This window comes from Furipterus horrens, unplaced genomic scaffold (assembly GCF_987537825.1).
Source record: "Furipterus horrens unplaced genomic scaffold, mFurHor1.1.pri manual_scaffold_6, whole genome shotgun sequence".
NCBI classification, from domain to species: Eukaryota; Metazoa; Chordata; class Mammalia; order Chiroptera; family Furipteridae; genus Furipterus; species Furipterus horrens.
In genome coordinates this window covers 97,322,659-97,384,476 of record NW_028327176.1, presented here as the reverse complement: position 1 = coordinate 97,384,476, position 61,818 = coordinate 97,322,659, and the positions used below count along the sequence as shown (strand labels likewise).

Genomic DNA, 61,818 nt, shown 5'->3' with positions numbered 1-61,818 from the left:
AAAATTTTAAAACATGCAATAAATACCTGACTATTTAGTCAGGGACACTGACCTTTTTTCCCTTAGATTGTCAAATAAAAAAATGACAACAGACTACACAACAATAGCCATCTGGTGTGAATAAATCAAAATTATATCTATTTTTTGTCAGGTGAGCAAAAATACATTTTTTGGTGTGCTGCAGAATTTTAGCAATTAGTTTACATGTGCCATGAGATGAAAAAGGTTGACAGTCTCTGATATAGATGCTACCTGCCTGTTAATCACTTAGTAGCTATCTCAGTCATCAGAGAGAGATAGACTACATTCACATAACTTAAAAAAAAATCATCACCTGAGGATGTTTATTGACTTTTAGAGACAGAGGGAGAGAGAGAGAGAGGGAAAGAGAGAGAGAGAGAGATGTGAGAGAGAAACATCGATTGGTTGCCTCCTGTGCGTGCCCCTGACCTGCAACCTAGGTATGTGCCCTGACGGGGAATTGAACTTCAAATTTACAGGATGATGCTCCAACCGAGCCACCCAGCCAGAATTACATTTACATAATTTTTATAACAGTATATAGTTATATTTGTTTGATTTTATTTTCAGTTATTGTTCATCTCTTGCTGTGCCTAATTTATAAGTTAAACTTTACTGTGTATAGGAAAGAACCCAGAATATACAGGGTCCAGCACTATATGCAGTTTCAGGCATCCACTCACTGGCATCTTGGAACATATTGCCCGTGGATGAGGGGGTCAGCTGTTGTAGAACACAGCAAGTAAGTTACAATGCTATTGTCACCAGGAACTGATATTTTCTTTCTTTTTTACTTTAAGATTTTATTTATTTATTTTCAGAGAGAGGGGAAGGGAGGGGGAAAGAGAGGGAGAGAAACATTGATCTGTTACCTCTCCCACGTCCCCAACTGGGATCCTGGCCCACAACCCAGATATGTGCCCTGACTGGGAATTGAACCAGCGATCTTTTGGTTTGCAGGATGATGCCCAGCCCACTGAGCCACACTGGTCAGAGCCAATATTTTCATTGCAAGAGTAAAAGACATAAAATCAAAGAAGTAAAAAGAAAAATCTATTATGTCTCCATGATGAAACCTCCATAAAAACCCCTGAATACCAGGTTCAGACAGCTTCTGGGTAGGAGACACATCCACATGCTGGGAGGGTGGCATATCCCAACTCCACAGGGACAGAAGCTCTGTGGCCCCTTCTGGACCTCACCTTTTGTACTTCTTTACCCAGCTCTTCATCTGTACTCTTTATCACATCCTTATATAGTGAAATGCTGAATGTAAGTAAGTGTGTCTCTGAGTTCTGTGAGCAATCATAGCAAATTACTGAACTTGAGGACGGGATTGTGGGAAACCCTATTTATAGCTGGTCCATCAGAAGTACAGGTGATATGATTTGTGTCTGAAGTGAGGGCAGTCTTGTGGGACTGAGCCCTTAACCTGTGGGATCTGATGCTATCTTCAGGACACTCAGCTGGTGCTTGGGGAGTTGGAGAATTGGCTGGTGTGGGAAAAGCCCCCACATATCACATTTGGTGTCAGAAGTACTTTGTGTGTAAAGAACAAGAGGTCTCCTTCTTGAGAGGCATGAGACTCCTGGTAAGTGGCTGAGCCAGGATTTGAACCTAAAGTCTCAGCTCCTATCCATGGTCTTCTGCTGGCCCCAGTTGTAAAGAGAGGAAGTGAGGTGGACTTTGGGGCTCCCTGTGGCCTCCATCTTCTTTCAGTGACCCTGTTGGCTGCCTGGTGTGGAGCTGGGCACTCAATCCCTGCTCAGGAAATGCTTGTCAAATGACTGTGTTGTAATTCCCCTTCTTGACCCAGCATCTGCCCATGAGGAGGAGCCAGGGGCAGGTGTGGGTGAGAGCAGGTGTTCTCCTCTATTACAGCCTCCTACCCTGGGGTGGGGCTCCTTTGCTCTGTGTGCTGTTTGGGCATTACTTGGAGTATTATATCTGAAAATACTTGAACTTTTCCTTCTAGAAGACCCTGTGAGGTGGGGTTAGGGGAGACCCTGCCCCGAGGGAAGGGGAGATGTGTGGGCAGTGAGAAACTGAGAACTCTAGGTTGATCAGGCCATGCACCAGATAGAAAATGGCACTTCCCAAGTGATGGTGATGTGTCTGCCTATCTGAATAGAAACAGGCTTCAAGAACCCTGAGGGGTCTTCATGAGCCAAGGTTCTTGGTTCAGATCATTCCTGGCTGCTGACCCGCCCCCCCCCCCAATTATTTTACTTACTTATTTAGGGGGGAAAGAGAGGGAGAGAAACATCCGTGTGAGAGAGAAACAGAAACATCAATTACTTGCTTCTTCTATGCACCCTGACTGGGGACCAAACCCACAACCCAGGTCTGTGTCCCCGATTGGGGATCGAACCGGCGACCCTCTGCTTTGCAGGATGACGCCCAACCAACTGAGCCAGCAACTGAGCCACACTAGTCAGGGCTCCTGGCTGCTTCTTAAAGCCTGCCCTCCTGCTGATACTCTGGTTTCCCACCCTTGGCCTGGCAGTTCTTGCAGCCCTGGGACTTTGGGACTCACTTCACAAATCTGTAGTTCTGATTTACACGTGAAGGCTGAGGCCAGGACCACCCAGCCTTCATTTCCGCTGCACTTGGCCTCCCCTCCGCCCACAGCCAGCCAGCAGGAAACACTGGCCCTCCGGGCTGTGCTTGTTGTGCAGGTGGCATCCCTCAGCCCAGGCTCTGTTTGCTTCCTGCCCCTTGCTGGCACTGGACAATTGTTATCAGGCTTTTTACCTCATTTGCTGTCCTCAGTTTGTTGTTTCTAGTTGACAGTGTACAGGTCTTTACGACACCTGTATCTCTCCTCCTCTGAGGTCTCTTCTCCCTTCTGGAAGTTCCTTGACTCAGTTTTTTTTGGGCGGGGGGGTCCTGCTGTAGGTAGTGGGTGGGGAAGAGGATGCTCCAGGGCTTTAGGAGTTACCTGGTCACACCTCCTGATTTTATTTACGAGGGCACAGGTCCAGAGAGGAGAGCTGGCTTTCCCATGGCTCCACAGCGAGTTAGTGACAGAACCAGAGCCGGGGCCACGTCTCCTGGCTGCTGCAGTGCACACAGTATATACTCTTCTGTGTGTGGTGGGGGAAGGGGGTGAACATGTGGCTCTGTGGGGCCCTGGAGGGGAGGCTATAGCAGTCACAAGACACTTCTTAGGGAAGGTGAATTTGAGCTGGGTCTTAGAGGTTGAATAAAATTTGATGGAGGGCTTTCGACATTCCTGAGGGATGAGGAGTAGATGCGCTGGGGGTCAGCATACAGAGATATTCAGCAGGACCTTTTAGGATTGCTTCCAGGCCAGTAACCTAGGGCAAGCCCCAAATCCTCCCTGGGATTCTGTCCTCATCCACAAAAAGAGGAAAACCACACCTACTTTGTAGGTACTGTTAATGACCATAGTATTAATTATAGTTCATGTTTATTGGGTGCTCACCATGTGCCAGGCGCTGGGCCAGGTGAACACTTGACATGTAATCCTCACAGCAAACCCACATCTCACTCAAGCAAGCTGAGTAAATGCTTTAAAACATGTAACAGCCATTGAGCACAATCCCAGGCACATAATAACCACTCAATAAAATGAAACACTGACAACAAATGACAGAATTTGGTTGACTACCGTGGCCCTATTTCCTTGCCCTTCCCTTCCAGAACAGGTGCTGAGCCCCTCCCTGGAAACCGCTGTCCTGGGATCTTCCTCCTCCAAGAAGCCTTCCAGGACCAGAGTAGAACTTGTGGCTTTTCATGACCTGTCTCCATTAAATGTTTTGTTTGTGTGGCTTTTGGGGATTCAGAATGTTGGTCTGTGTCCCTGTCACTCAGTCTGGGTGGTCCCACAATTTCCTTAGGGCAGGGGGGTGGGGCAGAGCTGGTAGATGCAGGGAGAGGGGCAACATTATCACAGGAGGCCCCTCCCAAAATCCCCCTTAAGTCTCCTGCCCAGGATCATGTGGGGACTCGTTTTTTCCAGACCCGCAGAATGGTGGTGGGACCCCTGCAATGTGTCTAGGGCAGCAGCACAAACCAGACACTTGCCTCAGAGCTTTTCTTTCCATTTTTACTTTAAAGGAAAAAACAGAAAAACAAAAACAAAAAAACAAAAACCAGTGCAAAATCCCACTTTCCAGTGTCAGCTACGCCCACCCCCCACCCCAGATCTCCCCCACTGGCTTGGGCCTGACTCTTCCTCCCACTCAGCCCCCCCTCCCCTCTCATGCAACCGTTAGGGGCTGGAGGCTCCACTTCCCTGGAGTACCAGATCCCAGGGGGACTTGGGGAGAGGAAAGAACTGGGGGCTGCCCTGATCCACCTGCATGCCCCCCCAGGTCTCCAGCCATGGCACCAGGTACCCATCTTGGCTCTCATTAACCCTTTCCTGACCACACTTCTAGCCTGGCGGGGGGGCAGTGATCTTGGGGAACTGTGTCCACACCCCTCCGCCCCGGGACCGGCTCGGGGCTCTCCTCACTGAGGTTGGGGCCTCCCTCTCCCACTCTGTGATGGGGGAGAGCAGCAAAACCCCCAGGTTTAAATACCTTAATGAAAGCAGGGGATGGGGGAGGAAGGGGTTTTAGATCTAATAAATTATTAGCGTTTCCTGTTTTTAGTGTCCGTCGGGTGGGGGGGCACGGTGTGGCCTCCAGGGCCCCTCCCTCCCCTTAGTGGTGAATCTCATTCTCTATGAGGCTGTCCTCGCAAGACTGGAAGTCTGTGTCCGTGAGGCCATCAGGTGGCATCAGCAGCTCCTCATCTTGGGACGAGGATGACGGGGGCTCCTCCCCAGAGCTTCCAGGACCCCCATCCCCATCCCCGTCCACCTCTGAGTCCTGCAGCACCTGAGCGATGTATTTCTGAAGGGGGAAAAGAGGCATGTGGGTGGGTGGCAGTGATGGGGAGTCGCAGGGCCTACAGGGCGAGGGGCAGTATCCTCTGCCCAGGGGAGGCAGGCAGCCCCATGGAGCCAGGTCTCTCCCTGCCCCTGTTCCCCACAACAGTGGGATAGGGAACAGGCTTTCCTTTCTAGAGGATAATGGGATACCCAACTTTGGGGCTGAGTCTCAGAGGCCCCGCCCCACCCTTGGCCATGGAGTGGGGCACTTACTGCAGATTTGGGGACAGCGGCAGCAGTGGGGGGCCGTCCATTGCTTCTGGAGTCCACGGTATCTGTCTCTGTGTGCTCAATCTTGAGGGGCCCAGAATGAGTCAGGGGTTGGGAGGAGTGCCCTTTCGCTCAGCCGAAGTCATGACCTTTCCCTTTCGGCACCCACTGCTCCTGCCCTCAGCTCCCAACCATCCTCCTCACCCCCTACATGCCCTCAAGCTTCTGCCCACAGCCGTCCCCTGGCCCCTCTTGCCCCACACCTTGTAGTTGTGGGCACTGAGGTATTTGAAGTGTCCGAAGCAGACGTGGCAGAGGCAGATGACAATAGTGATGACCAGGACGACGAATGTGAACATGGACGTGGGGGCTAGGAACCCTGTTATGGAGGGGCAAAGAATGGGGCTGCTATCTCTCCTCTGGGCTCCCCAAACCCATTTTGCTACCTTCTGAATGTATTCCCACACTCCCATGTGCTGCAGCCTCTCCCAGGCCCCTTGTCTGCGGCCTCCTGCTATCATGGACCTTCCTGGGGCCTGCTCTGGCTTGACTCTGGAGGGAGTCCCCTCTGCCCCCACCCCAGCTCCCTGAGGGGAGGGGGCCCTCACCCGTGCGCATGGTGGAGAAGAAGAGCAGCCAGAAGAGGCAGAGGATGGGCGCGGCCACCACCTGGTTCACAGCCCCCGAGTGGATCTTCTTGTCCAGCTTGGCCGGCAGGTAGGCGTAGTAGATATTGTACCTGTCTACTAGGTGCTTCAGCAGCATGTACATGAGCCCTGGGGGAAGCCACATGGGCCCTGACCTTGGAACCAGTGCTGACAGACTACTGTGTGTCCGTCACAGGTTGTCCTGGTCCTTCCAAGGCTGCTGGAGGGCTGGCCTCCCTTCTCCTGCCTCAGCCCCATACAGGACAGTGCCCCAAGCCCCCATTAGGACCAGACCTCAGCTTCCTCTGCTTCAACCCCTAGCTCTGCAGCCACTCCGTAGCAATGTTACTATTAGAAACCCATTCATTTGGATCAACAAGCATCCTGTTAACATCCATACCATTTTTTTCTATCCCTGTTCCTAAACAGATGAGTATAAGTTAGACGGTAAGTTCTATTTTCCTGGAGACTGAGGGAATGGAACTTCGGAATGAGGACAAGGTTAGTTTGGGAGTTTGGAGCCTTCAACAACCTGGGAGGGTGGTTAAGGGGTTAGGATGTTATCAGGAGGTAAAGTAGAGGCCACTAGTGTGGGCAGTAGTGAAGAGAGACTGCTACATTTCAGAGGAAGAGGGACTTGCCAGAATCATACTGCTCAGCTATGTAGCAGGTCACGTCCATGAGTGGCAAGGACCCAACTCTTCCCTGGAATCTGAAGGTCTTTCTGAGTTTATAGGGCTGTGTACAAAGGTGCTCATGGGCCCTGTGTAGACGTGTGTGTGTGAACACCTTGGTAAGCATGTGATGTGTGTCCCAGTATATCCAGTTGAGTAAAAAGCCTTGCTGTGGACGAGTATGGCCATGTTGGGGTGACTCTGCCCAGGGGTCCAGTCTGAGCTGAGATGATGACTTTTCCCCTCCTCCCCCCAGGCCAGGTCCCAGATTGAGCCAGGAACCAGGCGGGAGGCCCAAGGGGCCGGTCTCCCAGCCGGGGCCCTGTCCACTCGGGGTGGCCTGCCTTACTAGAGTGGAGTGGGTGAGGTCCTGAGTCCCCCCGAGCAGGGCCCAGGTCCCGGCGCGGCGGTGCCTACCGAAGGGCACGATGATGGGGCAGGTGATACTGTAGGTCATGACCACCGTGAAGACGCACATCATCCAGGCGTAGGCTGCGCCAAACTGGAACTCGTAGGCCTGATGCTGGGGGGGAGATGGGCAGGCGGTGGCTCAGGGAGCGGAGGGGCAGACTGGAGGGGCGCAGGGCAGATGGGAAAGGAGAGGGGGGCCAGGAAAGAAGCAACGGGGGAAAAGGAACCCTATGTCCAGGGTAGGGCAAGGCAAAGCAGAGAGAGGAGCTGTGGCTGAGGAAGAGGTCAGGGTGGACAGTGACAGGACATGGGGACAGCTCTTCAAGGGGTCAGGGACTGGCAGAGGTGGGCTTGGGAATGGGATGCTCAGAGCCCTCACGTGGCGTTAGGACCCAAGGACCCTAGGTGTAGGGACCTCGATCTCCCCCAACTCCCACCACAGAACACTACGCTGTCAGAACTGGCCAGGGCCTTCAGGGTTATCTGTGTTTACCCATCTCTGCATATTCGGGAAAACTGAGGCCCAGATGGGAGGGGATAGCCCGGGGCCACAGAGCTGGGCGGTCCCAGCACCCTTAAGCCCCACACCCTAGCACGCTGCCGCTGTTTCTGGTTGGGCCCACCAGGGGACGCTGTGCGAGCCGCTGTGGCCCCGCGGCTGTTACCCGCTTCACGTTGCGCCTCTCGGCGGCCGAGCGCGCCAGGCAGAGCCGGATCATGTACATGAGCAGGCCCGGAATGCGCAGCAGGTCCATGGCGTTGCCGATAAAGGCTGAGGCAATGACGTAGTTCACGAAGAAGGCGCCGTTGTCGGGCAGGAACACGCACCTACGGGCACCAGGTGCTCCAGCACTGCACCCTTGGGTGGCTGCCTGCCCACTGCCAGCATGACAGGCACCACACTTTCATCCCCAATGTGCCTTGTGAACAGCCATGTGTCCCCAGCTCAGCCCTCCAGTCCCCCCAAACTGTGAACCCCGGAGGCAGATGTCAGAGTGTTAACAGACACCCCCAACACCCTCAATGTGCATGGACATGACCTGAGGGAGAGCCCAGAGGCACCCTAGAAACTTATGCCCCATAGAGACCCATGGAGAGAGTGTTTAAGACCCCTAAGGCCACCAGTATTCAGGGTATGACTCCCTGAGACCCCCTGTATGACCCCCAAAGATCCCTGAGGGTATGAGAACCTGGAACACCCAGAAGGCTCTCCTCTTTAGGCCTTAACCCTAAATCACCTCCCGAACACATGCTCCAGTGATCCTTCCCTGGAGGTCTTCAGAGGGAAGAGCCTAGGATGCTGGTGACACTCTAAGTGTGAGCCCAAGATTACCACAGACGGCCCAGAGCAAGACCCCTAGAGCTTGCACCCACATTACAGCCGTGGTATATGCCCCCCACGACACCCACACAGGGGTTCCCAGAGAAGATGCCTCAGAAATAACTCCAGTCACACCTCTGAACAGGAGCCTGAAACTTGAGAGGTGTTCCCTGAATTTATGGCCTGTAAGTGCCCCAAAGTGTGAGCCCCAGAGACCCTCAGGGACACCTCTAGGAATCCCCAAGTCACTCCCACAGCGTGACCAAGACCCCACTACATATACCTCTCCAAATCTCCAGACTCCCCAGAATTCATCCCGGAACCCTCACAGAAACCCCGAGCGGGGGCCTCACATACACCTTCAGGGTTACCTTGGGATGAGCCCCAGCACAACTCCAGAGGAACTCCCAGGTATACACCTGAGGCACCCTGAGTCTTCTGGGATGATCCTGCCAGCCTGTGATGTAGGCTCCTTTTCCTCCCACCACAGGGGTAGGGAACTTGACTGTGCCCTCCCACGGGTAAGAAGTGTCTCTCAGGCATAACCACCCCTCCAGGCAGTCTCCTTCCCTGGGGGCCCCGGTCACTCACTCAAACCGAATAGCTGCCTCAGCCAAGAATTTCTTGTCAAAGAGCCAGCGGAAGAAGAGGTCCAGACTGGAGAGGAGGAGAGGTGTGGTGGGGGCTGGAATAGGGATGGGGAGTCCCAGCCAAGGGCCCCTGAGGATGCCCCCGAGACGTGGAGTCCTTGGCTTGGCAGATGTGGGAGCCTGAATTGCTCCCTCTTCCCATCCTGTGACTCCCCCCAAACCCAGCCCCCATTCCTCCTCTTTGAACCCACCTGCTCAGTCCCAGCGAGGGCAGAAGCAGCACCATGAAGATGAGGAAGGTGTAGCACTTGTGCATGGTGGTCCTGTTCTCTCCAGACCTGGGGCATGGGGCACAGGGGCAGAGGTCAGGTGGGCCAGCCCCCATGCTATTCCCCGGCCAAGACAGTGCCTCAGGAGGGTCCCTTGGGAAGAGGGGTACTTCCCAAGGTGAGGATGCTGACACCATGCTCTTCCTGCCAGCTCTGGGACCCCCAGGGCAGGGAGCCGAAATGGCAAAGGGCTGCCCAGTGGCACACGTGCACCTCTAGGGGCCCACAGCAAGGCCCCATGCACGTGGAGGTGTCTCACCGTGTCCAGTGGGCTTCAAAGAAGGCAGAGTAGTAGACGATGGTGGGGAGCAGGGCTGAGAAGCACCACAGCAGCAGGGTGGGGAAGAACTGGGTGATGATGGGGTTCTGCAGTGGGACCCGGGGTGGGGGTGAGTCAGGTGAGGGAGTCTGGTAGGCCCAGCTTGCTTTGCTTCCCTGCCCCTCCCCGACTGAGCCCTGGCCCCACGGCTCTCAGGGCCCTATGTCAGAAGTCCAGAACATCTGGAGGTCAAGGGCTGGGGGGCGGGGTGGGAGGGGCAGGGCCAGGGCCATGTTTACAACCCCAGGGTGAAAAATATTGGTTAGCATTTGCTGAGCCCAACTATGTGCCAAGCACTGATTATGTACTTTACATGTCTTCTTCACAACAGTATTATCCCACTGTATAGAGAGTAAACTGAGGCTTACCAGCTTACCCAGCTAGTTAGCAGTGGGGTGGGGATTTGAACCCAGAAAGTTGAGGTCTTATCTACTGTGATTTTCAAACTATCTTCCTTTGAACTGTGTGGCAGGAGGGGTGAAGGGAGGCCAGGTGAAGTGGCCCCCACTCTACTGCCTTCTGTGCAGCCTTGCTTTTCCATATCAGGTTTCAGGTAAGATTCCTTTAGATAAAGGCTCTAAGTCTGGATGCCAACTACCTAGCCTGAACCTCCCATTCTTCTGTTGGGGAGAATGAGGGATGAGAGAAGGGAATTATCCAAGGTCACACGGTCAGTTAGGACTGGGCTGGGGCTCTCTCTTTCCTGGTGCCTCCCTAGGTGTGTGCACATGCAAGGGTGGCCTCTCCTGGGGCACGGTGGCGAGGAACTCAAGGGAAGCACACAGTGGGATTTGCAGCCCATGCTTGTGTGGGGGCTTTCTGGTGGGGCAAGGCTGGGTGGGAGGCACTCTAGACCCCCCGCCCCACTGCCAGGAGGGATTTGGGTGCTTATTTCTGTGTCTTGAGACCAAGAGTGGAGGGATGGAGTGGGACGCGGCCTCACGTTGAGGTACTCCACGGGTTTGGTGACGTTGAACTTGTCCATGGTGGTGATGATGATGGCCGGGGTGGTGAGAAAGAAGAGGAGGATGAAGAGGACGACGTTGATAACCAGGCAGCGCAGCCACCAGATGACACCGCGGATGGAGAGGTGCTCCCTGGGAAGGCAGGGGAGGCGGTCACTCCAGGGACTGGATGCCCTACTGGGGACACCTAGGATCTCCCTCTCCTCCCCCCTCCCCACTGGAGCCCACCCAGTCCCCACAAAGCCTGCTCTTTGCTCACCAATAGATGTTCTGGGGGTCTGGGGCGTAGGACACGGTCCAGTTGGAGATGTGCAGGGACTCACTGCAGGACGAGGAGCGTGGCTCCCCGCGGCAGGTGCAGCCCTGGCACTTACACACGTTGAAGTCCTTCAGGATTCTGTTGTGTGGGGACGGACACCAGTTATCACGGCACCAGTGGCCGGGGACCCTACTGCTGACAGCTGGCCATGAGTGCAGGGACGTGGGAGCCCCAGGCTCGTCACTGGGGGACTATGGCTGGGGTGGGCAGGCTGGGAGGAGGCTCACATGGCAGTGATGGTCTCATTGTGGAAGGTGACAAAGGCCATGCCGAGAGGCTTCTCGTTCACCTTCTCCTTCTCCCGCTTGTAGTCCTCCTTCAGCTTCTGCTCCAGCTTCGTGTAGTACTCGATGGCCTCCACCTGCCAGAGAGGGTGAGGCAGGCGCTGGGCAGAGAGCTGGGTGGTGCCCACAGCATCAGCCAGCCAGCACTGACCCGGAGCTTCCTATGGGCCAGGCACTGCTTCAAGCTCTGTCTGTCTCTCACAACCAACCTGAGAGGTAGGTACACCATCTTACAGATGTGGAAACTGAGGCACAGAGCAGTCAAAAAACTGGCCTAAAGCCACAGAGCCAGTAAATATGGCACAACTCTGTCCTCTTGGCTGACCACTTCGGATTCAGGGTTTGAAGATTTGGTCACTGTAGGGACAGGGAACAATGCGACAGTGGGAGTGGGGCTTCAGGTCTGTAGGAGCAGGTGGAGAGCTGCTGAGAAGAGGGGCTGCGCCCCACTCTTGGCCCTGGCTCCAGCTTTGGCCTTACCTCCTCTGGGAGTCAGTTTGCCTCTGTGTGTTTACGTGCAGGGCCTGTGTATTGCCAGGGTTGTGGGACATGAACCATGGAGAGCATCCATCTTTGCTGTGACCTGTCTCCTCAAACTCTTCCAACTCCTCCCCACACCACCAGGAGCTTTGGGGGCCTGCAGGCTGAGCTGAGGCCGGGCATGCCCCTTGGCCAGCCCACCTCGTACCTGCTCACAGCCTCGAACCACACAGCAGCAGAGGTGGCCACAGGGCTTGGGGTTGATCATAGTGGGGACATTCTCTTTGCTTTGGAGGTTTGTGAAGTACTGCTTTCCCCGCTCAGCCTTCTTCCTGTAGAACCCAAGTGCCCAGTCACATACTGCCTGGCTGGGGTTGGCTGGGTGGGGAGCCCAGCTCAGGGGTCATCTAGTTTACTCAAGGACAGGGGTGTCTTGCTCTTGGGTTTGTTTAGGATGCATGGTTCAAATGTGTCCCCATTCCAGGGTCCCAGGGTCTCCCTACCCACCCCTTAAAGGCCAGAAATTCGTCTTATAGTCCAGTCTCAATTTCTTATACTGTAGTTGAAGAAGGGCCTGTCTTCATACGGGGTGGGGTTGGTGAGCCCCTTTCCTTTTGCAACTAGCTCTAACCTTCAGGCCTTGCTCTCTCCAGAGCTGAACTGATAAGCACTCCAGGGGCTGAATTAAAATCAAATGCCCTGGGAAACACCCAGAAAGGAAGTCAGGCTCCTCTGTGGCAGCCAAGATTCAAGACGCCCTCCACAATGGGCAGGGGGCCCTCAGGTGTCACCCTCCGCCCCCCCACCCCACCTCCAGCCCCAGGCCCCATTACCTCTCTGCATCGAGGAACATGAGGCGAGCCACGTTGTAACATGGGCGGGCTTCCAGAACTGTGCAGTTTGGGTAGGCCTCCCTGAAATACAGTCCACTGTCATCTTCTGTGGGGACCCTGCCCACCTGACCCCAACTTCCATGCATGACCCCATCACCTTCAAGACACACATCCCCAATTCAAGCTTCCTCTTTCTTAGTCTATAAAAATAAGAATTCCCCAAGGATAAAATACTGAAATTCTTCCTCATCCTTATGTGAGTCGGGGAGTGTGTGCACAGAGGGGTGGGGACTGTGTGAGCACTGTGTGGCCGATGACCCAGGATGTGAGGGCACACTGCAGAGTGCTAGGGCAGCCCGACTGTGGTCTGATCCTCGTCCAAGGCTGGGAACTTTAAGTTGCGAGAACCTGTTTCTACTCACGGTTGCTCCCTTTACCCTGTTCACAAAAGATCTGAGTGTAGTCCAACACTAACACTTGACTATGATCTGACCCCAATCAACCCACAGTCTGCAGAATGTTCTCTGCCCCAAGACCAACCAGAGATTGATCCTGAACCCTGACCTGAGATTGACCTCTAACCCTGGACAGACTGATCCTTTACTCTGACCCAAACTGACCCATAACTCAGACCCTCTAACCCTGTACGAAGATTGCCCCCAGCCTTGACTTGGGACTGCCCAGAGGTGGACTGTTCCTGACTCTCAGCACCTGGTACCAGGCAGGGCTGGCGGGTTACCTGCTGACTGAGCGCAGCAGTAGTTCCTTTTACATTCTGATTGCACACTGCTCCTTGATCTTAATCCCTAACCTAGACTGAGCCCCATTAAAAATTTTTTTGAAGGACCACTAAGTGTTAAAGATGCATTAGATATGGTTTATTTTTATTTTTATCTATTATTGTATTTTTTCCATTACCATTTAGTTCCCTTATACCCCTCCTGCCCCCTGCAGTCACCACACTGCTGTCCATGTCCATGAGTCCTTTGTCCTTTTCGCTCCATCTCTCCCCACCTAAGCTGTCAGCCTGCTCTCAACCTGAGTCTGTCTCTATTTTGCTTATTAGTTGTTTGTTTATTAGATTCCCTTAAAGTAACAAGATAAACTGTCCAAAGCCATGAGAATTTGGAAACTGAAATCTGGGATGGGCTTCTTGAAAAGCACTTCCTAAACCTTTTCCCTGACAATGTTGTTTTCAAACCATTTTAAGGTTCCTCTTTGGAAGGGCCTCACCACCTTGTGGCAGGGTGAGCCTTCATTGTCACCCAACTACTCTTCAATCCCTTAGCCCCTACCACACAGGCTCCCTGATTTTGCACACAGGATATTCCCTAACTCTGTTGGGTCAGTCCTCCCGTCCAGACAGACCCCAGGCTTGGAGCACAAGCCCTGCCAAATACTGTCAACTAGCCCAGGAGCTCCATGAGGACAAGGCTGCCTCTTGTAATTTACCACATACCCATGACCGAGACAACAACTTGCACACAGTAGGTGCTCAATAAACATGTATGTGCTGAATGACTTGATCAATGAAATGGCTATTCCATAATATTCATTCCATCGATCCCCAAAACTCTAATTGTGACCAGTCTCCCATCCTTACTTATAGGCTAGCTGCCAATTTTAACCACAGACTATTTCCTAAAGAGAGCCACAGAAGACCAATCCCTAAAAGACAACTTGGACCATGAGCTCCACACGAACAGCCACCATGTCTGGTTCTTCCATCTCCCTGGTATGACGTACATAGTAGGTATACAACAAAGGTGTGCAGAATATAAATGGATGCTTGGCAAGTGGGGTTCACTCCCTCACTACATGCAAGTCTCTGCTCAACTGTCAACCTGTCCGAGTGCCCCCGCCCACCCGTCCAAACATCCTTCACTCTGCCCCTCTTCCTGCTTTGGTTTTCTTCTTAGCACCTACCCCTACTTGACATAGTGTCTATTGCTAGTTCATTTGTTTATTGTCCTCCTCTGCCCATTAGAATGTAAGGAGATGAGGGCAGGGCTTTTTCTTTTCTGTTTACTGTTATTTCCCCAGCTCCTACTCCAGTGCAGCCACATAGCAGTTCAACAGATATGTGTTATTAAAGGACTCGTCAGTACAAGCTAACAGCTGATTATAATTGGACAGTAATATTATGATGTGACCTAATTCTGAGCGTACACTATCCTTAATCTCAGATTGCCCCCTAAGGCTGATCACAGCTTGAACTCCAGATAGGACCCCAAATTGTTTTCTCATATTAACCAAGTTTGATTTAGTTTTGACTGTCGTTCCATAAATTGTATAAGGGCAGGGCCTGTTTCTCGTTTATTTATGCCTGGGGTATAGAAAGTGACTAATAAATGCCTGCTGAATGAACTGAGTGTTTATCTACAAACGCTGATCACAAACCAGTCATTCTCCTGTAACGCAGAGGTATGGAATCTGACCCTGACCAGATACTGACTCTCAATGCTGTCCTGATCCCGCACAATGCCCTGCCGGCTGAGAGCAAACCCAGACCTCACTAAATCATGATCCTGATCAGAGACAACCCTGATTCAGACCATCAATGTCCCTTGTCAAGACCACGGACCAACTCCTAATTCTGACCACAGACCGACCCTCAGACCAATCTTTGATTAGACCCTGGACTGGCTCTTAACAGTGACCTCCATGCTGTGAACCGCCCCCAGAGTTCAATAATCTTTTATTCATTTTTACAGTCCCAAGGCCCATCATACTGACTTATGTCTTAGCGCTTTAGAAAGTTTGCTGAGTGAACAGATGCTAGGGTCCCTAATCCTGTACACAGACTGTCTGGGCACCTGTGACGCCTGGAGGTGGATGTTTCCCTTCTCGTTAAGACAGACTTCTGGAGTTGAAAAGAACCTGAGGGAACACACAGCCCAGGTACTCCTGGGCTCCTTGATGTTTCATTGGAAGTTAAGGACCTTCTCTCTGCCAGTCTACATACAAACTCCAGGATGTCACATATAATTTTGAAGAAGCCCTTGGGCAACAACCCATGACCGAGTTCCGGTCGGAGAAGGTGGTGGGGGTTGGGCAGGGGGGCATTGTGTGGGAGACTGGACTCACTTGTCAAGTATTTCAAGTATTTCTCTTGTGTTCCTAGAGGTGCTTATCATCCAGTCAGTGTTAAGACCGCCTCAGAGTCAGAGAATTCTTTAGTCTAATCTCCACCCTCACTATGGCCCAGACCTCTGAGTGAGAGGAGTGAGGGGCATGTGAGGAGGGTCTTGGGAGTTGAAAAGCAAAGAAGGGTCTGTAGGGCCTGAGGTTGGGGTCGGGGGTAGGAGCAGCTACTCACTCAAAATGCTTCTTGATCTTTTCTGACTCTGCATATTTGGAGATTCCATTGATGAAGAGAGTCCGCTTCACCTGGAGCGAGAGGCAGGTGAGAGGGGCCGGGAGATGAAGGGAGGGGGTGGGGAATGGGGGAGCAGAAAGGAGCAGACAAGAGTGGGAGAGGCCTTGGCCAATTTCTAATAGAAATCAGGCAGTGAGCCTAATGAAAGAGCCATCTGGCCCCTTGCTCCTTGAGAGGGAGGAGAGTGGGCTACTAGTTTCAGATCCTCAGGCTGTGAAGCCCCAGAGCAGTGGCTAGCACGGAGTGTGGGCGCTCACCACCAGTGTAGGGAGTAAGTGTAGAGGGGGAGGGAATTTTATACCATATCATCAACCACAGCTATTTCCCTGGTGCCAGGCGTAGCACAGGGGCTTTCCACGCACCGCCTCACTTCACCTTCCCTTCAGCTTGGGAGAGGTACTGCTGCTATTTCATTTGTCAGAAGAAACAACCAAGGCTCGGGGAGGTCATTAACTTACAGGATGGGAGCTCCTGAGGTGCTGAGCCAGGATTCAAACCAAGTTACCTTAACTCTGGGGCTGACATACCTTAGAGCTGAGGCAATTGAGGCCCGGGGGGCGGGGGGGAAGGGAAAAGGCTGCGTGTGGAGCAGACCTGGCCTCTGCTCCACTCACCAGGTCATCCTCCTTGTAGCGCATCTTGGATGTGTGTCTCCGCATGCTGTAGACAGTGAGCAGCAGGTACAGGAAGGCGAAGGAGGTGTGCAGCCAGAGCAGATTGTTCCTGGGCAGAGCAGAGGGTATGGAAGCCACAGGGCCTAGGAACACACTCAGACACCCCAAACCTCCCAGTGTGAATTAAATGCAGGTATAAGGCCCCTCTGTTGCAACCAGTCTTTTGGAACCAACAGCCCATAGGGTGGGCCCCACAACCCATATCCTCAAGACCCGAAGACTGTTACTTTCCAACCGAAATGTGCCCGAGGTCACCTGTCCGTGCCCTACCCACTGGCCACGCTACCCGCCCCCTGCCCCCGTCAGCCTCGCCAGCCCTGCCAGCCCAAGGCTGCAGCTGCCTCTCCCTCATCTGGTCCTTCCCGGTCATCCGCAGCAGGGTCCTACCTCTTTTGCTTCCAACCCCAGCTCTCAGGGCACCGCAGCCTCAACCTTAGCCACCCGTTCCCCAGACACTCCCCCTTTCCTTCTCTCCTTGTCAAGGCCCAGACTCTGACACAGGCCCTGGCCTCACTGACCAGCTTCTTAAACTTACCCTGATTTCAGGTTGGCAATGGTGGTTCTCCCAAAGCTGTAGGCGTTGTTCTCTGGGGGGATGGGAGAAGGGAAGGGACGATGGTGGGGTCAGGGCCTGTCCCCTCCTGCCCTCTCCTCTCTCTGCCCCACCCACCCTGGCCCTCACTGACCCAGCAGGTCCCCTGAGAAGTTGACGGGCAGCACGATGCCCACGGAGAGAACACCCACAACGACCAGCAGCCCGATGATGTGCCGCTGGAAGGACAGGTAGTGCACGGCGTCGCCCCCACATTTGTCCCGGATCTCGTCATCCCTGCGGGGTGGCCGGACGGCGGAGTGAGGCGAGGACCAGGGCCACAGAGGGGCCACGGTTGCCTGCCCTTGCCCATCCCTGCCCCTGTCCACCGTAGCCCCTGCCAATCTGGCAGCCATGTGGGGTAGAAATGGGGTCCCTGAGTCTCCTATTTTCTGGGGAGGGAGAGAAGGAGAGGGAAGGGGAAGGGGAAAAAGAAGGATGCAGGGAGAAGGGGAGGAACAGGGGAAGAATAGAGAGAAGGAGAGGAATAACAGAGGAGAGCAAAGTTAGGAAGGAAGGTGGGAAGGCGGAGTGAAAGAAGGAAGGCTGCAGAGAGAAAGAAATGAGGAACGGAGAGGAAAGGCAAAGGAAAAGAGGAAGATGAAAAAGGGAGGTCAAGGCAAAAGGTGGGGGGGATGGTGACATGAAGAGGCAGAAGCCGGAGGCTGGATGGAGGTCGGGAAGCGGTGGCACCTTATGGGTGCTGGTGCTACACAGTACGTGATACACTTGGGGAGGGGCCCTGGGGGTCGAGCGTGGTGGCGGTGCTGACCTGTCCGGCTTCCTGCCTCTCTCAGCGCTCACTGCCTGCCTGCCGCATCAGGCTTGATCTCCTGATTTCTGCCTGCTGGATACTGGCTCTTGCCTGCTGCTGGCTGGCTGCTCCCAGCCTGCCTGCTGCCCCCACCCGCTGGTTGCATGGAGGCTCTGAGGCGGGGGCTCCAGCCCCTGCTCTCACAGGGCGGCAGGGGCAGGGAGAGCTGTGGATAGAGTGGGGCCTCCCAGCAGGGGGGCACTCAGGAGATCGTGGCGGGGGGAGGTGGGCATCAAGGGAAGCCAGCTCAGGGGCAGCAGAGGCCAGGACCCAGGGCCCGGCCCCTTGGAGTAGGGAGGGAGAAGGGGGCTGTGCTGGCTAGGAGCACTAAGGCCCTCAAAGCTGCTGGCCTTTGGATTTTGTGGGGAGATGACAGGTTCTGAAGTTTCTCTGTTTCTTTCTTTAGAGCCTGAAGACCATTCACTTACTTTATCCTGAAGATGGCTGTCAGCCAGGAACAGAAACCCTGGGGGGGGGGGGGGTAACAGATGGATATCAGCTGCAGCCCCACCCCACCTCCCTGAACCTCCCCTTCCCCCTCAAGTCCTGCTCACCCTGGCACGATTTTCACAACCCCCCCAAAGAAAAGAGACAGGGAAGGTGTCAGCCTTCGAAGAAGAAAAGGACCAGGGCTAAAGTGGGGTATCTGTATACTCTCATGCCCAGAGCTACCCAACAGGGGAGCGGAACTGGAGCAAGTCCTGCAGCTTGTGTGGGCCAAGGCAGGGATGGGTGGGATTCAGGGTTCTAGGAAAAGCTAATAAGAAGAGTTTGCAACATGGCTGCGAAAAGCAGCAGGCTGAGCCACACTGTCTGAGATCCTGCCACTTATCTCCTAGCACAGCTCAGAGGGAGCGAAACCCCAGGTCCCTGTGAGCCGCAACCTCTCACCTACAAGCCCCCAGGCCTGTCTTCTGGCAGAGACCCCTCTCAGATCAAGGGACATATGGGGGAAGGACGGGCAGGGAGAACGCAGCCCCACCTTCCTACCAGGAAAAGGTCCAGGCTTAGCACAGGATGGCAAGAGAGGTACCCGGCCAAGACGCAGGACTGTGTACCTGATGCCAACATCACCTGAGTCTGGGGACCACCTGGACACCTCTGGCTGGCATGGGTAATACTGTTGCTTAGCCACTTACCAGTATGAATCCAGTTCAGGACGCTGACAGGCCCCGAAGCTTAAGCTGGATGACGTGAGCCACCCTAGGGCCTGAAGATTAGTTTTGACCAGGACACTTACCCTGGCAGAATGATAGGGGACCAGGCGGGTAATGCCAGAGTATTGGGTATGACATGAAGCGGGGTCTGTGGACTGCTGTGAATCACCAAGTACAATCCTTATCTTCAGGGGCCACTGCCATTCAGCTCTAATCCATAAACAGGTCTACCAGCCCTACCCACCCAGCCAGGGGCTGCCAGCCTGCAACTTCTGAGCAACACAACAGATTCTGTATGTTTTGGTAGGCAGCGTGGAAAGCTGATTTTTCACTTCTAAGACCATGTCTGAGGAAAAAGGGGTCCTTAATATTAATCAACGGCGGTGGGCACCGAACTCCACTGTGGAACAAGTTTGAAATCATGGATCAGGCTTGTGCTGGTTTGGAGGCTGACATGGGGCACAGAGTCAGGAGTTCTGGGTCTGGGTGATTATCCTGAGGCTCTTAGGGAAGCCCTGCCCTTGCTGAGAAGGCCACACTCCACAGGTCCCTGACTGTGTCTACTGGAAGCTAGATGCTGCTCAGCCCACCTCCCCTGGAGGACGAAGGGGTGGCTAAGAAGTCTGGGGAGGGCACTCACATTGTCTCTTTGGTCAAAGTCGACGGAGCTGGAGACAGATGTAAGACGTTCATATCGGTCGTGACTGTCCCCGTGCATAGCTGAGGCCACACTGGGGGTGAGGGGATGAGAGATGAGAGCCTGGTGAGTCTGAGCCCCTGGGGAGCAGGGGGTGAAGTGGGTGGGCCCCCTCTGTAGAGTTCCAGGGGTTAGACAAGGCACAGAAAGCACAGTGGCTGAAGCAGGAAGAAATGCCCTCTCCCTGCCTCCCTGAAATTTGCCTCTTCCCTTCAGTGGGGCCTGGGGGAGTAGGCACAGGAGTGGGGGAAGGGAGGAGGGTATCTTTGCCCCTTGGAGGTTGAACTGAGAATAAGTGAGAATGTGACTGGCCCTGCAGTTTTAGAGCTGACAAAGCCAGTATTATGCACAGAGCAATGGGAGGTGAAGGAAAGGATGGACTAGGAGAGCCCCAGAAGGGTGAGGATAAGGGGGCCTGGGGGATGTCTCCTAGATGGGCCCCTACCCGCCCTGTTCCCTGACCCCAGCAGTTGCTGAAACTCCAACACCAGTCCTATAGATAGAGACGGTGATGTGACACAAAAGGCCAGACTCGGGGCTCCTTGAGCAGCTGCCCTCCCAGGCCTCCAGAAGAAGTGAGCAAGGAACCCTGGAATATGAAGAACTAGCTGTTAGGGAAGCCACTGGTGACACCCAATCTTGTCTCTGTGACCAACAGGGTGAGTGTACTGTGAATTTCCGGGAGGATGGCCCCTGCGCTCCAGCCAACCATGGCCTCGAAGGCTGGGTGCACGGGGAGGGCCATCTCCCAGGCAGAGCGCCAGATGGAGAGATGGGGGAATGAGGCAGAGACAAGCTGGGGAGCCCCCTGCTCTGCAAAGCACACCGCCTGCATTAATCTGAAAATGAGCCTGCAGAGGAGAAAACTGCAAAGAGAAACCAGCAACTTGGCAGGAAGAGAAGAAAAGCATGAAAGAAGAAAAGAGAAAGCTGGTTTAGTGGGGATGAGGGGGCTGGTGCCCCACATACTATTCCTGTTCCACTCGGTCCCTCTCTTGTCGCCGAAGCCTGGGGACAGAGAACAGACAGAGTTAGCGGGGAAAGAGGGGGGTAGGAGGGTACCTGGGTACTGGTAAGGGACAAAGGCCCAACTGGGGGCTCTCCTGTCCCCCATGCCTGCTCTGGGACTGGTCCCTCTTTATCCCCCCAACAAAGGGGGATAACAGAGGGCTGGCTCTTTCCTCTACCTGAGGAGTGTGGAACAAGGTGTGTGTGCATGTATAAGGGTGGGGAAGAGTCCCAAAGCTTTACCTGTCTGCATCTGTCACCAAGGCCAGCCGCCCATAGTCCCAGGCCACCTTCCGGAGGATGGAGAACAAGAACAGCAATGCCTGAGGGAAGAGGGAGTGGTTGGCAGGTGGAGGGGCCATCCACTTACTGGACTGGCCAGAACAGCAGGGGCAGAGGGGCTAGAATCTTGTCTTAGAAGGGGTGGCCCTCGCGTGGGTGAATGGTCAGAGGCTAGGTTTGGGCTGTGTCACGGGGACACCTCCTGCAGTTAAGCCTGGGGAGGCAGGGTCAGGTGTGAGGGTGGTTAGAGCCACGGGTGTTAGCGAGCTGCGTACAGAGTGTGGGTGCCAAGGGTGTGGGTGGCATGTGGGCACTCACAAGGAAGCACATAAAGTCCAGAGCCAGCACGGTGGGGACGCCCCCAAAGGGCAGGCCCTGCAGGACGGTGCTGCGGATGCGGGCGCTGTAGCAGTAGTCCTTGGGGTTGCTGTTGTTGAGGGCCGTGGTGCCCAGTGTGGCCAGCAGGAAGGGCAGCATGGCTGCTACTGCCGCATGGTCCTCCTGGGCAGAGGACAGAATGGTCAGCTGGGCTCAGCCCCATTCCCTCTCTTAGCTCTGACAGGGTGGGTGTGGAGAGGGGGAAGGGAAGGCAGATCACCGGGCTGCCTGGGTGGGTGGAAGCTCTGGCCTCCAGAGATAAGGAAGGGCCTGGAGAGGGGAGGGTTATGTTGGCCCAGATCTGGACTGGGGAGACTGGTTTTTCTAAGCTGGGAGTTATCTGTGAGCGTAACATCTATTGCCCACCACCTCCGTACACACACGCAAACACTGTCCAAACACTGTCTCTGTCTCTCCTGTCTCAGGCAGGGGGCTGAGCTGAGCCTGAGGAAAGATGGGGATGGGCCTAGGCCAGATGATTCAAGGATATAAGGAGGGGTCTCTAGGCCAAGGGATGAGCCAGCTACCCTGCCCTCATCTTCTCTTTTTATCCCTAACAGAAAAATGGTATGTTTTCAATTCTGTTAATCACCTTCCCAATAAAATTGGCTTCAAAATAAGACGTTTAGCTTCAGAGCTGCCCCCTCTGTCCTCAGAGCAGGGGTCTGAGAATAGGTTCAGAGTGGGAAGTCAGTTAAAAAGGAGGACTTCTGGATTTGCCTTACTTGCCTGGCCTCGGTCCCTGCTGCTTGCTCTCACTCCTTTTCCGCTGCCCAGGTAGCAGCTGCAGCTTTCTCCCCTCTGACTTCCTCACCTCTCTCCAATTATCTCTGCACAGGAGTTACCTGCGTGATGTGAAGACTACAACTCCCAGAGTGCCCTGCTCTTGCCTCTGGAGCAGGGCAAGCTGGGAATGCTGTGCCTCCAGCGAGCTGTTCCATTGGCAGAAGAAGGGAGAGTGGGCGGGGGGCCTCTTAGTCTCCCCCCCCCCCCCCAGTCCCTGCCACTGGCAGGCTGTTCAGCCCTGGGTGGTCCAAGGGTTCAGAGGAATGGGGTGGAGAGGAGAAGGGAAGGGGCAGGCAGCCCAGATGCCTGGGTTCTGGAAGTGCCTGGGGACCAGGTGAAGCAGGGCTCTGGGAAGGCTCCCAGGGCGCAGAAGTGTGGCCCTAGCATCACTGCCCCACCCCCGCTTTATTGGAGGGCTCCTGGGATCCCTTCTGCTGACAACACTGAAGCTCTGCCTTTGGGGTGAGGGTGGGGGTCTCCAGGAAAGAAGAGAAAGCAGACAAAGAGAGAGAACAACAAACCCAGAATCAGTGACTGCAAAGCTGGGAGCAAGGGTCTCCCAGACCCCTGGGATGACTGACAGGGTTTTTCCTTGCCCACCAATCCCTGCCTCCTGCCAAGGTTTCAACTGCAGGGCAAGAGGCACCAGTTCTTAGATTCGGGACGGCAGGGTGGGGGGCGGGGGGCGCGGAGCTGGCATTGTTTATGTGTTCCACCTGGTCCCAGGGAGTCTCTGAAAAGCCTGTTAGGAAGGCTAAGAAAGAAACTGCCCCGTGTGTTACGCCTCCCCCTTCCTTCCCAGCCTAAGTTACGTTAAAAGTAAACAAACAACGGCCCCCCAACACTATATAGTAATTGTAGCAGGTACCACTTATTCAGTACATACATGATTTCATTTAATCCTTGACAATCCTGAGTTGGATGTCACTGTCACTTTAAGATGAGGGCACAAGAGCTCAAAAAGGTTAAGTAACTTCCAAAGTCACACTATGAACAAATTGATGGGCCTGGGATTCAAACCTAGTTCGACTTCTTTCTAAAGCTAGAACACTTTTCAGGGCACCACAGTGCTTTTCTGATGTGTCTAGAAGAGGACTGCAGACCCTGGTAGCTTGGCATATGCTCATTAAATGTCCTCTGGCTAGAAAACACTGGAGTACTTCGGGTATGTGTGTGTGTTTAGGTTTGTGAGTGCATGTTAATGTGTGTATTTGTATGTGTGTGGGAAGCTAGGTGACTGCATGGCGGTCCACAGAAATAAAGTGTGTGTTGAGCTCTAAGTGGGGGTGTATATGTGGGTTTGTCTGGGAGCCTGGGTGTTTAAACACAAGGTGCTCAGAACTCTGGGGTACCAGGAGAAGTTAAAGGTAGGTTTGGTATCTTGGGTTTGTGGTAGTTGAGGGGCATGTACATTATTAGTCCCTCACTTAACTCCCAACTCCAATGAACTCCAGAAATCAAGAAAGCCCATTCCCACCCCTTGCCCATTTCTCTCCCCAACTCCAAGGCTCCACCAGGCCAGAATGCAATGGGTACAAACCCCCGGAGCACCAGCCCCTTTTCCATCCTTTCCACTTGGAAGGAAGGTGTGGAACATTTCTGGAGTTTCTATATTAAGGGAACCTGGTAGCATGGGTGAGGGGTCCAGGTAGGTGCTTAGTAACTGAAATCACCATGTTCATCAGGGGACTCTGTTTTTACAGTCACAAAACACTCTCCCCTCCAAAATTGTATGGATCTTTCCACCTACATCTTGAGGAAAGCAGGGCAGGCTTGATCAGGTCACTATTTCCATTTTCAGGGACCCAGGGAAGAGGAGTCAGGAGGTCATAGGGCAGGTAAAGGGTGGAGCCAGAGCTGGTGGCTCTGCTTGCTGACAGGCTGACTCCAAGCTCTTAATTGTGGGGGTGGGGCTGCTGGGCTGAGTTTCACCAAGGGTGGCTGTTCCCTCACTGAGAGCAGCTGAGAGGGAAGAGAATGAGGCAGAATTCTGGTGGGGTGGGGTAGTAGTAGGGGAGCAGGGCATTTCCTTCATTCCATGGGGTTGCTAGAGCCAGCTGTATGCCGGAATTTCTCTAGTCTCACACAGGCTTTTAGCTGGAAGTGTATAGAGAAAGTGACGGAAGATTTTATTTCTAGCTAACTGAAGGTTGTTATTTTACCATTAAGAAGAGTGTACATGGTAGGGGTGGGGGAGTTTTAAGTTACAAGTTTTTTCTTACAGAGTTACTTAGGAAGATTTTGTTTAGGCTTGGGATCATAGGAGATGAAGATGGAGGCTAGCTCTGTTACTACGCAACTTGGGCCTGTCTTCTAATCTGTAACAGAATTAATATCCTTGCTCTGGGCAAAAATGTATCCGCAAGTGAGAATAAAACTAGTAAGAAAAGAATGCATTTATCAAGTAGCTCTTTAACTCTTATTCTGCGCCAGGCACTGTTCTAAGCGCTTTACAAATATTAACTCATTTACTCTTCATCACAACTCTAGGAGGGCAGTGAGGTACAAAGAGTGTACATAACTCGCTCACACAGCCAGTCAGTCTCTGGTAGATCCCGATAGGGACCCAGGCAACCTGATTGGAGTCTATGCTCTTAACCACTGCACTTTGCTGCCTGGGCCAACAGAGGAGCCACTTCCACCAGACAGCTGGGGACTGCCAGCTACTACTCTGGAGAAACGCCACACCCTATTTTCTACCTGTTTGCCTTCCCTCTTGCTTATAGCTCCCAGACTCACCACTCAGGCCTTAGGTCTGTGATTTTAGCTTCTGAGGCAGGTGTAGGGAACAAGGTACAGAGCCTGGTGGTTAAGAGCACAGGCTCTAGGATGAGACAGATCTGGCTTGACCTGAGCAAATTACTTCACCATCCTGGGCCTTGTTTCCTTCATCTGTAAATTGGGATAATAATTCAGTCATGTGGCTGTTTTGAGGATCAAACAAGATGAGTTACATAAGGCTTTTAATACAGTTCGAGGTACATAATGGGTTCTAAAATATTAGCTATAGTTATTAATATGGAGTGGAACAAAAGGGGTTGGTTTAGTGGAGAAAAACTGTTAAAATTCAAAATAAAAGAAAACATAGAATTTAGTATGATAGAGCCCCTCAGCCAGGATGAGCTTCTTGTTTTGACCTAAGGGCTCATATCACATTTGGGACTCTGCCACTGAGAGGCAGGGAAAGTTCTTACACTTTTCAATTATGTCTGCTCCATCTGTAGCAGGCTGGGAAGTGGAAGTATTGGGAGGGCGATACTATGCTAGAATGGGTCAGAAGTTCAGAGAACCCATTATTGATCAACTACAAGGCAGGGTGCCAGGCTCTACCTGTGTTGTCTAGTTTGATCCCCATGATAAATCTGGAAAGGAAGCGATAGTAAATACACTTTTTAATTGAAACTAAGGTTCAGACAGGTTAGGTAACTTGTCAAGGTCACACAGCTAAAGAATGGCAGAGCTGGAATTTGAACTGATGTCTCCAAGGCTGTTATAATTGGAGTAAACTTGCAAGATGTCCAAAAGGGGTTTCTTAGCTACCCACCACCTGCCGTCTGCCTTGCTACATCCTCACCCACCCACCGTGACTGAGTTGGGTGAGCCAACAGCAAGCCTCAGCATGCGCCACTTGGGCATGCCAGGGCTTGGACCCTCTCTCTGGTGCTCTGGAGGACAGTCGTGCTGCCAGTACATCCCCTCTGGAAGCCTGACAGACACTCCCCTCCTCACAGGTGCCTGGGAGGCAGGGCTGGGGGGGTCCCTCCTCAGGAGACGTTGGGCACAGCCTCATTTTTCCCAGGCTGCTGCAGACCCAGGGTGAGGATAGAGAATGGTATTGGGCAAAAACCTCAGCCACCCCCTCTTTTCCCTCCGCGCCCCCCAGGGGAAGTGTACTACTGAGCGGCCCGACCTCCACCTAGGGGACCTAGAAAGGTGGCAGCACGGAGCCCCAAGGGCAGACGGCCCCTCTGACCTCTCCTCTTCACTTCCCAAGCGTCCTTCTCTTCTGGGACGCAAGGCGCCAAAGCTTTGGGACTATCCTCTCTAGGTGGTCAAGAAGGCCAGGAGGGACAAAACGCGCCCCCTCCCCCCATCTGGGCCTTTGCCCCACTCCCGGTTCCGCGCGGAATCCTTTCCCCACCGCACCCTCCAACGCAGGCCCGGGCGCCTCATGAATGAACTGCACTGTGTGAGGCGCAAGGAGAGGACACGACACGCTCCTGGGGCTAGCCGCCTCCCCAGACCGGCGGGGGGCAGCGGCCGGCCTCTTGCCAGCCAGCACCCGCGAAACCCGTCCTTGCCCGAGCTCGAAACCCTGCGCCGGGGCCGGCTTCGGGGCTACTCGGCCCCGGGAGCAGGAGAAAATAGAAAAGAAGCCGAAGCCATCGGACTCGGCGACCCTGGAATCCAAAACTCGGGGGCGGGGGCGGCAGGTTCCCCACAGAGGCGGCGGGCTGACCGGGTGCAGCTGGAACCCCGGAGAGCCAGGGCCGTGGAGGGGAGGCGCACCTGGACCGGGCAGGTGGGAGAAGAGTGGCTCTAGGGGAGCGGGGGTCTCAACCCTCGGGATCTCCAGAGGGGTGGGGACGGAAGGCGGTGCACCTCTGGACCCCTGGCAGGCGTCGGAAGACTCACATTGGGCTCAAGATGGTGTGAGGTTGGGGGCAGCGCGAGGTCTCGCGGGCCCGGGCACCTTTGGGTCCCGCAGGAGGGAGAAGGGAGGGGACGCGCAGCTGAGTCTGGGGTTTTGTTTTGGATGGCAGTGGGAGCCTCAAAGAAGAGAGAGGGGGTTGGGGAAGGGTCGCATACTCACCCCCAAGCGCAGACTCAGCTCCGGCTCGGAGCCCCGAGTTGGGGCGGGGCGGGGCTGGGGGAGGGGGAGGGGGAGACGCTGGGCGGCTAGAGCTCCGGGCTCCTGCGGCGGCCGCGGCAGTGTCCGGGGAGGGGGAGCGGGAGGAGGGAGGGGGGAAGAGGGGGCGGGGCCGTGCAGGTCCCACCTCCACGCCAACACCCGCACGGCGCGCGCGCACTTTCTTGTCACCACCCGCCTTGCTGGGTCTGGCGCGCAGGCGCAGGGAGAGAGGCCGCGTGGGGTGCGGAGGGAGGAGGTGCTAGGCCAGTGGGGCCGACAGCGGGATATTCCAGGGCAGCGAGAGCGGTATGGAGTGGAGGCGGGGGCGGGGGTGTCCCGCTCCTAACCCTTTACGTCCCTCTTCTTTTTTTGCCTGCAGTGGGGGAGGAGCACTCCCCGAGTGGGCGGATAGTGGACCCTTGGGGCACAGGGGCTGTGGGAGGGGCCCCGACGGAGAGGGGAGACCTCTGACCCGGACCCTCCTCCCTCCCACCCGCAAGAGCTGCGGGGCTCCCCTGGCCTCTGCATCCTGCGCCGTGCGCCCCCAGCCGGTGCTCACCCGCCTTCCCAGGGATTTGGGGCCGGCCTGAGTAGGGGCGGGCTGCGGTCAGGCCTTCGCGAGGTGTCCTCGACCAGTCACTAGCCGGCTTCTCCAGTTTGGCGTCTTCTCTTGTCCTCTCTCCCCTCCCCAGTTTGGATCTGGAGATGACTTTGTGACTTGTGAGGCACTTCTGTGGTGTGGAGCGTCTGCCCGCTGCTTTGACTGTCGTGCGGATGAGTGCTTCCCCGGCTCCAGGGGGTTCCCTGGTTTCTAATTTCATCAGAGGCTGCATCTGCCAGGGATTAAGACTGGATAGATATGATATAGATAGATAGGTGTGTGGGTGTGTATGTGTGTGCGCATGCATGTATAGGAGTATATTACCCACACAAGTAGGCACAGAGTACCAACTTATTCATTTAATTTTGGGTTCTTTGTTCTCTTCTTCAAGCTTGAAGTGGTTGCTTTGGGACAAAAAATGAAGTATTGCTTTTCACAGCGGGCAGTAAATGAACTTTGCCACCCTAAGAGATTGAATGGACTGAATTTATAGAGTTTAACAAAAGGGCCTATGACAGAGTCATTCTGGGAGGTTGGGGGATGCTTAAACCTGGGCTGCTGGACAGGGGAAGGGCACTGCCCACCTGAGTGTGCCTGGTGTTGTGGTATGTCTGTCTCTGTGGGCTGCTGGCTTTTTAAAGGGTTCATTAGTAGCTTGTGGAATGAAGCTGTAAGTTTTGATTTATTGCAGTACAATCTCAGCTCATTCCAACTGAGTCCCATTGGCTAGTGGGAAATCAGTTTAGTGGATCACGGCCATCATTTAAAAAAAGAGAAAGAAAAAGAAAAATAGAAGATATCAGAGTGCACTGTCCTTACTAAGGGTAAGTAGTATTTCTTGACATTTGCTTCAGGTATACACACATGTGTGAGTGTATTAAGAGATGTTAAGAAATGTTTCTGTGTGTCCCAGAAGAGTTTGAAACATATTGGTCTTCTCTATCCTCCTGTTTGCCCTCTTGCCTCCCTCAACCTGAGGATGCAGTTAGCACACCAGGAATATACAGTAAAGAACAGAGTGGGACTCTTTCTTCAGGCAGAATACTGCCCAAGACATTTCACTCTTCACTCATTGGAAATATGTGCAATTGAAGAACAGTATTTTGTTGGGGTAGGAAATAGGCTGGCCTTTGTAGGCAGAACAGAAAGGAAGATGGGGTGAAGCTGTCTTTGGTAGACTGCTTGGTGGGAGCTTTCTTTGTAGGTTTGGATTCTCGGAGTTGTTTTGGGTAGGAGCTAGCATTTAGATGAAAAAGCATCTACTCTAGTTGTTTTTTCTTGGATGGAGTTGTCCATCTTCCCCTTAGAGCTTCTTGGATGTATATTTCCAATGTAATTTTTTACATATTGAGAATTGATTTTATGGTGGTAAAGCTGCCATAATTTATTGCCAAATAGCTCTTGTGATGTATACCTGGAAAGTGGAACTGGAGGCCATAGTTACCTGGTTTTTGGACCTCTGAGGATCACTGAAGGCATTTATATATATATATATTTTAATAATACAGTTATGAATCTGAACATGTGGTGAATTCCTGATCTTTTCTGCCAGTGCCTAATTAGGGTCACATGTTAATAAGCAGAGAGAAGAAATTATTCAGAAAGCTTGAAGTGAAAATGGAAGTAAGTGCATTGTGGAATTTATAAAGGAACAGTGGCCAAAATGTTTTTTTATTGCCCTTGAATATGAAGGGTAAAAATCTTTTCTGGAGTCCATTTTTCAGGAGGTACACTCATAGACAATGAACATGATAATTTAGGCTCTCCTCAGCAACTAGAATCTTAGATGATGCAAGAGTACTTAAAACCTATCTTGCCCCACACCTGTGTGGGCATTATGACACCTGGACCCACATCAGATGGATTTTCCTATTGTTTAGTGTTGTTTTTTTAAATATATATTTTTATTTTTAGAGAGGGGAGGTGGGAGAAGGAAAGGGAGAGAAACATTGATCAGGGTTGCCTCTAGCACACCCCCAGCTGGGGAACTGGCCCACAACCCAGACATGTGTCCTGATTGGGAATCGAACCGGTGATCTTTTGGTTCACAGGCCAGTCTGCAATCCACTGAGCTACACCAGCCAGGGCCCTATTGTTTAGTTTTTATGGCTATGTGGGAGCCTAGAGGGTCTCAAAAACCAGATTATGATTTTGCCTTCCTTTTTAAGGCTGATGGTTTGTTCTGGATTGTAGCTCACCCTGGTGCAGTTTCACATGTATTTTAACATTAACAACTAGCATGTAAGTGAGAGCTAGGATTCAGATCCCAGAAATGTTGCTTTGGGTCAGGCAATATGCTCTGTCATTAAGAAAGGCACTAGGTTGCTTATTATTTACTAGTGAAACAACTCACAGTGGGAAAGTCTCCCTATTAAAAACTTTAAAAAATCATCTGTGCCCCTAGAAAAGAGAGGGGGCACTTTTCTGTGTTTACTTTAAGCTGAAAAACACTTTTAGGACTGAGTGATGTTGAAGAGATAACTATAGTACTCTCTGAAAAGCAGGGAGTGAGGCTGTTCTTCCTGCTAAAGATTTGGGGATTAAACTGCTTATCCTGCAGACCTGGTCCCTACTAGTTAATTCAGAGAGGGATTCCCCACTTTCATGAGTGAAGCTAAAAGCACAATCACTTCCATCCCTCTACGCTCTTCCCAATTACCCCTGCTTGGCAGAAAGTCATTGAGGCCTGGAGAACTTGATTCCAAGGTCACAAACTTGGCAGTGGAGGGGAGAATGGGGTGGAGGAGATATGATTTCTCTCAGCAGCATTTCCTGTTTGAGTCCAGGGACTCCTCTAGGCTTTTCCTTTCCTCTATTGCCCATCTGCCCACCTGACAGCTCCATAAACCTGGCTCCTTGCCACTGACCCACTAGAGGTGACAATAGAAAGGACATATATAGGTGTTTGAGTAGGACTGAACTTTGTATACTTCTGTGTTTGACCACACCAATTATTACAAACTTATTGCTGGACTCCAGATGTTTGCGCATTTGTAAAGCGGGGGTAGAGAGGGAGGAGAGCCAGAATAGATATAATTTATACATTGAAAAGCCAGCTTGAATAATTGAGAATTGTCAGATATATTTAAGAAACAGCTTTAAATACTTTTGTGACAAGGTGGGGAGAGGTGAATAAGTAAACAAATACAGGACAAGAGCCCTGGAAACATTTTTCTTTTGTGAACCAGATGGAGAAGTGGGGCCCTCAATGGCAACCCTGGCACAAACAGTTCATCGTGCTATTGAGGGAGACTGTGCTTACCGACAGTGACACTGTGAAGACTCACTTTGCCATGCGAATCAGGCTGGCTTCAGCTTTTGTCCTAACTTGTGCTGGGTGTAGTGCAGATATTTATGGAAAAGATGGCTTTTTAATTCCTGAGTTTTTAAAGATTATGTGACAGGCTTGATAGAGGCGACAGAGTCCTTGCCCCGTGTGGGGTGTTTGTTTTTCCATTTACTTAATTAGCAGTTAAAGCAGCATCTTAGCTGTGCAGGTATTGTGCAAGGTGTAATAGAAACAGCCTTCTAACCTTGGACCTTTCGGACTTCATTTCTAGTCTGTGAAGTGGTACTTAGAACTGTTGAGCCCCCAGAACCATTCAAAATCCTTAGCTGATTCACTCTGCTGCAGATTGTTGCTCTTTATTATTTGTTTTTGTGTTTCCACTGGGTGCTGAGGAATGAAGTAATCCGAGAAAGTGATCTTTGTGTGAAAGTACTTTGAGAATTATAACCTGTTATACTTGTGTGAGGTTAAAAAAAGATTCCTGAGAGAGAATAGTTGGAAGACAAAACAGTAATGAGTTTTTAAGCAACAAATAAGAATGATGGAGTAAAAACTGCAGGAGATGGCAGGGTCCTGGGATTTCCTTTACTTGATTCCTGGAAGCTTCCAAGCCTTTCTGCTTTTTCCTGTTTAAAGTAAGAATGACATTTCCATCCACAGGCTTGTAGAATTTGTCTTTTTTTGTGGCAGCTTGTTGCATTTGATTTTTCGTAGTGTTTCTTTTCCGTACTGGTACTTAGTAACAGAATCTCCTTCAAGCACTCCTTTGCATTGTGGACCTTTTTATTTGTTTGGTCTCTTTTCTATAGAGCCCATTCCCTTTGAAAGGCCTTTGATATTTATGTAACATGCCTTACCTAAAGATGAAACTTGTTCATGTGAAAACAATGTATAATTATATATAGGTCTGTGATACTAGATGAATTTCCATGAACCTCAAAGCTCAAGTAATGGTACTTCCCAGTTTCCCACAAAGCATCAGAGGTGTAGGCACTTTGTGTTTTCTTCAGCTCAGCCTCTGTGTATTAAAATTAGTTAAAAATGAGGTCTCAGGGTGTAGGAGGTTCCCCCAAGTCCCTGGGAGCCTGGGAGATGGGCACAAGAAAGGCCACCAATCCCCCAACATGGAGCCTCTGGAGCTGGAGGATGAATTGCAGTTGCAGATTAATTTTATTCCTTTAACAGATACTCACTGAGCTGCATTGGTGTGTCAGGCACAGTTCTGGGTCCTGAGTGTGCAGCACAGTTCAGGGCAGGTAGGCAGGCAGGTGTGGCCCCTGCCCTCACTGAGCATCTTTCCAGTGGGACCTCTAAGGTGATGCCAAGTGAAAAACTCACCTTTGTGTACCTGAAATATACCATCTTCCCTGGCCTCCACGATTGAAGGGAGATCTTAAAGTTAAACCAGGGTAGAAAATGAGTATGGCTCTCGGATTATACCAGTAAGTAGTTTATCTCTCCCCTCGCCTCCCCTGTCCTCTCTCTTCCCTCTCTCCTTCTTTTCCTTTCTTCCCCCACTCCTCCTTCTACCCTGCCCTCTCTCCTCCCCCTCCCCCTTCTGGAGAGGTTGTCTAAACCTGGAGGGCACTACTCAGTGCTGACTAGAAAGTGTCATGAAAAGCCATCTCTGGTACTGGAGTCTTCTAAACACCTGCCTTCTCTGAGTGAGAATGTTGTAGAGGAGGAAATATCATTGGGGTTACTTTCTATGCAAACATAAAATTCAGTGTTGAAACAAAGTATTATATATAGACTACATCTGAAGCGAATCAGGGCCTGTGTCTACAGGATGCATTTATGTTAGGAAATAACATCAAGGCCAATCAAAGTTGCTTTGAAGTAAATCACTGCCTCCATTATTCTTCCCTGATTCAGACCAGCTATTTAGAGTTGGGATGAAGTGTTTTTCTACAGTGGGCAGTTAGGCACCAGGCCTGGGCGGCGATTCCAGGGGCCTGTAAGGTAGGTAGCATGGGCTCATCCTCCCACAACCAGCACCATGGTTCCCGATAAACAGATAAGACCTCCACAGTGTGTCTGGAGCCATGAGCGGGGATTTTTGTTGTCGTTGTTGGCTGCTTCATTTCAGGTGTTTATTGCACTACTACTAGTCCATGAGGACCTGCTGAGGTCTTTTGCTGGAGTGGAAGTGGTGGGGACAGATGTGTATTTTTTAATGAATAAGGGACAGACAATGCAATAAGTGAATATATTTGGTTCTTCTGTGCTTTCAAATTCCTAGGAAGGCTTACTGTTGTCCATTTTATGGCTTAAGTCCTTTGGGTCTGAAGATCACCGTTAGGTCCACCAAGAGCTCCTGAAAAGCCTTTGAATCAGGCCCTTTCTTGTGAAAACGTCCGTGCTCCCTGGAGATGAGAATGTGTGACTCTTCAGTTTGAGGCTAGTATTATACAAGTAATCCGCACGATCTGAGTCTGTGACTCCTGGATTCCTGCACTGCAGTGAGTTCAGTTGCCAGGTTATCATGATTCCTTTTTTTTTTAAATGAGTTTGAGATAGTGAGTAGCAAGAACTAGAATGTTAAGGGATATCAGCTTTATTTCAAGAAAGTAACTGTATTCAGTGTTTCAGTTTGGATCATGCAAGTTGGAGCAGTGAGAGTTCCTTTGGCATGAGATGCCCAGATGTCCCCAGATCTCAGGAGGGGTAGGATTGGTGCTGCACTTTTACACAAGGCTCCGTGGAGGCGCTGCCCGGGGAGCCGGGTCAGACTTCGCTGGGCAGAGGTGGGTGTAGGTTGGGGGGCTTGTGAGCAAGGCATGCAGAGGAGACCTGGCTTTGTGTTTGTGTATAGACCGCCCTGAAGAGTTTAGGGAGTTGCCTTGAATGGTGGGGTTTGTTATACCCAAGTCAGGAAAGTTCTGGGAAGCCCCCAGGCACTTCTGTAGCTCTTGGACAAACGTAAGTGTTGGTGAAGAAGCAGAGTGGTGTGGAGAGGCAGGGTGTCTCCTTCTCAGGAGAGGAACTGTGGGTGGTGCTGGGCTAACCTTGAGGGTTCTGTGGAAGAGCTGAGGAGCCTCCTCTCTCTGGGAGGCAGAGCGAGGGCCCACCAGTGTCAGATGGGAAAGCTTGGCTGAGATCGGAGGTAACTGCAGCCTGGACCAGAAAGACTGTTTTTCTGTTTGTTTGTTTGTTTCTTTTGTTTTTTAAAGCCAATTTCTAGTTATTGCTCGGGGTATGGAGCTCTTCTTGCCACTAACACTACAGATTGTCTTCAAAACTTAAATTGGGTTAAAGTGAATAGTTTTCACCTGGTGTCTGTCTACATTTCAGTCGATTCTGCAAGCATTGAGTTGGGTGCGAGCAAAATGTGTGTGCTGTGTCACTATTCTTCATGGAACAAGGATGATTTAACAGTTGGAAAAATATTAATATTTAAAGTTACCATGTTAACTTTGTTAAGAGCATGGGTTCAGTGAGCTCTTTCTTGGGTTCAAGTTGCAGCTTTGTCACTGCTCGCTGTGTGACCTTGGCCACGTTGTCTAACATCTCTGAGCCTCATTTCCTCAAGTTCAAACTGGGTCTAATAATAGTGCCCATATCATCGAGTTTTGTCAGGCTTCCATGAGAGGATAATGTAAAGCATTTAGTCTAGTGCCTGATACATTATAACTACTCAATACATTTCCATAAAGGGAACAGAAAAAAGACCAGATTACCCTTAGAGCTGCTTCGTACCCTGAGCTCCCTTGCCTGAAATGGGTTTTGTGTGGGCCAGTGAGGCTGTAGGGTGTGGTAAAAAGAACCTTGGGTGGAAGCGGGGTCCACTTCTGGTTCTGGTTCTGCCCTTGGGTAGTTGTAGGGCTTTACATAAGTCACTTCAGCTCTCTGTATCTCAGTTTCCTGATCTGTGAAATGAGATGTGACGAGATGTTGATGACAATGACAATGATGATGATGAATGAAGACAGCTAATAGGTATTGAGTTCCAGGCATGTGCTCTGTGCATTGAATGGCTCATCTCATGATCATCTTGTGAGTACGTGCTACATAGTTGCTTCTCTAGGGGCCCCTGGCTATAAAGGCAAAGCTTGCCTCATCTAATAGTCCTCAGTTCTGTGTGTCAGATGTTAGTAGTTCTGTTTGCTGACTTCTTTTGCAGTTAATTTTATAATCATAATTACATTTTGGCCAATGCTTACTGGGTTGTTGTAAGGAAAACACTGGAGAGTAATCTTCTGATTTAAGGCTAAATTATAGTTTAAAAGCATTCCTGAAATGTCTAGATATTCCTGTGGAAGTAAATAGTGAGTTTCCCCCCCTCTTATGAAATAAAATCTTATCTGAGGTGCTTTGAACTTAGGGAAGGCAAAGCTGTATGTCAATACCGCAGTGGTAGAGGCCTTTCTCAGCAGAGCCCTGGAATGAGGCCCTCTGCAGCCAAAGAGTTAGAGGGAGAAACAGGTGTGTTTTATAGCTGGTTGTAGGTTTTCCTTAAGAACGCCCCCAACTGATGCTCAGGTGTTGCAGGAAACTGGGGATTGTTATATTTATTGGTTCTAGGGAGCCACTGGATTGAGGTTCTGCAAGCTGGGGTTATCAGTAGTGGGCCGGCACTTGCTCCTACATCTCCAGCTTGCTCTCCAACCCCCATTGTTGGCTGCAGTCTGAGGTAGGTAGTTTGGGAGACTGACCCAAATAGAAGCCTTGATCAGTGACCTGGCAAGGGCATCCTTTGGCTCTGCTCTGCTAGCCTGGAGCTGTCCAGGTGTTCAGGTTTTTACATTTGGGGGAGAGGTGATGTGGTGACAGACAGCCTGGGCAGGTGCTCAGATCATCTGCTTTCTTTAGGGAGTGAAAGTTCTGGTCTCAGTGGCCATGAGTGTCAACAGGGGCAACAGTGTGCAGTTTCTTCTGCGAAGGACTTGGAAGGTGGTCCCCAGTCGGTGCTTTCCTCTTGCCTGTGGAAGTGATGTGCTGATGAAGGCCGTCTCTGTGCTGTTGGGTTCCTTATAGCGAGATCTGCTGTGGGTCATTTCAGCTATTTGACCCCAGTTAGAATGGGGATCAGCAGTGCTGGCCAGAGTGGCTTGGTGGATTGCAGGTTCAATTCCAGGCACATGCCTGGGTTGTGGGTTTGGTCCCCATTAGGGGCATGTGCGAGAGGCTACCAGTTAATGTTTCTCTCTCACATTGATGTTTCTCTTCTTCTCCCTCCTTTTCCTTCTCTCTAAAATCAGTAAGCATGTCCTTGAGTGAGGATTAAAAAGAAGAAAGAATATGAATCAGCAAAATTATAGCTGGAGTTCCACTAATCGTATTCACATCTTTTAAACACTAGGATTTATATTTAGTGAGTAATGATCTTGTGCTGGAAGTGCCATCTCCCACAGAAATCCCCAATAGTGTTTTATTAAAATAAACAAACAAAAAACTGGCTCTGAGTAAGGACACTGACTTAGAAATAAATCCTTTGCCCTTTCTTTTTCTGCAGGATTATCCAATGGCTTTCTTTACATGGCTGTGGGGTCCTTTCACCCATGGGAGCAGAGCACTCAGCCAGCGCTGTTTCAGGTAACTTTCCCCATTAAGTTATTAAAACTACATCCTTGAGTAAGTCTCTGATCAGGGCTGGGTATTAGGGTGATTAGAATGGAAGTGGAAACTCAGGGGAATCAGACTGAGCTGGGGCTTGATCAAGTCAGGTGAGGGGTATAGATAAGGAGGTGCCGGTGCTGTTAGCAGCGGGATAGGGAATGGCATATAGTAAAAGGTAAAACTTTTTAGTCTTTGCCAGACTTATAGTGAATTTGATACCTGTTGACTTTATCTTTCCCCCAGTGTATTAAAACCTTCTCTTGTAAAAATGGAATCATTTTATAAAAGTTACATGCTTAATACCAAAAACTCAAGCATGATAGAAATGTGACAGCCTTCCCTCCTTTTAGATGCGAAACCAGGGGGAGAGCGCAGGTTGCATTCCTGTTGGCAAACATGACTTTTGGCCCCACTGGTGCACTTATTTCGCAAGTGTTTATACTGAGCACTGTGTCTGGGTTGGTCATAGAAAGATGAATAAGAATTGCTTGCTGCCCTGAAAGAGTTCTCACAGTTGGCCATGGGGGCAAACTTGGAAACAAATAACTCTGAGAAAACGTGACAAGTGTAATAATAGAGGTTTGTGTGTTGCTGTGGAAGGCCTGAGGCCAGAGCTGCTCAGGGAGCAGGAGGGGGGAAGGAGAGTGGAGGTGGCCTTCCCAGAAGAGGGACGCAGGCCTATCCAGGCCTCCAGGGAGGGCTGAGAGGCGTGGAGAGCTCGGGGGCCTCCTGGCCACTGGGACGCAGAGCTGGAGTGTAAGTGGTAGGAGATGATGGACCTGAGGAGGCAGGTAAATTGGGGCCAGGTTGGTGACCGTGTAGACAATGGGGAACCATCAAACACTTCTAAGCAGGGAAGTGGCTTCAGTTTTATATTCCAAAAAGAGCTTTTGGTTGGCAGAGTGAAATGCACTCGTAACTAGTTAGGACGCTAAAGTAATAATCTTGGTGCAAGAGAGTGAGTTGCCAAAGTCAGGAAGTGTTGATGGGGTGGAGGAAGAGGACAGAAACACTTAGGAGGCAGTAGCAGTAGGACTTGGCAGCAATGGATATTGATGGAGAGAGAGGTGTATGGCTTGGGTGCTGGAGTTTCTGAAGAAGCCAGGGCCTCAATAGGAAATGTAGCCACAAGGGGAGGCAACAAGGTCAGTGTGGGACCTTCTGAGTTTGCAGTACAGCAGTCCCTTGCTATATCGCGGTTCACTTATCGCAGCCTCACTGTATCGCGGGATTTAAAAAAATATTATATTTAATTATTTATCGCAGATTTTTTGCTATATCGCGGGATTTGCGGTACTGCATACATATATTGTTAAAGTAATATAGGTTTAAGAGTGTAGAATAAATGTAAGATTCCTGCTTCGCGGGGGCGGGGGGTCTGGATCGTAATACCCGCGATAAGTGAGGGAAAACTGTATCTGTAGGACACATCAGTTTAGAGTGGAAATATAGGACTAGGATGCAGGAGACAGGTGGGGCTGGAGATGGAGTTTACTAATTGGAAGCAATAGGAATAGATAAAATTGCCCAGAGTAGGCATGTGGAGTGAAAGAAGACAGCCTGGGATTACCCTGAAGAACATCAGTGCTTAAGGTGCTACTGTCAGGAAACCAGAAATCCCACTGCCATCAGATTGCTTAATAATAGTTTATCTGCCTTTAATAGGTGTCCATTTAAAAAACATCCCTTGTAGTGGGGGAAAATGCATTGAAACAAAAGATTGTTACCTTGACTTATTTCCAGTTTCTGCTACGTTGTGTCAAGAGACTCCCTAAGTGAACCTACTCACTCATATCTTCTGGTTCCCAGCAACATATAGATGAGAAAATTTGGGAATCAGTATATTCTGGCGGAACAGGTTTTGCAGGCTAGGCAGTAGGTGAGGCCTGGCCCATAAAGTATCTCCTTAGTTCTCAGAGTCCTTTTGGAAATCAGAGCTTTTAAGTTAAGACTGCCATGAAGTTTGTTGTAGCAGAAAATTGGCTTCATTTTAAAACCCATCCAAGTCAAGATCTTTTCTGTGTGGAAACTGTCCTGGGTACAGAGAAGTCCTTACAAGCTCCTGACTTTCCGTCAGAGCCCTGGGTCGTTCTCCGTTTGGCGCGTTGTGGTTAATATGTGCTCTCTCCCCAGCCTTGCCGTCTCGGAGGCTTCTGCACCCTGACCAGGAGAGGGTACAGACCTCAGACTTTTTTCTTTCCTATCAGCACCAGCAGGACCCTCAGTGCAATTCAGAAGATGACGCGGGTGCGTGTGGTGGACAACAGTGCTCTGGGGAACACCCCATACCATCGCCCTCCTCGGTGCATCCATGTCTATAACAAGAGTGGGGTGGGCAAGGTGGGCGACAAGATACTGCTGGCCATCAAGGGACAGAAGAAAAAGGCGCTCATCGTGGGGCATCGCATGCCTGGTCCTCGGATGACCCCCAGGTTCGACTCCAATAATGTGGTCCTCATTGAGGACAATGGGAACCCTATAGGGACCCGAATTAAGACACCCATCCCCACCAGCCTACGCCGGAGGGAAGGCGAGTTTTCCAAGGTGCTGGCCATTGCTCAGAACTTTGTGTGAGCGGAGCACATGTCGCTGGCGACAGTGGGGGCCATGAATGGAGCAGTTCCCAAAACCACGCCTTTGCTGTTGGGGAGCGTGGGGCCCTGTGGCTGGGGAACAGTGTCCTGTGAGAAATAAACATTTTCACATGTTTTCTTCCTGAGCTTTCTGGAATGTGGTTGAGAGGTAAATGGCACTGAAGCAGCTGAAAGGTGGCTGACTCACATCTGGCCACACAAGACCGCAGTCTTTGCATGGAGCAACCTGCGGGCTCCTGCAGGAGTGTCAGGCTCTGGAAAATGGACATACAGACCAAAAGCTCATTTATGAAGGTACAGTGGAATCTGCCACTTCTAACCAGGCAAACCTCCCTTTTTTCCCCATTCAAAGTGTCTTCTCCCTGTGTCAGAGGGCTTGAGATATAAAATCGTTTTCAAGATTACTGGGTTAGCATGAATAAGAGCAGAGTGCCTTGCTTAATCTAGTGGGATGTTGCCTCTGGGCTCTGACAGAACCCAGACAGTAATCCTTTCTCTACAGTGGAGCACCCTCTGCTAGGGACCAAGACACACCTCTGTGCCCATCAGCAGAGAGCTTCCTCCCTTAATTGCTGGGGAAATGGACTAGCTCTTGTATTTTGCAGATAACTTAATCTTGGGCCTGTGCAGGTGATTCAATGACAGTTATCTTCCATTTATTTCTTGGTCTCCTTGGGGAGGTTTGGGGTCCCCTTGGTTCCTTTGATGGAACTTCATCGACTCATTTATGAATTCATTTGTTTATTTAAAATCTCTTGGGTGCTTACTTATTAAATATTCCAGTGGCCTCTGAGAGGCAAAGTAGCATAATGATTAAGAACACATGCTCTGTAGCCAGGCTGCTTGGTTTTTATCCTGACTCCCCCACTTACCACTCACTTAGTGACTATGGGCAAGTAACCTGACTTTTCCATCCCTCAGTTTCCTCACCTGTAAAATGGGGAGATAATAAAGGTACATATTTGATAGGGCTGATGTGAGAATTGAGTTAGTACCTGTATAAGTGCCTGGCAATAGTAAGCACTCTACACATATTAGCTGTTTTCTATTATCTTTACTGAGCGTGTGCCAGCACTGGGAAACAGATGAGTTAAATTAGCAGATATGGTCCTTGTTCTTGAGCTTACAGTGTCCTGGGGAAATGGGCACAGATCACATAGTTACCTGAACAAATGTAAATCCTCAAGTGTAACAAGTGCCTGTGAAGGAGGGATTAGACTTGTTCAGTGGGATTGGGGGCAGCTTCCTGAGAAAGTATCGCATCCGCTGCATTCTGAAGAATGAATAGGCATTGTGATAAGAAGTCAGAACAGTGGCTCTGCGGGGCTGGGCAGGAGTGTAGACTGAACAAGGGGCACCAGGGAACCTTATGGGTGCTGCATGTTCTAAGTCTAGATCTGTGTGGGAGCTAGGTGAGTGTATACATCTGTAACTAATTAGGAAGCAGTATACTTGAATGCACTTTATATACTTTATACCTTAGTAAAAACACATGGATAGGCATCAGCTAGGTGAGAGACGAGGGAGAAATATTCTAGGCAGAGGGAAGAGCCTGCGCAAAAACCCTGTGGTAGGAGGGAATGGGGAACAACCAGGGACTGAAAAAATCACCTTTGTGGCCGGAGCAGGGAGAGCCAGAGTGACCACAGTGTAGGGTGAGGCTGGAGGAGGAGCAGGGCCCAACTGTGCGGGCCTCATAAGCCCCTGGAAGGAGGTTTCCTTATCTAGAGGGCATTGAGATACTGTTGTATGTTAACAGCATATTTAGCTAGCAGGGCAGGGGCGGTGGGGAGGGGAGACATGGTTAGATTTGCTCTGTGGAGAGGGGCTGCAGGAGGCCAGAATGGATGGGCAGAGGCTTTGCTGGAGACTGTGCAAGGTGTGTTGGACTAGACTGGTGGTGATGGAGGGGAGTAGAAGCCTTTAGGAGGCAGAGCTGACAGGGCTTGGTAATGTGTTACTGTGGCAGGGGAGGGCCAAGAATGCGTCTTAGGTTTCTGGCTTCCATGCCTGTACGGTTGGTCCTGCCGCACCCTGAGCGGGGGTGCCTTGGGAGAGGCCTGTGAGTGCAGGGGGAAGTGCAGGTGGGGGCATCTGAATGAAGGTGCCTTTGAGAAATCCAGCAGATGTCAAGTAGGTAGCTGGGTATAAATAATCTCTTAGAATAGCACTTAGTATCTATTTTGAAAGCATTTATGTGTTTGTGCATATTCTTGGTCCTCCTTGGTCCTTAGGTTTGGCAGGCTCTGGTCCTGTTTTTTAGATAAGGACACTGAGTTTCAGAGGGCACATGATTTCTCAGGGTCTTAGAAATAGCTGGTCTCAAAGCTAGATCCTGCGACTTCCAACTTGGGTCTTCCCCCAGCGTAATGAATGGGGTCTTCTGCCATTGATGAATCCTCTCCATCTTGAGTTGATTCTCACTAGCTGTGATCGCAGAGGAGAGCGATCCAGAGTGGATGCACTTTGGAGCCTCTTGCCTGTCAAGCCTTGACTGCAGAGAAGAGAACAAAGGCTTTTAGTTTCCATCTTCCTGGTTGAGGAGTGCACTGCTCCCCAGGGCTCCTCTGACTAAGCTCGATTCAAAGCATCTTTGGGTATTGTAGGAGCTAATATCCCTCTCCACCTGGCCTCTGGAAGGACCAATAGCATCTGTGACATGGTCTGCTGCAGTGGTGCCTGGGGCCAAGGAGGAGGAATCACACCCAGATCAGGCCTGCTTTGCCAGTGGTGAGTCTCTTCAGCTGCAGCAGCTGGTTCTCAGTAAGCTCTTAATTTCTCTCTTTTCTGGGCTGCTTCCCAAAGGCTGCAGGAGGAAGAGACCCTTGTCCTGAGGGAAAAGAAGGGTGGAATTGATGTTCTTGGCCTAGCACTGCCTGCTCAGGGGCTGAACCTTAGCTGTGATCGGGGCAGCCTGACCTGAGTTGCCATCTAGCTTCGCAGGTCAATTGCTTTCTGGGGCTAGGCTCACTTCTTTCTCTGTCTACCCTTAGTCAGCAGAAAGTGCGTTCCTCCTTTCACGAGTTTGCAGGGAGCTGGCCACTCAGCTGCACCCCCTCACCCGCCTCCCAGGTGCTGAGGTTTACCCAAGTCATTCAAATGACTGTCCTTGCTGTCCTCTCTTCTGATCTTCCATGGGCTCAACCACTCCTCCCAAGGTGTTCTTGCTGACCGTGGGAAGGCTATGGTTTCCACAAAGCCGCTGGCCAGAGCCCACACTGTTGGTGACGCAGGCCCGTGCAGCACACAGCCCAGAATAGCCTCAGCTTTACTGCTTTTCCAGCCGCCCTATCACTTTGCAAACTGGGATCTAATTTGCTGTCCACCCTCCACACCCCAGTCTCTCGGCCAGTACTGCTTTCTTTGCTCATAAAATATTTATAATCACAGATTATGTTTCCTTCTGAGTATAAACTTGCTTTTGTTTTTTTCCCTTCCGTGCCCTTAAGAAGCTGCCCCTGACAGGTCAAAAGCCTCGTTTCTCTGGGTTCACAGGCTTGATGGCAGTGTCCACCGAAGTGTCTGCTGAAGTGGCCGGTTCCACCCATGATTTGATTCCCTGCACTACACCACCGCCAAAGAAATGTGGTAGAAAGGGCTGTAGATTGGTGGTTGTGGTTGAGACACCTGGGCTCCAGCTGGGCCTGTGCTGCTAACTAGACGTGCCACTCTGGGCAAGCCACAGCTTCAGGGGGGTTGTATGGAGACCTGGTGCTCAGGCCTGGTGCTCACCCCAACAGTGCGGTGCCTCTGGAGTAGATCAGACATGGCTCCGACTGCAGCCCTTGCCCCAGCCACCTTGAAGGGCGTGCCCTTGGCTGCAGATGGGTACCTGGCCAGAGAATGTGCAGAGATCATCCTGTCACCATCAACACTCCTGGAAAAACTGAGAAGCCAATCGCCTCTGGCAGGGTGGCCAGGCTACTTCCTGGATGACCGACATTTCCCTCTTGAAACTCTCAAGTTCAACCTTGCTTTAGTGAGGGCAGCAGAGGGCAGCAAGAGAGCTGACTGTTAGGCAGAATTGATCTGAGGCTTGCCTCCCCTGTGTCCCAGTGAGGAGGGGAGCCCCCATCCCAGGCCTGGTCTGCGCCGCGGGGGTTCCTCGGCCTCACCTGGGCACGGCCTCCTTAGCTTTCGTGCGCCATCCTTGCCTTTCTTGTCGTCTCATGTTCTCTGAGAATTCTTGTTTTTGACGAAAATTGCATGATATTGGAATACTTAACTGAAATTCAAATCTGCTCTAGCAGCTGCATTTCTTTCCTTCCTCTAATTTGGTAATTCGATCTTTAACAAAAAGTTTGGGGGTTTTGTTTTATTCTTTCCTGCCTGGAGGATGGCCATAAATTACAGTTCAGTTTCCCTCAGCATTTTAGACAATTGCTGAATTGTTTTGCCAAATATTAATAATTTTCCAAATAATTTGGGCTTCCTAGGCTCAAAGTGGTCATAAATTTTCTTCTCAACTTTCTACATCAAGCCAGTGTCCTTATGTTGAAGCCAGTGGTTTCAGCTCGATTCAGGAACAGTGATAATCTGTTGTCATTTGCTTGATATTATGACAGGCTACCTCATAAGATATACCTGGTGTCAAATATGTCATGAGACACACCAAGTGTCAAGTATTTTATTTAAAAATTAAAATGAATTTAAATTTATTTTGAGAATTTCAGAGGAGCTCTTGATAATTGGGATGCCCTTGGGAATTGTAAAAGCTTGATTAGCAGTTGATTTTAGGCCAAATGCTTACATACCAAATAGTCAACTCTTGATCAATTGGGACTGATCACAGCCATCTGTCCTGCTCCCCACTGATTTGTATCACCTCCTAAGGGCAGGGAGGGGAGATAAAGAGAGGCCTTGTGAGAAGGCTCTCCCATGTGCCGGGCTAGCAGTGGGCTGTGCCGCCCCGTCCCTGCAGGCTAGCCCAGTGCCCTTGCTGGCGGGTACGCACGGGCCAGGGAGTGGAGCTTCCATTCGTCTGCTTACCTCACTGGCACTGTTCTTAGCCAAGTGAGTTAACGCATTATTTTACTGCCAGCTCTGGTTAAAGGTATGCTGGTGAAGAAGAATGGAGCCCTTGCTTGAAATGAGGTTTTAGGGTCCCAGAGCTCCCAGGCCTGCCTCACTGGAGTTCCTGTGGTTTCTGAATACCACTGCTGGAAAACCTCTACCTCTGTGGAGCTTTTTCATTCTGCACAATAGTCTCACCTTTGTGATCTCACCTCCCGCTCACTGCTAGGTTTCCTCCAGCCTTGGTGACAACTGTGAGTGGCATGTAGGACTGATGTCCTTGTTTTATAGATAGAACACCGAGACCTATATAGAGGAGTTGGGCCCCGTGGTCTTTTCGTTACTCCGTGGGGCCTCTGTTATGCCTGGCATCTTTCAGCAAAGCACTTTCACACCTTTGTAACTGGTCAAGCCCAGTTGGCTCTGGAGCAGTGTCTGTCTTGCTCACTGTTCTCCCCCTTGTTATTAGTAGGTGCACAAAAAATATGGGATCTCAAAAGTTAAAATTTGGGAGCACTTTGGCGGCGTTTGCAGCAGACACAAAAACTCAATGGCCAGGCCTCTGATATACACAATTTTGGGTCATGTGACGGCAAACCCGGCCCCCGCCCCCACCCCCACCCAAAAAGGCCCAGGATGCTGGGCCTGTAAAAAGTAAGAAGACTGGGGAACTTGTGCTGGTGATTGGAAGAGGCATTGGTGCGGCGGTTGCACCTGAGATTTCAGCCCTGAGCTTCTGGAAGGAGATAATTTAGGTGTTACTAAGTGCTGTCCATGATTTTGACAATCTAGAAGAAAAGAGGAAAATATATGAAATGCATCTCCAGGAAAACGAGGATCTTTTTCAAGTTGCCCAGTACTTTCTCAGGGGCTCTTAATAATGAACATGACATGTCTTTCAAGAACCCTTTATATGTAGTATGGCATGGCTTGGTGTCAAAGATCAAAGACTCTGGGAAAGAGCTACTTCAGGTAGTTCTCCACCCAGTGGAAAATGGAGCCCTAGTATTGACTAAACATCTCTAGAATCTCCTGGAACTGTATGCAGCAGATCAGGGAAAACAACTTCAATCCCTTGACTTTACTGATGCAGAAAAGGTCATAGAGCAGCAGCAGATGAGCATGTTACATGTCCACGGAGTCTACACCAGTACCCTAGAGGCACTGTCATTAATCCAGATGGGTATTGGAGAGTGCCCAGTTACACTTCCATTTGGGAGAGCTTCATCGACTATCAGAGCAAGTCGTTTGTTTTCCAGGGTTGAGGCTGGACTGTGCATGACACGGCTGTGGAGCCTAGACCTGATGCACATTTCATGCTGGTTAGGAAAAGAAGTGCAGCTGAGTTCAGGACTCTGAGAAGACATGGGGGCCATAGGGATGAGAATTATCTGTTACAGAGATGAATATTCTCATCTTGGAGAATATTTCAGGTGACTGACCTATGAGATCTCCCCGAAGGGCAGATCAGCCCAGATGGTGAAAGAAGATCAGCCCCCTGGTTCTTCTGCAGCACACACTTAAATAAGAGACTGCAGCGCATGAGAGGGCTGTAGAAGTCGCCACCATTAGACCACGCTGGAAGGCCCTGCTGTGGACAGTGCTTACTTCATGCTGGCTGGTTCTTGGTCTTTTTGTGCTTTTGTTTTGTTACTGAGTGAGGCTGCTGCTCTGCATGAAGGACTTGGGATATAGATGCTATGGAATTACATGGCCCTTGTTGCACTTTTATTAAATTCATTTTGTTTTATATACATTTATAAAGTTAAAATGTGGATTCTCAGTTTAGAAATGTATACAGATAGATGTCTAGTATAGGAGTTGGCAAACATTAAGACATTTATAGAGTACTTCCAAGGACCAATGCTGGACAAGGTTGCATATTTCTGTAGATCCTTACCCAGGGAATTTCACCCACACTGGCCGGACGCCCAGTATTTCCTGCTCATAGGCTATCTTCCCATGCCAGGACTAGACTGATAACCCTGCTAAACTGGAGTTCGCATTCATGTCCAAAGAATCAATGTGTGCTTTCTTGGAGAGCACCCATGGTGAGGTATGGCTTTTGGCCATACCTTTGATGTCTTTCCAGGACTAGCCAGGATGAAAAAGGAGCCCTGAGCTGGAACTTGGCTTCTTTCTTTTTCAAATATAAAATAATGCAACCTCTCCTAAACTTGCTTTCAATCACAAAATTTTCAATACCTTCATATATTCAGGTGACAATAAAAGAGATAGTTACAGGTGGCTATGAGGCAGTTTTTGTCTACAGGGGTTGAGAGGCAGCATTTCCTTCAGGCTGTGTGTATATGGGAGGGGGGGTGGGTAAGGTTGAACTTAGACACAGCTCGATCCTTGGCTCATGTTCATTTGTGTCCTAAGAAGCAGTCGGCAGTCCTCAGGCTTAGGCAGGGGACGGAAAGAAAGGGAGTGAGAGTAGAAAGCAAATAGGAAGATGCATGTGATGAGAAGTGACGGTGTAGCACCACGAATTGGCTTCAGTGTTCCTCAGTGCCTGGGCTGTTCATGGCTTTTTGTTGACAAAGCTTTCACACCTTCCTGCGTCTTATTTTCTCCACCCTTCCCACCTAGGAGGATACTGAGTAAACGTGCTTATTAATGGACTGAAGTTGCATTTTTAAAATCTTCACCGTGTTCAGGAGAAAAGAGAGCTGTGCTAGGGATAAGACAGTGGTCCTCGACTGGGGACGTGTGTCTGGAGACGTTGCTGGTTACAGCTGAGGGTGGCATCTAGTGCATAGGGGCTAGAGGTGTTCCTGGGTGTGCTATGATACACAGGACAGAGAACCATCCAGCCCCAAGTGTGGATGGCGCCAAGGGTGAGAAACCCTGGAGTAAGACTAGGTGGCCCTGGCCGGGTGGCTTGGTTGGTTGGAGCAAAGTCCTGTAGACCAAAAGGTTGCGGGATCTATCCCTGGTCGGGGCACATATCTGGGTTGCGGTTTTGACCCCACAGTCAGGGCGCATACAGGAGGCAGCCAATCGATGTTTCTTTCTCACATTGTCTCTCTTTCTCTCTCTCTCTTTCTCTCTTTCTCAAATCAATCAACATATCCTCAAGTGAGAATTAAAAAAAAAAAGACGGACTGTGTAAGGGGACAGAGGGTATCTGGGAATCAGTGAACTAACTGTTGGTTCCTAAATAATGGTGTAGAATTACAGGCATGAAATCCACACTGAAATTCATGAAACTCTGCGCTTGACCACTATTTACCTGCCCATTGCCCTCCCTTGAGCCTTAAAGAAGGAGCAGGTAATGGGCAATTTAGAAGGGCTGCAGTTTACTGAAGAGTTGGGAAATAGACCAACAGAGTCAGGGCCACCAGAGTACTGTGGCATTTGGCTCACAGAGGGCAGATAGAGGAACGCGGTCCACATGAAAGCTCGGCTGGGGGCTGAGTTCAAGGCTACAGGTTGAGCACAGCCACTTGCTCACGGTCGGGTCAACTTGGCTGTCACTTTTCTCAGAGCTTTGGCTTCTGCCCCTGACCTCATTCTCCTTGACAGTTGTAGCAGTGGCAACAACAGCCTTCCTACTTTACAGATCTTACAACTTTGCAGTCACTTTTGGTTTTGTCCCGCTTTTCCTTGTCCACTTTTAGTTTTCAGAAAGTGCTCCTCATTTTTCAAGGGGAGGAGCTGCTCCCCTCCTCTCTCTCCACCTCAGGGCCTTAACCCAGCTTCGACCCATGGCTGCTGGGTTGCCGTGAGAGTCCAGCTGCCCCCAGAGGCCACCCTTCATGTAGGAACTGTATCCCTTTCAGCCTGGGGTCTGTAACGCATGGCTGTAGGAGCAGAGACGACAAACCAGTGTCCTGAGGGCTTACTTTGTGCCAGTTTTGTACACGTTCTCTTCCAGGTGGTCCGCATGATGACGCTGCAATCGAGGTGCTGATGCAGGAGTGAGAACCCCAGGCTGAGAAGAAATAGGGGACAGGTAGTGAGTAAGTGGCAGGCTGGGATCTGAAGTCAGGCCTGCCTGACCTCACAGCTCCTGCTCTTTTCTGCTGCACTGACTTGTGGTGGAAATACCTCTTGGTAATGTGCCCTCCCTCAGCTATTAAAATAATCTTCCGGAAGCATCAGCTGGGTGACCACTGCAGATACTCACAGTTGCTTCCAGTTTCCACTTAGGTCAGCTCCTTCCAGCCAGCCAAAGGCAGTGTTCCCCGCTGGAGGCCCACTCCCTGCCGTATTCATCAGCACTGTTTCCTGTCCCTCTCAACCTGAGCATCTTACTCTGGCCTAGGAAATGGGCCTCTGCCTCCACTCTGGGCTCCCTGGGGCGGGCGCCTCCTCTTGGCTCACTGTGCAGCCCTAGCGCCACTTCTGAGTGGGCGCTCAGTGTTTGCCTAGTGTTCGTGTCTTTCCTCACCCCCGTGTGAGGCTGCCTCTGCTTCTCCAAACCCATCTCTCAGCTGGAAACCCAGGCCAGGGAAGGCCTGTACAGGCCAGCCACCCAGCTCTGCTCAGCCAGTGCCTCCAGTGTGGTGGTGGCGTTGGTCATGCTCGGTCTCGGTGCTCCAGCCCTGGCCACTTGGCTGCTGCCTCCACGCCCAGCATGAGGCAAGCGGAGCCCACAGCTGTGCCTTTGCACCTGTTTGGCTTGGAATGTCCTTTTCTCCTGGAGAGACAGTCCTTCACCCTGTGCAGCCCTGCTCAGTCCTCTCACTGGCTAAATTCTGACCCACTGACATTTATTGAGCCCTGGGACTGACATCTTAATCTGCTCATCAGGGTCCCTCTAACCCCTTTCCAGCCTGTTCTGTGCCTGGGAGACTGACCCGTATGGACCGCGTCAGGGGGTTCTCAAGCCCTCGACTCCCAGCTGCGTGTGGCCAGAGGAGGGCACCAGCAGGAGGTGGAAGGGCTGAAGGAGAGAAAGGTGTTTGGGGTATTGATCACTGGCCATCCTCCCTCCTTGCATCCTCCCTCTCCCCCAACTTCCCGCTTTCCCCTGGCACAGGCAGGGCCAGCCGGGCGTTGGCTACCACCCTCCTCCCAGGGGCCATGGCCCAGGGCACGGCAGAACCTGCTGTGCCGGCCCATGCCTTTGCAAATAGTCCCTTTGTTAAACCCTCTTCCAATTATCCTAATTGGAGTGGCCCACCTATTACCTGCTTGGACCCCGCCTGATACAAACATTCACTGTGTGAACCCAGGTGGGCAAAATATGGTTCCTGCCCCGGAGCAGCTCCAGGGAGGTGTCGGAATTGGTTTGTTCTACGGTAAGTGTCAGGGTGCCTGGATGCCATGACTACCATTAGCCTGGGAGATTCAGAAAGGCTTCCTGAGGAGATGCCTGGAAGCTGGAAGATTAGTCAATTAGTCAAGTGACAATCTAAAGTGCCAGCGCCTTTCTACCCAGCCAAAGCCACAGGGTGACATCCAGTGGGATGTACCTGGACCTGCCAGCATTTTGGGATTTCTAGGGGGACAGCTGTGAGTGAGGTGGTAGATGGGGGCTGGGACTCAGACCTCATCACTGCCCTGCATTAAATGCTGAATAGCTCCTCGTCCCAGATGTGCATTTGTCAAGATTGCCTAGCTGCTGTGCAGAGGAGCCTTCTAAGGGGATGCTGAGGCTAGGCAGGCGGCAGGGAATCAGTAAGTTCAAGATGATAAGAGCACTAGGGCAGAGCAACTCAGGGATGCAGGATGGCAGTCAAGAAATATTTGGGGGAAAATAGATATTTAGTAGGTTGAGATAGTTTGGCATGGAGAAGTCAATGTGGGAGACAGGGCAGGGGTCCAGAAATTCAAATTAACACAACCAACCTATTGGGGGATAGGTTATTGAGGGGTGAGCTTTGTAGTCAAAGGAACCGTGTGGTGGGAAACAGTGAAGGGGGGTGGGTGGGGAGGGGAGAGCCACACCTAGCCCAAACTGCAGGTCCTGGAGGACCGCCTGGCCCATTCAGAGGGTGACTGGGGTGGCCTGGGCTGAGGACGGAGGGGCGATGCCTGCAGCATCCCTGTCGGGGGAGGAGGCCTGCTCAGACTGCCATGGGACTGGAGCCACGGGGCTTGCTCCCCCTCCGCTGCCCTGTGCCGCTTCTCAGCCCTGCCCCTGCACTCAGGAGCTGCCCCGCCTCTGAGCCATGTCCTTGAAATAAAGTGCATCCATGCATCCTGCACCCTGACTGTGAAAGCTGCTGGGCCACCCAATTGTTAAACTGCCCGAAGGTGGAATAGGCCAGATCTGGTGAATGATTGGAGGTGGAAGAAGGCCAGGGTGCCTTCTTTCTAGGTCTTCCGGCATGAGGTGCTGCTGGGACTCCTCATGGCATCCAGGGTCCTGGAAGAGGGGTGGAGAGGAGGAAGTTCTTTTCTGGTTGTTGAGTTGTAAGTGTTTGGGGGATAGTGGGCCACACTGAGCACAAGGTCCGGGCAGAGAACAGAGAGGGAGATTTCAGAGCCATCAGGACATGCATGGCTCCTGACAGTGAGGTCACCAGGGAGAGGAGAGGGAGAACGGAGTAGTAAGCCAAGGGCAGAGCACTGAACACTGGTGTTTAATAAGAGGTGGGGCGGGGAGGAGGAAGCTGGGCAGGAGATGGAGGAGAAATGGTCAGGGAGGGTGGGAGAGGGCTGAGAGTGGAATCCTGGAGGCAAGGAGGTGATGCAGGAGGAAGTGGTCACTGGGTCAGATGTGGCAGGGGCCGTTTGAAGCAAGGTCTGCAGAGGGCTGAGTAACACGACCACATGGCTGCCGTTGGTAGAGAACTGGGTCAGAGGCACCCCATAGCGGGTTAAAAAAGAGAAGGGAGCCCTGGCTGCTGTGTCTCAGTGGATTGAGCGTTGGCCTGCGAGCCAAGTGTCGCTGGTTCGATTCCCAGTCGGGGCACATGACTAGGTTGCACGCCAGGTCCCCAGTTGGAGGCATGTGAGAGGCAACCGCACAGTGATGTTTCTCTACCTCTCTTTCTCCTTTCCCCTCTCTCTAAAAACAGATAAATAAATAAAATAAAATAAAATAAAGTAACCTTGTTAAAAAATAAATTAATTTTTTAAAAAGAGAGAAAAGGGAAAGGGGATGGTCACTGGGAGCGGGGAGGACTTCTTCAAGAGTTGGGGGTGGGGGCACTATAGCTAGAGGGCAACATAAGGAGTGTTTTAGGCTGGGAGAGACCTCAGCAACTTTTTGTAGACACTGCGGCTCTTCTCCTTGCTGTGAGGGGATCTTTGGTAAGAAGATATAGGCATGTGTTAAAATAAAAAACAAATGGAGACCAGCCTTGAAAATTCCTTGAGTAAACAAAACCAGTTTAATCACACAAGCAAAGCGTCATTCAGCTTGTTGTGCAAGACTAACGTGACCTGTGTCATTTCTTGTTTATGCTCTGGAATTCATAAGCAAAATGTAAACTGTTTCCCAAGGTTGATGTGAGGTATCCTGTGACCAACTCCCTATCACTTGAGTAAGTTCTAATAATATAACCAAAATCTGTGAAGGATAAACAATCACTGCCTTTTCGCTATATAAGCTGCTTGACAGCAATACACCCCTGAGCCTCAGTCCATGCTTTGGTTTGAGTGCTTCTGGTTTGTGAACTGTCTTTTTGGAGTGTGCACAATAAACTTTTACTAATTACTACTTGGTGAATTCATTGGCTTAACTTTTGTTATTTCTGAACGTTTGACACGTGGTAAGTGCTAACAGGTCACCATTAGCAGCATGAGGAGGCCGGTTAGCGTGGCCTGTGTTTCACTCTGAAGGGCCTCCCTCCGTGACGCCCAGGCCCGAGGAAGCTGACCCTTCGGAGGGCAGTGGAGCCAAACTGCCTGATGGAGAGCCAGGCCCTGGGTGGAGGTGGCAGAGATCCTAGAAGGGATAGACTTGGGGGGTCATCTCACTTAGACTTGAGGATGATTTGATAGGGAAAGTAAACAGCCATTTGGCGCCATCCCCGGATTCTGCATTCTCGGTCACCTAATGATCATTGAATGGTGCCTTGTGTCCTTTCAGATATGGTGGGTGTTGCCCAGGGTTAAAGCAGCAGCGATCACATTCAGTGAACACTCCTGCCTGTGGCTTCCTCCTCAGTGTTTTGTGTGCAGTTGCCACCTTGTCTTTCCAATGCCTTAGAAGGTAGGTTCTGTCAGTCTCACTGGGGTTTGCCCTGTGCTACAGATGTGGGAACTGAAGCTCAGGTTGGTGGAGTAACTGCTTAAGGTCCCACTGCCAGGAGATGGTGGTGCTGGGGTGCTTCGCCTCTGCAATGCTGCTGCAGGGAGGAGGAAGCCCCGGCCCAGGGAGAAGCAGGGGAGCCTGAACAAGCACAGGGCACTTTGGTCCCTGAGCCTGGAGGCAGACTGGGTGCTCAGTGAGTTTAGCTGGTGTGGAGGGAGGCTGTCCACTGAGAGTGGGGGTGGGGGAGGTGGGGGTCAGCTGGCTGCCCAGGACGGAGAGCAGAGAATGGAGAAAGGATTGTTGGTGTGCTGCCCAAGGTTTCCCACCTGTGCGTGGGCAGGGGGGAGAGGTGGCTGAGTCGTCCTGGGCCAGGGTCCGAAGGGCCCTGCAGGGGAAGGGCCCCCATTCTCCCAGCAGATGTGTGGTCCCAGGACAGAGTTAATACCACCTCCCTCTTCTCTCTCTGGGTCTTGATCACACTTCTGATCCTGGATGTCATACACGTTATTGTATTTGCTAAATTACGAGTCTGACTCCAGAGGAGCGTCACCTCGCTAGAAGGCAAAATCAAACAAAACAAAGCAACAAAGAAAGACACCATGTTTTTTGGTCTCCAGCACTTGATACAATGCTAGTACCTGGAAATATTGCTTGAAGCCAACTGTCTTGTTTTTTGGCCCCTGTCAGTTTCTCAAGGACAGGAGCAGTGCTTGGCACCTAGTAGGTGACCTCAACTTTGCTCCACCAGGCTTCTATCTCTCTGGAAACACTGACCGTCCTTTGGTTTCTGCCTCTTCCAACACACACGCACGCGCGCACACGCACACACGCACACACACACACACACACACACACACTGCTTCAGTGTCAGACTTCCCCTGAGCAGAACCTCTTGGCATGCAGGGCCTGTCCCGGGGCCGCCCGGTGCCTTGCTGTGGTGTGACCAGAGAGGGTGGCAGGGATTCTGCTCACAGCATAATCACTCCTAAATTTGTCCATGGGCGATTTAGACTCTGAGCCTAAGGGGCTTGTAGACTCTGGGTGAGCCTTGGTGTCTATCCTTTAGAAGGTTCTGGTTCCCCAAAGGGCTTGGCCAGAAGTGAAGGAGGCCAAGGGCAGGACATGCAGCAGCACCTACTGTGTGCTCTAGACAAGTTCATTCACTCTTCATACCTATGAAGCAGGTAGATATTACTCACCTCACTTTGTAAAGTAGAAACTGAGGCTTGGGTGTTAATTAGTTGCCCACAGCAAAGGATGGAGCCAGGATTTTGGCCTAGGTCTGACTTCAAAGGTCCTCTCAATCCTAGATGGAGTTCTTGTTGGCAAAACCTCTGGGAAGGAAGAGGCTTCATGTGGTCCACCTTGTTCCTCTGAGCATATAACATGGTATTACCATGGAAAAGCACACAAATTAACATGGGACAGTGCTTCTTAGCTTTTAGGGACCCTTTGAAAACCTGAAACCTGGTGAGAGTTGTGGGCCTTCTCCCAGAATAGTGCATACATGCAGAGGCACGCATACACAACTTTGGGTATGATTTCAGGGGGTTGAGGCCCCCAAGGCCTCCAGTGGTTCCCAGGTTGAACGTTCCCGTGGGAGGTGTTCCTTAACAGTGTGACAGATGAGAACAGGTGACTGTCCATGCCCAGTACACATATCACAGAGCACAGTGAAGTCTGTTCGTGCACTTTCATTTCAGCCCCATTTTTAATAGCAAGAACTGGAAACCACTTGAATGACCATCAGTAGTGCACTGGTTCAATAAACAAAGCCCTTGCATGCAACAGAAGTCCCACAACTGCTCTTAGAAAGGATGGCATAGGTACAAATAGATGTAACTCTCCCAGGCATGTTGCTGAGTGGGTAAAAAAGCATGTTGAAGAGTGATATACATACATATCATTTATGCAAAAGAAAACAAAATAAACACACTCAACAATAGTACTTATTTCCTACACATGTAGAAAAACCAATGTGAATGCACGTATAAAGGGCTGGAATGCTATCCCGGACACTGCTAATAGTGGGGGCGCATTGGGAGAGGGTAGAAGGTCCTGGTCAAGGTGACACAGCCCTATCTATAGTGCTTTAATCTTTTTGTAAGGAGAATATACATCTTTATTATTTGTATACTTAAAACTAATTTTGAAATGTGCACACACACTGGGTTTATGTAGAAGAAGGGATGGAAGAAGTGATTCTGAAGGAGGTGGTATGGGGTAGAAGAAATCCTTCATGTCAGACAACCCTGCATTCCAGTCCTGACTTTAACCTTGGGCAAGTCATTAGGCTTGAGCTCTGAGTTCTAGAGGCTTGAGGTTGAACTCTCTGAGCCTCAACTTCCTCATCTGTGAAATTGGGTGATAATGTCTGCCTTGCAGGGCTCTTATGAGGATGAAGAAGGAAATATAACTCAAAAGAACATAGTAGGTACTAATGAATTATAGCCATTATTGTTATTTCAAATTTCAGTCCAAAAGATATGAGCTCTTACTAGGTGACAGTTGGGTTAAGGGCTTTGGGACCACACTTGATTCAATCCGAGATGACTTCCTGGAGGAGGAAGAGTTCGAGCAACTTGAAAGTGTGAGAAATAGGGCAATTGTGAGTCAGAGAGAGAGCTATGTGCAGAGGCTGGGATGGATATCACAGATAAGGACACTTGGAGAGATAAGTAAGTTGCTCTTAGAGCAAGGAAGTGCTGAACTGATCACACAGAAGGAATAGACTTAGAAACTTAGAACTTGGGAAAATGAAGAAAACTGGGGTCAGCAGAAGAGTGAAAGAATGGGTTTTGGTACCAGGAAGACTCCTGAAGGCAGGAATGTGGGGCATTTAATGGGTCAGTGTGGCTTCAGTGAGCACTTAGTAAAGATGGGGAGTACAAGCCTAGGGGAGACCTCCAACTCCCCTAAGGCCCAAGTAGAATGGATTTGGGAAGGATGTCAGGCTGCGCCATCCCAGGAGGCTTGTGGTCTTTTCCCCAGGAACCCTCCAAGAATGGGTGAGTTGAGAGCTCGCTGGTGGTGCTACAACACATCAAGTCAACGTATACCCTGTGACCTGGAAATTTTGCTCCCTAAGTTCTCAGGGCCACAGGGGTCATGTGCAATGGTGCTCATGGATGGATTTTTAAGTGGTGTTGGAGGGAACCTGGGTGCCCGGCATCCTCAGAGTGGGGAAATAAATGTGGAGGGTGCCCACCAGGGGATAAATATGCCCATAGCATGGGTTAAAAAATACTAAGTATGAAACTGAAAAATACATGCTCACGTTTTGCAAAAACACATACGAATGTTTGGCTCTGGGGTGTGGGTGAGAAATGGGGATAAAAGTGAGATAAATACAAAGGGTGTGTGGTGAAAATTCAGTTTCTCTTTGGGTGAGAGGGGAGGCTCATTGGGTCAAACCTACATTTCTGTGCACATCTCGCCATCTAGTGGGAACAAGGGCTCCTTGCTCCCTGGGTCCCAGAGTTGGTTCACAACCCTGTTACCGGGGTCCTTGGAGTAGAGGGGATGGGGAGGCCTGACTGGCGTTGGCTGTGTGCAGGCCTTCAGGTCCGGGTGGGACAGCCCTGCACTAGTGCAGGGTGGGGAGGGTGCAGGTGGGTGTGTCCTTCTTCCCCAGAGGCCAACGCCCCCACCCCCAACTGTTGCAGGTAGGTAGGTGTTTCCTGAAGGGGCAGAGACTGAGGCCCAGATGCTGAATTTTCACACACACAGTCCTCATTTCTGGCAGGAGTTGGAGCCTCTGTCAGGATCATCATGAAAGCAAACAGCAGTGAGAAGAAAGAAGGTAGAGATGCTCAGAGTCCAGCGAGAACAATGACTAACTGAAGACCCAGGAGAAAGGAGCATCTACATTCAGACCCTTGAACTGGTTGCCAGGGTTCGAATCCCTTGAGCAAGTCCTTCATGCCAGTTTCCCCTCCTTGGAATACAAGGTTGGCCAAAAAGTTCATTTGCTTTTTCCATAAGATGGCTCTAGTAGTGCCTAGCGGTCTTTAACTTCATTTAAAACAACTTTGTTAGATTGTACTGTGACAGCTGTCATATCAGCGTGCATTTAAAAAAACTTATCAAAACTGGTAAATCTTTGTGTAGCCATTTTAATATTGCAGATGGAAGAAAATACGCAACATTTTCAGCATATTATGCTTTATTATTTCAAGAAGGTAAAAATGTAACTGAAATGCATAAAAAGATTTGTGCAGTGTGTGGAGAAGGTGCTGTGACTGATCGAACGTGTCAAAAGTGGTTTGTGAAGTTTCATGTTGGAGATTTCTTGCTGGACGATGCTCCACGGTCAGGCAGACCAGTTGAAATTGATAGGGATAAATTGAGACGTTAACTGAGAACAATCAGCATTATACCATGCGGGAGCTAGCCGACATACTCAAAATATTCAAATCAATAAAGTTATTGGTGAAAGTAAAAAATGTGTCTTTTATTTTATGGAAAAAAACGAAGTGGACTTTTGGGCCAAGACAATATTTACCTTGTAGGGATGTCATGAAGATGAAATGAGTAGAAATAAAGCACTCGGAACAGGGCCCCCTCAGTGAGGGCTGTTAAGGGTTGGCTGCTACCAGTACCTGAGGGTCACCCAACCCTGTGAGGCTGACACCTCACCCTTTATGATCCCCGGATAATGGGGGCTGAGGATGGTGGGGCATGAACAGACAGCGGTAGGCCGTTGGAAGCCCGGTTGAGGGGCGGGGGAGGGCTGTCACTGGCAGTGGGGCTATTGGCTAAGAATGGACCAAGGATCTAGGCCAGGCCTGAGAGGGTGGGTGGAGCAAAGCAGGGTGGGGCTTTGGGCTATGACATCCCATTCTTGGGGTCTGCAAAATACCTCCTTATCTAGTGAGTGAGCTCCTCTGCTCTCTCAAATACCCCCCGCCCCACCAGCCAGGTTGTGGAAGTTAAGTGTGATCAGGATAAATATGCCACTGTAGGGGGCACTAACAATGCTGGTTATTTCTGGGGTGTGAGGGGGCCCACCCTGCCTCCCCCACTCCTTCTGCAGTTAGTGACTCACCACTTCCTTCTTTCCTTCTTTCTTTTCCTCATTTATTTTAGCTGTCTCTTACCCCCAACCCCAGCTTCTCCTGGCTCCTGCACCAAAAGCATCTTCCTAAAGCACAGAATAGCTTAGCCTGTTTGAGAACCTTCCTTAGCTTCTCATTGCTTGCCAATCAACTCAGACATCCTGATAGGCATTCAGGGCCCCTTGTCATCTGGCCCAGCTGCCTTCTCACACCTGTCTCACTGACTTCCATTCTACATTGCAGACCATCGCCTCTCATCCCCCAGGCAGGCTAGGTACCCTCCATCTCTGCCGCTGCTCATGCTCTCTCCTTGCTTTGAACATGCTTCTTCCCACTTCTCCACCTGGTAAAGTCCTCATCCTTAAAGGTCCAGTACAGTTGTTTACTCCATACATTTCCCTGGCAAACTGGCCACCCCATGACTCTGTTATTAAGTCAGTTGTCATTCATTACTTATCAGTTACAACATTTGGAAAAGCCAGCCCAGTGCCTGTTCAGCAGGTAGAAGAAAGAAAACAAGTGGGCTTTGATGTCAGGTTGCATGGTGGAATCTCAGCTTGGCCACCCACCAGCTGTGTGACCTTGGGTAAGGTAGTTAACCTCTCTGAGTCTGGTTTTATTATCTGCTAAATGGGGATAAATATCTTATTACACAACCTAAATTTCTTACCATGGTCTGCAAGACCTTGCCTGACCCATCTTCTTCCTATTTCCTTATGGTTTTCACGCTGCACCCACACCAGCTTCCCAGCTCTTCCTCGAACATACTAAGACCTTTCCTGTCTCTTGCTGCTCTCTACCTAGAACACTCTTCCTCCTCATCCTCCTCCACCTCATTAAAAATATATATATTTTATTGATTATGCTATTACAGTTGTCCCAATTTTTCCCCCTTTTCCCCCCGCCACCCAGTACCCACCTTCCCTCCAGCAATCCCCCCCACCCCCTTAGTTCATGTTCTTGGGTTGTACATATAAGTTCTTTGGCTTCACCCTTTTCTATATTATTCTTAACTTCCCCTGTCTATTTTGTACCAAACCAATTATGCTTTTAAATCTTTGCATCTTTTCCCCCATTCTCCCCCTTCCCCCTCCCAGCTGATAACCCCCTAAATTGTCTCCATATCTATGATTCTGTTCCTGTTTTAGTTGTTTGCTTAGTTTGGTTTTGTTTTTAGATCCATTCGTTGATAGTTGTGAGTTTGTTGTCATTTTAATGTTCATAGTTTTGATCTCCTTTAACATTTCATGTAATAATGGCTTGGGGATGATGAATTCCTTTAGCTTTACCTTGTCTGGGAAGCACTTTATCTGCCCTTCCATTCTAAATGATAGCTTTGCTGGATAGAGTTGTCTTGGCTGTAGGTCCTTGCTTTTTATCACATTGAATACTTCTTGCCAGTCCCTTCTTGCTGGCAAAGTTTCTTTTGAGAAATCTGCTGATAGTCTTATGGGCACTTCTTTGTAGATAACTCCCTGCTTTTTTCTTGCTGCTTTTAAGATTCTATCTTTAACTGTTGACATTTTAATTAAGATGTGTCCTCTTTGGGTCCAACTTGTTTGGGACTCTGTACTTCCCAGTCTTGTATGTTTATTTCCTTCACCAAATTAGGGAAGTTTTCTTTCATTATTTTTTCACATAAGTTTTCAATTTCTTGCTCTTCCTCTTCTCCTTTTGTTGTCCCTATGATTCAGATGTTGGCTCTTTTAGAGATGTCCCTTCTTATATTCTCCTCATTTTCTCAAATCCTTGTTTCTTCATTCTGTTCTGGTTGAAAGTTTATTTCTTCCTTATGTTCCAAATTGTTTACTTGAATCCCAACTTCCTTCCCTTCACTGTTGGTTCCCTGTGGATTTTTCTTTATTTCACTTAGTGTAACCTTTACTTCTTCCCTATGCTTTGCCATACTCAACAAGTTCTCTGAGCATCCTGATCACCAGTGTTTTGAACTCTGCATCTGATAGGTTGGTTATCTCCATTTCATTTATTTCTTTTTCTGGAGTTTTGATCTGTTCCTCCATTTGGGCCATGTTTCTTTTTCTTCTCATTTTGGCAGCCTCCCTCTGTTTGTTTCTGTGTATCAGGTAGAGCTGCTTTGACTCTGTGTCTTGGTAGTGTGGCCTAATGTAGTAGGTGTCCTATAGGGTCCAGTGGCACAGCCTCCCCTATTACCCAGGCTGGGTATTCGAGGTGCACCCTTCATGTGGGCTGAGTACATCCTCCTCTTGTAGTTGAGCCTTGCTTGCTATTGGCAGATCAATGGGAGGGATTTACCCAGACCAGTCAGCTGCAAGGATTGGCTGTGACCACTGACCACCAACCTCCGCCCTCCATGGAGGATCCGCTGAGCAGGGGCAGGGTGGTAGTGCTCCAATGTGGACTTGGTGCACTGGCCCTGGGGTTTCCCAGGTGGTACAAGCCAATATCAACCCCCACCTGTGTTTTGTCTGGGGCCACCCTTCCTGAGCTATAAAGCAATCTGAGATGGCTGCTACTTGTGCTGGGTTTGGAGGTTCCCAGGCAAAGCTAAGCTGTGAATCTAGGCTGGCTGCTGCCTGTCCCAGGCCTGGGGCTCACTGCGGCCAACTGTTGCTTATTTGATAGGATTTAGGAAGTTATGAAGCATGAGCCAACACCAGCCATTTATATGGAAAAGCAGCTTGGGTGGGCTTGATAGGATTTAGAAAGTTATGAAGCATGAGCCAAAACCAGCCATTTATATGGAAAAACAGCTTGGGTGGGCCTATAAGTTGGGTGGAGTGGAGTTTCTGAGGATCTCCAAGCCAGGACAAACAGTATTAACTAGGTTGATGGAGTCTCAGATATGGCACCAGATTGCCAGCTCTGTGGGGGAGTATTTAGCACAGGGATAATGGCCTCTGCTCGCCTCGCTGCCAGACACTTCAGTTCCTCCCTGCATACCACTGGTGCCTTCCAAGCTGCTACCTGGTGCTGGAGCTCAGAGGGAGTGAGTCTGAGCAGGTGAGTCCATGTGTGGGTTCTTTAACAGGAACTGCTTCGGGCTCCAGCTGTTTCTTCCACAGATTCAATCCCCACTGGTTTTTGCAGGCAGAAGTTGTGGGGGCTTATCTTCCTGATACTGGAACCCTGGTGTGGGACTGGGACTCCTCGTTCCCAAGATATCCTTCCTGAATATTTGTCCACCGCACATGAGTGAGAGACCAGCCTGTTCCACCTCTGTGCCCCTCCTACTGGTCTGGATGGATGTGGTTTCTTTAATTCTGTAGTTGTCAGACTTCCATTCAACTCAATTTCATAGTTGTCAGATTTCCATTCCACTTGATTTCTGATGGTTCTGAGTGATGGTTGTTCTATATTTTAGTTGTAATTCTGACGTGGTTGTGCGAAGAGGTGAGCCATGTCTGCCTATGCTGCCATCTTTTTGAAAGTCTCCAGCGCATTTTTAATGTTACCTCCTCAGAGAGGTCCCTTGTAACCACCCTCTAAATTGCCACCTTTGTCTCACATTCTCTTTATTTTCTTTCAGGGCTTACCCTAGTCTGTACTTTTCCTTCTTTGTGAATTGGTTGTCAGCTCTGTGAGGATGGGGCTATTGTCTCTAGGGTTACGGAGGATGAACAGACTTGATGAATGTCAGTCCTGGCCTAGCCTCTTCCACTTGCTCATCTGGGAGCCTCTCAGGTCGGGGGCCATGTCTCTTGTGTCTGCATTCTTAGCACCGAGCACTGGGCCTGGCCCAGAGCGGGCCCTTCATCTGCATTTGCTGCCTGCCCTTTCCTCCTGTTTTTCTCCTTTTCCCTTCACACTTCCTGTAGTCAACCAATGGCTGTTCATGCATGTCAGGCTGAGCCTGGCATCTCCCAGATTAGGGGTATGCTGGGGAGGCCCCATGTCTCTGCCATTGACTTTGCTTCCAAGCCAAAGACAGGATTTTAAGTGGGGAGTTTGCGGTACATTCCTGGCTATAGAGGCTTTGGCCATGCCCTTGGGACGGACAGTGACCTAGAATGGTCTGGTTTAACCTGAGACACTTGGAAAAAGCCAGCAGGTCCTAGTGATACCCATTGACCCATTTCAGGTTGGGAAGCTTGGGCTGTGAGTTGCCCATAATGAGTGAGGTTCACACAGTTCAATGGAACCTCATTTAGTTCACAGGAAAATTGGTCCCTGAACATGGCTTGTCCCTTCTTAAGCCAAACTGGGAGATCTGGTAAATGGGAGGACACCATGGCCCCATGTCACCTACTCTGTGGCTGGAGGATAGGCCTCTGGTGCCAGGACGCAGGAACCAGTCTGGTGGTGTGCAGAGTCTGGCCCTTGAGGCCCATGGCTATCTACGGTTAGGGTGGCTGAAAAAGCCACCCTTGCAGGGACAGATCCCAAGGCCCTACTCTCCTCTCACCCACTAAGTAAGTGAGGGAGAATTCACTCCCTGCCTGAAACAAGAAGCTTGTGTGATGGGCAGGTAGAGCTGTGCTCCTCAGATTTAAAGATTTTTCCAATAAAATTTCAAAAAGTCATTTTGGGACTTGACGTAAAGGTTGCTGGCATCTTATTTTGTTAAGTAAAGACATAAGGATAATTTAAAAAAATTCCTATTATATCCTAAAAAATGAACATTTTAATGCCAAAATAATTAAAAT

At 50.6% G+C, this 61,818-nt stretch overlaps 2 protein-coding genes across 7 annotated transcripts; one reads left to right on the top strand and one right to left on the bottom strand.

Annotated features, from left to right (window-relative positions):
* Positions 1 to 3,437: 3,437 nt before the first annotated feature.
* On the bottom strand, positions 3,438 to 27,666 carry TMEM63B (transmembrane protein 63B). 2 transcript variants are annotated; one of them, XM_090282497.1, is made up of 23 exons: positions 27,485 to 27,666; positions 21,228 to 21,410; positions 20,871 to 20,950; positions 19,563 to 19,653; positions 18,194 to 18,231; positions 17,046 to 17,188; positions 16,895 to 16,946; positions 16,300 to 16,408; positions 15,626 to 15,696; positions 12,307 to 12,387; positions 11,682 to 11,805; positions 10,937 to 11,070; positions 10,650 to 10,787; positions 10,369 to 10,522; positions 9,366 to 9,472; positions 9,029 to 9,115; positions 8,779 to 8,844; positions 7,532 to 7,694; positions 6,873 to 6,978; positions 5,743 to 5,910; positions 5,398 to 5,513; positions 5,138 to 5,218; positions 3,438 to 4,886 (listed from the first exon to the last, which is right to left on the bottom strand). In XM_090282497.1, the coding sequence occupies exons 2-23, from the start codon at positions 21,384 to 21,386 to the stop codon at positions 4,695 to 4,697; spliced, it is 2,460 nt and encodes an 819-aa protein (XP_090138623.1). In that variant the 5' UTR covers positions 21,387 to 21,410; positions 27,485 to 27,666; the 3' UTR covers positions 3,438 to 4,694. The 2 variants fall into 2 exon arrangements, with proteins under 2 accessions (XP_090138623.1, XP_090138622.1); XM_090282496.1 differs by lacking the exon at positions 27,485 to 27,666 and adding an exon at positions 26,887 to 26,944.
* Positions 26,577 to 39,093, top strand: MRPL14 (mitochondrial ribosomal protein L14). Of its 5 annotated transcripts, XM_090282501.1 has the most exons (4): positions 27,285 to 27,645; positions 28,218 to 28,350; positions 36,271 to 36,350; positions 38,582 to 39,093. In XM_090282501.1, exons 3-4 carry the CDS (start codon positions 36,280 to 36,282, stop codon positions 38,946 to 38,948), a joined length of 438 nt encoding a protein of 145 aa, XP_090138627.1. In that variant the 5' UTR covers positions 27,285 to 27,645; positions 28,218 to 28,350; positions 36,271 to 36,279; the 3' UTR covers positions 38,949 to 39,093. The 5 variants fall into 5 exon arrangements, with proteins under 5 accessions (XP_090138624.1, XP_090138629.1, XP_090138627.1 ...); XM_090282498.1 differs by lacking the exons at positions 27,285 to 27,645; positions 28,218 to 28,350 and adding an exon at positions 26,577 to 26,595; XM_090282503.1 differs by lacking the exons at positions 27,285 to 27,645; positions 28,218 to 28,350 and adding an exon at positions 27,122 to 27,231.
* Positions 39,094 to 61,818: the final 22,725 nt, after the last annotated feature.

What these genes read in the sequence shown, in the direction of transcription:
- MRPL14 (XM_090282499.1), top strand. An exon ending in CTCAGCCAGCGCTGTTTCAG is followed by an intron (nt 36,351 to 38,581) that starts GTAACTTTCCCC and finishes CTTTCCTATCAG; the next exon opens with CACCAGCAGGACCCTCAGTG.
- TMEM63B (XM_090282497.1), bottom strand. Translation starts at nt 21,386, where the DNA reads ATGCTGCCCTTCCTGCTGGCCACACTGGGCACCACGGCCCTCAACAAC. An exon ending in ACTTTGACCAAAGAGACAAT is followed by an intron (nt 18,232 to 19,562) that starts GTGAGTGCCCTC and finishes CCCCCCCCCCAG; the next exon opens with GGTTTCTGTTCCTGGCTGAC. An exon ending in TCAGTGCCCACAACTACAAG is followed by an intron (nt 5,219 to 5,397) that starts GTGTGGGGCAAG and finishes GGGCCCCTCAAG; the next exon opens with ATTGAGCACACAGAGACAGA.